At 37.2% G+C, this 72,089-nt stretch overlaps 5 protein-coding genes and 1 non-coding gene across 6 annotated transcripts; 4 read left to right on the forward strand and 2 right to left on the reverse strand.

Annotated features, from left to right (window-relative positions):
* Positions 1–23,373: 23,373 nt before the first annotated feature.
* Positions 23,374–26,365, forward strand: LOC104112265 (uncharacterized). Its single transcript, XM_009622137.4, has 5 exons — positions 23,374–23,846; positions 23,952–24,025; positions 24,833–24,956; positions 25,108–25,389; positions 25,839–26,365. Exons 1-5 carry the CDS (start codon positions 23,721–23,723, stop codon positions 26,091–26,093), a joined length of 861 nt encoding a protein of 286 aa, XP_009620432.1. The 5' UTR covers positions 23,374–23,720; the 3' UTR covers positions 26,094–26,365.
* A 2,190-nt stretch (positions 26,366–28,555) lies between these two features.
* Positions 28,556–29,341, forward strand: LOC138910239 (uncharacterized). The gene is made up of 2 exons (XM_070201465.1): positions 28,556–29,224; positions 29,315–29,341. Exons 1-2 carry the CDS (start codon positions 28,556–28,558, stop codon positions 29,339–29,341), a joined length of 696 nt encoding a protein of 231 aa, XP_070057566.1.
* Positions 29,342–30,872: 1,531 nt separating this feature from the next.
* LOC138910240 (uncharacterized) lies at positions 30,873–31,939 on the forward strand. Its single transcript, XM_070201466.1, has 3 exons — positions 30,873–30,881; positions 31,000–31,180; positions 31,377–31,939. Exons 1-3 carry the CDS (start codon positions 30,873–30,875, stop codon positions 31,937–31,939), a joined length of 753 nt encoding a protein of 250 aa, XP_070057567.1.
* Positions 31,940–46,691: 14,752 nt separating this feature from the next.
* LOC104118414 (uncharacterized) lies at positions 46,692–50,668 on the reverse strand. The gene is made up of 8 exons (XM_070201467.1): positions 50,123–50,668; positions 48,494–50,047; positions 48,115–48,439; positions 47,788–47,921; positions 47,490–47,616; positions 47,209–47,399; positions 46,980–47,126; positions 46,692–46,730 (listed from the first exon to the last, which is right to left on the reverse strand). The coding sequence occupies exons 1-8, from the start codon at positions 50,465–50,467 to the stop codon at positions 46,692–46,694; spliced, it is 2,862 nt and encodes a 953-aa protein (XP_070057568.1). The 5' UTR covers positions 50,468–50,668.
* On the forward strand, positions 50,313–50,419 carry LOC117273016 (small nucleolar RNA R71). Its single transcript, XR_004502987.1, has one exon. It is a non-coding gene; the product is annotated as a small nucleolar RNA R71 (small nucleolar RNA).
* A 10,806-nt stretch (positions 50,669–61,474) lies between the features above and the next one.
* On the reverse strand, positions 61,475–64,424 carry LOC138910241 (uncharacterized). Its single transcript, XM_070201468.1, has 6 exons — positions 64,376–64,424; positions 64,087–64,268; positions 63,787–64,029; positions 63,226–63,516; positions 62,729–62,937; positions 61,475–62,195 (listed from the first exon to the last, which is right to left on the reverse strand). Exons 1-6 carry the CDS (start codon positions 64,422–64,424, stop codon positions 61,475–61,477), a joined length of 1,695 nt encoding a protein of 564 aa, XP_070057569.1.
* Between the last annotated feature and the right edge of the window lie 7,665 nt (positions 64,425–72,089).

The raw sequence follows: 72,089 nt of genomic DNA on the forward strand, positions 1-72,089 counted from the left end.
ATTTAATATTTTTATCTACTACGTTCTTTTTGTAATATAATAGAACATATATATTTTATTACTCTTGAAATAATTTTTATTTTAAATTTTATTCTGTTATTCTCAATAATATTATCTAATTTTTAATGAATAAAATCTCTATTAAATTAAAGAGACTTATATAGTCATCGAATAAATTTTTTATTTTGTATTTTTATTTATTATATTATTCAATATTTGGTGTAATTATATTGTTAATAGAAATTTTTAGTAGCATATTATTTTATTTAATATTTTGGTCTACTACTTTCTTTTTGTAATATGATAGAAGATATATATTTTGTTACTCTTAAAATTTATTTTATTATTCTCAATAAGTTTATGAATTTTAACAAATAAATACACTTTTTATTTAAAAAAATAAAAAGGAAAATGATTTTAAAAAAATAAAAAAATTATTTTATAGATATTTAAATTCAAAAATAATCAATAACTAATTATACCATGTGACTTTTTTCTAGGCTTCCACTTGGCTTAATGTGGTGCCTTTTTCTTTGGCTTTTAATAATATATAGATTACTTTATTTAATATTTTTGTCTGCTACTTTCTTTTGGTAATATAATAGAAGATATATATTTTATTACTCTTGAAATATTTTTTTATTTTATATTTTATTCTATTATTCTCAATAATATTATCTAAATTTAAACGAATACCAACCTCCACCCTTGTTTGAGTAGTTAATTTTAGGTAGTTAATTTCTTTGTGTCTTTATTTTATCATTTTTCTTTTTAAATAATTTTTGAATCTCTAAATTTGTTGGAGGTTCTTGTTAAATTTTTGTTGTTACACTTGGCATCATCACATTTATTTATTTCTTCTATTCTACATAGATAGATATTGTCTGAATTTTCATGAATAAAATTTCTTTTAGATTAAAGGGACTTATATAATCATCGAATAACTTTTTTGTTTTGTATTTTTCTGTAATATATTATCCAATGTTTGGTGTAATTACATTGTTAATAGAAATTTTAATTAGCATATTATTTTTTTAATATTTTTGTCTGCTCGCTTTATTTTTGTAATATAAGAGAAGATATATATATATATATATATATTAATCTTAAAATATTTTTAATTTTTAATTTTATTCTGTTGTTGTGAATAATATTATTTGAATTTTAATGAATAAAATCTCTATTAAATTAAAGGGACTTATATAGTCATCGAATAACTTTTTGTTATGTATTATTTTACTTATATTATCCAATATTTAATATAATTGCATTGTTAATAAAAATATTTATTAACATATTACTTTGTTTAATATTTTTGTCTACCACTTTCTTTTTGTAATATACTAGAAGATATATATTTTATTACTCTTGAAATATTCAATTTGAATGGATAGTTTTTTTTTTATTTTTATTATTATTCAATAGAAACTTAACTTTTGCCCCACTTTTTTTCTTTTCAAGCTAAATTGTTGGGACGGACGTTTTATAGGGATTCAAGCTTGCGAAATACTTTTTCATTCTTACTCTTGAGTAAAACTAAACTGGCTTTTGACACAGGTGCGAAGCAAGTCTATGCGAAAAGGATAGGAAAAATCTCTATACGATACGCGAGTTGTTGGTAGAATACGAGTAAGGACTTTGTTTGCCCAAGTCCCTTGCTTGAAGGACTATCGCACTTTCAATGGTACTGAGACTGTCCCTACCACTACCCTTTATCAAGCTAATAAAGGGGAATCTGCTATTTGATTGCCATGTAGGCCCCATCTCCATTAAAGTACTAGCTGGTGCTTCTTTCCGCCGATTAGATGTGTGGAATCCAACCTTAAAGGGAAACTCCACTCTATGAATCCTTTAAGAAGAGTTTCTTTCAAGTCTTCTTTTCTTTGATCGCCTAAGTCTCACTAGGGTCAAGATTCATGGTTAAGGGAGGATCATATCTTTTCGAGAGCTTATTGACCCACAAAAATAAGCTTTGTGATCGTTTTCATTGAATCAGCTTCTTTTTCATGAGTGATAGAGCGTGAGGATCGAGAGTTGTACGAACAAATGCTTTATTCGATCACTTTTCTTTAGCCTTAGTGAGTGATGAGATAGCGTATGATCTGTGCGCTAAGCGAGCAGCAAGTGTCACGACCCAAAATCCACTATAGGTCATGATGGCGGCTAACGCCACCGTCAAGCAAGCCAACAGTGATTTATCAATTTAATTACTCATTTTATTACTTTCGAAATCATAGATTTTAATAAGAGAGGAGATTTACACTTCTAAATCCATAGGAACGTACAATATTTGTAGTTTATAAAAGAAATGAAAGGCGATAATAATATACGAAACTTTAAACATCAACTAGTATAACCCCAAAACTCGGCGTCACAAGTGCATGAACATTTTCTAAGGAGTAAAATAATAATACAACATCTGTCTAGAATATAAATAAGACAGGATAAAATAAATAGTACGATGGAGACTCGGTGGACTGCGATGCGTAGCCCGGAATGCAGATCACCTAAAGTACCCTCAACAGGTGCACCTACGCGCCAAGATGATCACCAAATGAACCTGTCAGATCCTGCACATTTAGTGCAGAAGTGCAGCATGAGTACGTAAATCAGCGCGTACTCAGTAAGTATCTAGTCTAATCTCGAAGAAGTAGTGACGAAGGGTCGACATAGACACTTACTAGAGATCCAACAAGCAATATAATAACATAATAAACATATGTGAAGCACACAACCATAAAGGGGTGTTTCCGTAAGTTATTTAATCTTCCAAATATTTCTTTTAAAGTATGAATTTCTCAATCCTGTATTCTACCTTAACAGCTGAGAAAATGTCAAATACCAATATCAAATGAATAAGGAATACCATATAAAATGTCGGGCATCAGTGGAAAGATAATCTCGTAAATGTTCAAACTACCAGTGAGACGATTATGCCGAGGTCGTTCGGCCCAATCCAGAATAATGTGTACACTACCGAGGGTCGAGCGGCACGAACCATATATGCATCTATTATACTGCCGAGGCGTTCGGCCCGTTCCACAAGAAAGGAAAGAAGTTACCGAATTACGAGACACGTGCTTACAATACAGTACATGAGCACAAAGTGAATATAATCTTTACCGTTTCTCAAATAACTAGCCAACAACTCAAGGTGATAAGGCTCGGCCCAGTATACATATATTTATTTCTAAATCAATTTCAATTATAAATTCAAATAATTAAGCCAGCAGAATGAGTTCAAATAATTCAATTATTACATTATAAGTTCATAAATCTACCGGACATAAACATGCTTTAGCTATGTACGGACTCTCGTCACCTCGTGCGTACGTAGCACCCACAACTAATATCACATAGTAATTACATCACATAGGGGGTAGTTTCCCCCTCACAAGGTTAGACATGAGACTTACCTTGCTCCGAAGTTCCATAACCGGCTCCAATGCCTCTCTAACTCTTCAATTCAAGGACAAACGATCCAAAACTAGTCAAACAATGTTCAAACCAATAAACATATACTCCAATACTCGTAATAAATCAATTTATAACAAGTCCTAACTCCGCTCAAAAAGTCAAACCCTCAGGCCCACATGCCCAGATTTCAAAAATTCTTGGAGATTAACATTACCCATAACACCATGAACTCATTTATATAATTTATTCCTAATTCCATGTCCAATTTCATGGTTAAAATCTAAAAATACTAATTTCTAGGTTTTCTACCAAAATCCCACAATTTCTACTAGTTTTCATGCTTAAATCCATACATAAGCCATGTATTTAGCTCACAATGTGTAGAAATCACTTACCTCAAGATTGATGATCTAAATGGCACTCCAAAATTTGCCCCAAAGTCGGCTCCCATGGAAGTAATGAGGTGAAAATGGGCCAAACCCCCATTTTTAAAAACCATACTGCCCAGAAAATTCCACTTCTGTGACAGCCGCTTCTGCGGCTTTAATTCTCGCACCTACGAGAACCCAGACCAGGTCCCCGGCCACTTCCCTATTGCGCATTTGCGCCCCCGCTTCTGCGCTGCCCCGAAGTCACTATTCAACACCTTGTGCACCTACTCGTGCCACCACAACCCAGTTGAGCATATTAGCTCGAGCCAGACTGAAGATTCTCCCTTTTTACTTAGTCAATAGGCCTTAGAACCAAGTTCCAACCTACGAATTCCTCTACCAGACCTGATTCTAACATATGAACACCGTTTCAATCTCCACCCGCTGAACCCACACAGGATCATGCACCCATGCTAACATCACACAACGCACCGCATCACTCATTTGCCCAAGGCAACCTCTCCCAAGCACAACATCTGCAAATTCACTGACCCGACGCCTGTAGTATACCTCATAACACATATAAGCCTGGTCTTAAATACTCACAATACTGCCATGACGGAAGAGATGTGTAGAAACTCATAACCACCTACCGAATCAACAAAGCATGGAGTCTTTCCTCCTGACAGGAACCATTACCTCATTCTGAACTGAATAACGATATTTGTTCTTTAATATACCTTATATAAATCTGATTGCACTGATTTCAGGTCCAAAAAATCTCGTCTCACCCAATACATGTTGCTCGGGCAATAAGTCACCTCAAACACTGGCCAAGATCTTATGCAGTCCTATCAAGCTCCAACAAGCTACCACTCGAATATAACTCATAAGGAAAAATGAACTCTGACAAGGAATTGCCCAGCCTGCGTAACGAATAAAACGGCTGAATAGATGCTATGAACCTACCTAAGGGATGAAAAACAAGGCATACAAAATAAGTGTAAGGAACTATACTCAACATCTCACTGTTGCGGCGTACAACCCAATCTAATATGAAACTATTGCGGCGTGCAACCCGATCCAAACATGACAATGTTATGGCGTGCAACCCAATCCACATAACATACCCATGGCGGCGTGCCACCCGATCCAAACATTATACCCGTAGAGGCATGCCACCCGATCCGCACATAACAATCAAGAAGAAAACACACATCAAGCCGTAATGATTATACTTACGAAATGCCCGAATATCGACCATAAGCACGGCAAGTGCATAATACAAATCCTGGGGAGACGAATAGCGCCATACGCTACGAAACCCAAGCACAACTAAGGTGCGATAAATGACCTGCATCTCGAGAGCCATCCTGCTCATATAACACCGCAAGCTACACGGGACCTCAACACATGTGCGAATAATCAATCTGTCTCACAACCCACATAGCACAATATAGATTACACAGAATAGTTGACGATGGGAATAACATCCAATGCCTGATGACTCCTCCGTAAGCAATGTTATGACAAATGAACATATCCGACCTGACGTAGAGCACACATTCACATTATACCCACCAACGGACCTCAAACCAATTTTGATCATACCATACTGGGCCAATAACCTTCCAAGGATCCACAATGGCCCCATTTATGACATATACGGGCGGTCGTCCACTCCAGACCTAACACCCACAGTTCACAACCAAAGGGATAGAGCGCCTTCCAGGCATAAACTCTCACATTAACGATAGTACCAAAAATCTCCATACTTGGTTTCAATCTTTAACAATCAAGTGACTAACATGTCACACTTATACCAATCTCCTTGTGGGGTACGCTACTACGACCTTCCGCCATGGTAGAAAAGTCTGCACATCCATACCACCAACCGTACTAATTTTGTAAAGCAAATCAAGAATCCGTAAATCAATACAAAAAGCCTCTTACATAGAACGTTATTCTTAGGTGACACTAAAGAAAATGCCAGCTTACTCTGAACATCTGAATTCACCCCTGCTCATCCGAGCTCGTGGCATTCTTGTCAGCAACGAACCGCAACCTTGATCCTCAAGTTTCAAATGCCCATGCCACTCACTGTACCTATCATGCCGCTACGCAAGAATACAAGAATTCATCATAACCCCCTAAACTACTAGTAGAATAAACACTTCATTGGCTAGAAACCTTTCACTTAGCTCATTTTAGAAGAACCAATGCAAAACGCAACTGAATTCCCAAACCGCAGAAAATACAAACCTCAAGTCATGATCTAAACTGCCATGACTCTTCCAGAATCCATTTACACCACAAGGCCATTTAAATCACATACCTCCCAAATTAATCAAGTGATGGTGGTTGTCGAGACCGTACGTACAACCATAAACTGCATGTTTAACTTCACACGCCGAAGGAACTAATCATCGCCACAATCATGCTGACTCAACCATTATAAACTGAATCAAGTTCTTCCAATTCACTCTTGACTTGCCTTAGAAATAATAGTAGCTCCATTCAAGAATCATAACGAAACTCAACAACACCTATCCCGAGTAACCCACTTCATGAGACCACGTCGTCTCAATACCCATGAACCATCTCAAACCTTCCTCATGCGCACAATAGCATCTCCAACTGGTACACCCATTCTGAAAGACCTTCTGCCAATCCGAAACTGCTTTTCCTATTTTTTCCAATACTGCCTCGCAGACCCGATGATAACATAGAAAATTTCCCCAAGTATTCTTCACACTATACTGCAAAATCCCAGTCTCCAGACACATAACGAACCCATTAAAACCATTATTGAGAGTCACCCACTCTGACTTGGTCCCGAAAATAAGCCAAACTCTAATGCGCTATCAGCACATGAACACTCCCAAATAAGCAACCAGATGAATTGTTTTTTTCCTTTGTACATCAGATCTATCAGAAGAATAAACTCTGAGTCTCCCTATAATTCTGCGCATGAATCGATAAGGAGAAATATATCACACATTCATCAAATCCTTTGCTCAAATTACCCCTCATATTTTCATTTCTTAGTCATAAATAATCTACCAATGCACCGATAAATAAAAACTACACAAGCAGACAACCACGCGATCTAATCATAGATGATAGGCTCCCCCACTTAGCTTTAATCTACAATCACATAAATCTAAAACCCACAATGATTCTTCCTTCTCAATCACCATGATCTCGCACCATTAATCCGCCAAATTCGCGAAACCTCCTATTAAACTTTTCATAAAACTTACCGAATTATCAGCCACAATTGCTTTTTGACCTCCCGCTGGATAGTAAGTAGGACTATTCGTAGAAACTTTATCAAAATCATGAAACCGCCAACTTGCTCATAGGATATAGCCCACCTGTGGAATTCCATACCGACACCTCCCAATGACGCTGCACAGGGTACAACTATCGTGAAATTAGTAAACCCTCCTGAGCCCATGCTCGCCCACCAGCTGTACAAGTCTGTTCAGTCCCTATTGACATCAACTTAAAGTCCGACAATACATCCCAAACGCGAAGTCATGTTTCACACCTCTTCGTTTCCAACAAACCCCCCTCTACCATAATCAAGCTTCCTCCGTCCAACAGCCACCATTCCAATTGAAATGCATGGGCTTAGTCATTACCCACCATGATTCCCAAATCACTCTAAACATTCCTCGAGGCAAGTGGCTTTCCTACCGCATAATCCATATGCTACTTTGCCACTCCCACTTCGGTTAAACCACCTTCTTCAAGCAACTTCTCAACCTCTGCTCTTCATACTTGACCTTCGAGTAATTTGATCACCGCGAGACACATCCCGCCATGTCCTTCCTCATCTTTCGCTGCCCAAATGTTGCCTCAAATCAAAATCCTTCTCTGTAGCACCTGAACTAATAAATTGCTACCAACTCTAAGCCTCCTCGAAGATCATCTTTCTCGAGCCATCAGCTTTTGAAGCACCAGTTCGATTATGAAATCGCTGCACACCGCCATCTCTGACAACCGCTTCTTAGACACTACTTCACCACACTCTGCCCCGAAGGCAAATCAAAGGAGACCATAACACCGACAAACCTTAATACATTCAAATAAGTATGCCAACACCACATCACAAATGAAAATTCCACCATGCTCGAAAATATGAAGTCTCGTTACTCCATCAACCAAAACCTGAATATCCATAGTCCGACTGTCCTTCCTCCGCTGGAATTAGATACCGAACCTCTAAACCATGAACTGAGAAATCCTTCTTTTGAGGCATTCAATGTCGCGATGCATAAATAAGCATCCTACTATTACCCCAACGATGTGCGATAACAATGTATGAACATCATAGCAACCTGTGCATAACCTCAAACCATAAGAAGTATAGATACTGAGCTAAAACGACAGAATATCCTTCCGCGAGGCGACGATAATAGCCCGCCCGAACACGCAGTGAAAATATCTTGTACCTCATTTGCGGTACCATTTACAACTCTCCAATGCCCCATTGATACCAAAAACTCCACATCGCATAAGATTGAGTAGGAAGGAAATAAAGGCATAAGCCTCAAAGGAATCAAACCGCACGATGAGGAATCAAGAAGGGAAGTGCTCCTAACAACCCTGTAGCCTCTTGAAGATAAGTACAGACGTCTCCATACCGATCTGCAAGACTCTACTAGACTTGCTCATGACTCGTGAGACCTAAGTGAACCTAACGCTCTGATACCAAGCTGTCACGACCCTAAAATCCACTATAGGTCGTGATGGCGCCCAACGCCGCCGTCACGCAAGCCAATGATGATTTATTAATTTAACTACTCATTTTATTACTTTCGAAATCATAGATTTTAAAAAGGAATGAGATTTACACTTCTAAATCCACAATAACGTACAACATTTGTAGTTTATAAAAGAAATGAAAGGCAATAATAATATACGAAACCATAAGCATCAACTAGTATAATCCCAAATCCCGGTGTCACAAGTGCATGAATATTTTCTAAGGAGTACAACAATAATATAACATATGTCCAGAATGTAAACAAGAAAGGATAAAATAAATAGTACGATGGAGACTCGGTGCTGCGATGCGTAGCCCGGAATGTATCTCACCTAAAGTCCCCTCAACATGTGCACCTACGCGCTAAGATGACCACCAAATGAACTTGTCAGATCCTGCACATTTAGTGCAGAAGTACAGCATGAGTACGTAAATCAACGCGTACCCAGTAAGTATCTAGCCTAACCCCGGAGAAGTAGTGATGAGAGGTCGACATCGATACTTACTAGAGGTCCAACAAGCAATATAATAACACAATAAACAGATGTGAAGCACACAGCCATAAAATGATATTTTCGTAAGTTACTTAATCTTCCAAATATTTCTTTTAAAGTATAAATTTATCAATCCTGTATTCTATCTTAACAACTCAGAAAATGTCAAGTACCAATATCAAATGAATAAGGAATACCATATAAAGTGCTGGACATCAGTGGAAAGATAATCTCATGAATGTTTGGACTACCAGCGATATAACGTATGATTATGCCGAGGTCGTTCGGCCCGATCCAGAATAATGTGTACACTGACGAGGGTCGAGCGAAACGAACCATAGATGCATCTATTTTACTGTCGAGGCGTTCGGCCCGCTCCACAAGAAAGGAAGGAAGTTACCGAATTACGAGACACGTGCTTACAATATAGTACATGAGCACAAAGTGAATATAATCTTTACTGTTTCTCAAATAACTAACCAACAACTCAGGGTGATAAGGCTCGTCCCAGTATACATAAAGAGTGCTTGTAAGTCGGAGAGCAGAGAATACATAGATGCGCCGAATCAATCGCTTGCCACTGCTCAGTGAGACAATGTAGTCAAGTCAATAGCAGCCAGAGCAAAAGATTGATATATAATGACAGTTCACCTTCTTGTGCCAACATCTCCATACTAAATAGATTTAGAGATTCTACCACAAGTGGGTGAAGAGCTGTTTGGGCAATGTATAGCTTAAGTTGAGCTTGTAAATATTTTATTTTATTATTTTATAGATATTTGAATTCAAAAGTAATAATCAATAACTAATTATTAACTAAATAACTAATTAATAATTACTTGTGCCATGTGGCTTTTTTCTAGGATGCCACTTGACTTAAGGAGAGGGCTTTTCCCTCTCCTTTTATTAATATATAGATATCTTATTGTTCTCAATAATATTATCTGAAATTTAATGAGTAAAATATATTATAAATTAATGAGACTTATATAGGTATCAAATAACTTTTCTGTTATGTATTTTTCTTTATTATATTACCCATATTTTAATATTATTGCATTGTTAATAGAAACTTTTAAGCATATTACTTTATTTATATTTTTGTATGCTACTTTCTTTTTATAATATAGTAGAAGATATATTTCTTTTTATTCTATTATTCTCAATAATATTTTATGGATAAATAAACTTTTTATTTTTAAAAAGAAAAACAAAATTATTAAAAAAACAAAGAAATTTTCTACTTTTAGTTTTTTTATTTTAAAATAATTTAAAAATCCAACTTGAAACTACTCTCCAATTTGAATGGATGATTTTTTTAACAATTTTCGTTTTTTATTATAAAATAATTTATTTTATTATTTTATAGATATTTAAATTCAAAAATAATAACCAATAACTAATTATTAACTAAATACTAACTAATTATTAACTACTTATGTCATGTGACTTTTTTTCTATGCTACCACTTGGCTTAAGGAGAGGGCTTTTCCTCTCCTTTCAATAATATATATGTATATCCTCAAAATCGGATAACAATTGAATTTGTAAGTGGTTTTAAGGATACGTGGATTAACTTGACACAAAACAATAAATTAGATTACAATTAAAATAAATAGCGATTAAGAAAATGCAAACCACACGAATTGGATAATTTCAGTCTTGGAAGGTTAGCCACCCTTGAGCCGAATGTACTTCGAATGGAATCAAGACACAGAAGAATAAGAGCTTAAAGAGAATAATAATAATGTATTGCTTTAGAATGCATGTTACAATGTGTTTTACAAGTAATCAGACCCTCTTCATATAGTAGGGGAGTCCTACATTAGGTACAACTTTATAAAAGGTAAAAAAATCCTCTAATTAACGGATTGTCGATCTCTTTATCGATACGTGCCGAGATCTATGCCGTGATATTCGGTCGGTCACTAATATTACAGCCTTGTGTTGGCCGAGCTAGACTAACTGGCAACATTCTTTGAAGTTAATCGAGGCTAGGGACCGATCTCGAATCACGACCCCGACATCCTCGAGGGCGGGCGTTATGGTACAGACTCCAAATTGATGATATTTCTACCTCGATCTAAGCTCCCCTGTTACCATATCTTGAGCTTGGCTTATCATGTCGGAGACCGAGATGTACTATGAGACCGGTTCTACCTGTATACAGATAGTCCCCTTATTTTTCGGGGAGTAGATGAAGAGAAAACGATATGAGCTCCCGATTCTCACTTCGATATACTGTGACAAAAATGACAAAATTGTTGAAATGTCTCGTTGGTCTAGTCTTAATGGCATTAAATGCTTGTCAGTTTCCGGTCGGCCACCCCCAGATGTGAACCGTCACTGGAAAACTATAAATACCCATTTTTTTTTCATTCAAACTTTACATCCAAGCCTTCTGCCCTCGTGTCTAAGAAATTTCAATACTTCCAAGTACTTATATTTTGGTTACTTTGAGATCTTTTATAAGAACTTTCATTCATTTTCATCTCAAACCATCAAGTGTGCTCTTTTAACTTCTTCTTTTTCCTCATTTTTTCTCCATCTTTCAAAGAAATGGCAAAAACTTCAAAATTCGTTCCCCAAAAAGAAACTCCCTCTACCTCACGACCGGCTACCGAGGAAGTCGTCTCGCATACTGCTGTCGAGGAACCGGTACCGTAACCTACTCTGAAAATGTTCATCCCCGGGGGGTGCCTAGTTAATGTTGATTTTAAGGTCAAAAAGCCCTCCTCCGTACCAGGTCGGTGCGAGAAGGTCTTGAGGTACATCATCTGCTCGATCACCGAGGATATTCTTTTCGAAGTCAAAAAGGATTGCAACTAGGTTGAAAAACATATGGTGATTCCCAAACCTCACGAAGCCTTCACCACCCACGTCGAGGGATTTTTAAGTGTTTACACTTATCCCTTCACGTCGGGCCTCTTGGACCCGGTTATCATCAACTTTTGCAAATGATACGAGGTAACCCTTGGTCAAATTCACCCTTCTTTTTGGAGGATCGTAATACTCCTTCGTTTCTTTGTAAACAAGATCGAAGGGTGCCCTTTCACTATCGACCACCTCATGCATTTATACAGTCCCCGGCTCTACCGGGGGGACTGATCAAGCTCGCCCGCTGGGCCAGTAAAGCCCCGCTCTCGAGTATCAATGAAGATCGAGATCGAGGTTGGCTAGGCCGTTTCGTCCGAGTGAAGACCTCAGACTTGATCCCGGTCGAGCACATGTTGTTCCCTGAGAAGTGGAACATGTCACGTAAGTATAATTTTGTTTCCAAGATTTAATTTATCTCTTTTTTCCTTTCTTCTTATCGATGTTCTCTAGTGGTACAGTTGTTGCTCGGATCCCGAATGCAGTTTCTCGACTCAAGGAGTGGGTCGAGGGCATCGTAATACAAAGGCCTTATTCCGAGCGTTCGTGGCGCGAGCTTTCAAAGGGCTGATGGGAGGCCCGTTCGCATGGTGAGATCTCTTTCATGAGTAATATTTGGTTTCCCTTTTGCATCATTAAGTCCTCATTTGATTTATTTCTTTTTGCAGGTTTATCCAAGGATGTCAAAATGAGGCCCTCATTCGGTAGCGATGATTTCCCACCGAGTCCCCTGCTCCGAGACAGGGTGAAGAGAAGAAAAGAAAAAGGGCTTCGAGATCTCTAAGCTCAGAGAAAAAGAAGCCAAGGAGAAGGTTGGTGCGTAAATCCAAAGAAAGCACCAGCGCTCGAGCACCATCTCCGGATTCACTCTATTGGCTGAGGGATAAATCAGAAGGAGAAGGAGAAGCCTTTGATCTGATGGCCAGCGTGTCATCGTGACTCGAAGGGAAAAGGGCCTCCGAACCGGAGAGAGGTGAGGTCGATCTACCTCAAGTTAGGGAGGCCGACGAGGAGGCCGTCGTCGAAGCTTCTCGGGATGTAGGCGACACCCCGGAGGAGGCACTTAGTGTAATAGACATCACCGAGTCATTTTCGTTCACTGAGTCCACATACAACGAGGCTCAGATGGTGAAAGAACATCCCAACAAGGGGGCTCATGGAGCGGACGACCCCTCATGTGGCTTTTTTAGGGCGTGGAATCTACCGCCATGGAAGATGTCACCGGGTTGGGTGACTTGGAGGTGCCAAAGAAGAGTCCGTATTCGGGAACAAGCGGGCCCTCTTCAAGCCCGAAATTAGTCAATTGATTCTGAGCTCTGAGTGTGGATCCCGACCGGAAGTAGTCGATCGTCATCTCCGTTTCGGAGGATACCGGGGTCCTTTCTGCCCCCCGTAGCGGTGGCCAACTACCTTCAAATTTTGGTGATTGAGGAAGACCAAGCTAAGATGACCGAGGTGGACGCGCCCTTCCTGTTCAATGAAGCACAACAGGCGCTGAACCGGGTAACTTCAAATACCTCTTGATGACTTCAATTTATACTTAGACTAATTTGTAGATAATCCTAACATTTTTTTATGTATGTAGGCCTCAGTGCTTCATTATGAGACCTTTCTTCGATTTCAGGATGAGCTGAACCAGCTTGAGACCGAGGTCCGAGGGCTCACCGAGAAGAGAAATACTTACAAACCTCTTAGCGAGCAGTATGAAGGGGAGACTAAGAGCCTCCGAGTTGAGCTGGAGGTGGCTCGGAAGGAGCATGTTGATATGGTCAAGCAGGTAAAAATATTTGAGGTTAGTGATGATGAGCTAGGCTCGGTGACTAATGGTTGGAATCCGCAGGTCCAACAGAAAATCGACCAGATCGCACAACTTCGAGCTGAGATGGATGTTGTCAAGGCCGAGACCGACGAATGGAGAGGCAGGATGGACCGTCTGTCCACGAAAAAGAGATTGCTCAAGCGCAGCTGACTTTGGCAGAGACCCAACTTCGAGCGGCAAAGGAAAAGGCCGAGGTGTAGGCCATAAAGGTTGAGGAGCTCCAGTCTCAGCTAAGTGCAGCCGTCTCTGATCGGGAAAATCTTACCAAGGAGCTCGAAACGGCCAAGTCGGTGGTCTTGGTGGTTAAAGTCGATGCCAATAAGATGGTGGCCCAATACAAGGCCGATGCTAAGGCGTCCCAGGATCGAATGAAGGATATTGTCTAGCATGCAAAGCGACAATCCTGAAGGGACGCCCTCGAGGAGATTCATGCTCGGGATTTCAACTTGTCGGCCGAAATTGAGAGTGCTAAGGGGCTTGAAGCCGAGGCCAAGAAGTTGGCTTATACCGAGGAAGACTCTGAGGGTTCAAGCGGATCCGAGGGTGGAGGAGACTCTGAAGAACTTGACGACGAGGTGGGCTCCGGTGAAGACCAGGCCGTTCAAGTGCCTTGTACATTTTTTATATTTTTATACTTGTGTACTTTTGTGCTTTTTGTCAAGGACATTTGTCCTTTGTAAAGACTTTATGTATATATAATATAAGGCTTCCTTTTCCCTTCGATAATTTCTGAGTTTTGTTTTTTCTTTGCTTTACTCTTTATGTTCACAAAGATCGGAATGCCTTAGCATGAACTAGTTAGGTCATGTGTGGTGGTTCGAACACGCCTTGCCTTTGAAATTATTTTGTTCAAGGAATCATGGGGGTTCGGTATGACCATAATTTTTACCCAAAGTACTTTTAATTTTTTAGACTATAATTTGCCGAGGGCAGCCTTTCAAACCGGTTTAGAAATTTTTCAAGGCCTTGTTTTTTATTACGAGTCACAGACGTCTCCGAGCCGTTTTAATATGGTCGTAGCCTTTTTAGTTCAGGTGTTTCCCAGTGGGCTTGTCACCTTGAGTTATGCAGGCTTGCCTAAGATAGTAGTCCCCGAATGGGGATGGCCGTAGCCTTTAAGGTTTGGGCGTTTCCTAATAGGTCTTGTGCCCCGGGGCTCCTTTAACCCGAGCCGCCTGAATATGTTTTTGGACGGCAGTCCCCGATTGGGAGTGATAGTTTGAACCCGGATAAAGGAGACCCTTGGACTTGATACCTTTAGGGGATCGAGTGTAGGAAATTCCTTAAGAGGAAAGAAAAAAGAGAAATTTTTAAGAGACAAGATATTTATTCGCAAGGTAGAGACTTCTTTTTATTCTTGTGCGCAATATTACACATGTGTACAAGTTTTGTGCTAGGTCTCGAGCAGTCTATACGGGCACGGTTCATTTGACCGTTTGGCCCTTATAGTAAATCCTATCGATCGAACCGGGACCATTCAATCATAAAGTTTCTTTCCTTGCTAAAGTCATTATCCGAGGATAATGCCTCCCATTGTTCAGGGCCAATCATAGAGAGGCCTCGAATACCGTTGTCGTGATCTTCGATACTGGTTCATAACCGACCTTCAATTTTAAGTTAACACGATTTACTGTTGCCTTGTTAAAAACCTCACCGGAAAACCCATTTGGGACAAAATAGGTTCAAGGAAAAAAGAGTGCAACGCGTGCTTTCAGGCCTATAAATTGTATTGTCCCTTGCTCGTTACCTGCAAGTGTTAGTTCAAAAATAAAAGAAATAAATAGGGTCGTACCTTAGCAGTAATATCGTTTTAAGTGAGTTATATTCCAGTTGTTTGGTAGTTGCTCGCCGTTCATTACACCGAGTTTGTAGGACCCCTTTCCGGTGATCTCGATAATTTGATATGGACCTTCCCAGTTCAGCCCCAACTTTCTTTCGTTCGGGTTTTGGGTGTTTAGTGTAACCTTCCTTAATACCAAGTGCCCGACATTGAAGTGTCAAAGGTTAGCTCTTCGATTCTAATACCTCTCGATCCGCTACTTTTGGGCAGCCAATCGAACAAGGACGGCTTCGCGCATTTCATCTAATAGATCCAGGCTTGTATTCATGGCCTCGTCGTTTGATTCCTTGGTTGCATATCGGAACCTGAGACTTGGTTCTCCGACTTCGATCAGTATTAGAGCTTCGACGCCATAAACCAGCGAAAACGGGGTGGCCCCCGGTACTGGACTTCAAGGTCGTACGGTATACCCATAAAACTTCGGGCAGGATTTCCTTCCATTTTCCTTTGGCGTTAGTTAACCGCTTTTTTGAGGTTCTAGAGTATGGTTTTGTTGGTCGATTCTGCTTGTCCGTTCTCACTAGGGTGATAAGGCATTGATAGGATTCTTTTAATCTTGTGGTCTTCGAGAAATTTGCTTACTTTGTTGCCGATGAATTGTTTTCCGTTGTCGCACATGATCTCGGACGGCATTCCGAACCGGCATATGATGTGGTCCCAAATGAAGTCGATGACCTCCTTCTCCCTGACCTTCTCGTATTCATGGGCTTCCACCCACTTGAAAAAATAGTCAGTCATAAATAATATAAATTGAGCCTTACCGGGTGCCCATGGAAGGGGGCCAACGATATCCATTTCCCACTTCATGAACGGCCATTGTGACAAAAACGAACGCAGCAGCTCCCCAGGTTGATGAATCATCGGAGCATGTCTTTGACATTCATCACATTTTCGTACGAACTACTTCGCATCTTTTTCCATATCGATCCTGTAGTAGCCGGCTCTGGTTACTTTTCGAACAAATGATTCAGCGCCTGAATGATTTCCACTGGTGCCTTCATGGATTTCCCTTAGAACATATCCGGTGTCTCCTGGTCCTAGACATATCATGAACGGGCCATCGAATATTCTTCTGAACAGGGTTCCTTCTCCGGACAAAGTAAATCGGGCTGCCTTCATGCGCAGGGCCCTCGATTCTTTCGGATCTGGGGGCAATTTTTCGGTGTTCAGATATTCTATATATTTGTTTCTCCAGTCCTAAGTTAGGCTCGTTGAGTTAATCTCGGCATGGCCTTCTTCCACTACCGATCTCATAAGTTGTACGACTGACCTCGAGTTGAACTCGTCATCCTCGACCGATGATCCTAAGTTAGCAAGGGCATCGGCCTCACTGTTTTGATCTCGGGGTACGTGTTGCAAAGTCCATTCTTTAAACCAATGTAATGTTACCTGTAACTTATCCAGATACCTTTGAATTATTTCTTCTCTGACCTCGAATGTCCCATTAACTTGGTTTACCACGAGGAGGGAGTCACATTTAGCTTCGATCACCTCCGCTCCCAAAAATTTGGCTAGTTCGAGACTTGCAATCATGGCCTCATATTCAGCCTTGTTGTTAGTCAATTTCACAGTCCTAATAGATGATCTAACTACATTGCCTATTGGTGGCTTTAATACGATGCCAAGTCTGGACCATTTTGCATTCGAGGCACTGTCCGTAAAGAGGGTCCAGATCCCCGAGGACGTCCCCGGGTTCACCAACAACTCTCTTTCGACCTCGGGTATTAGGGCCGGCATAAAGTCGGCCACGAAGTCTGCCAATATTTGAGATTTAATGGTAGTCCAGGGTCGATATACAATATCGTACCCGCTGATCTCTACGGCCCATTTGGCCAATCGTACCGAGAGCTCGGGTTTATGCATTATATTTCGCAATGGGTAAGTTGTCACAACACATATAGGATGACATTGAAAATATGGTTTTAGCTTCCTAGAGGTGCTTAGCAAAGCGAGCGCCAATTTTTCTAGGTGAGGGTACCTACTTTTGGCCTCACCTAGAGTCCTGCTAACATAGTAAATTGAAAATTGCGTACCTTGCTCTTCCCGGACCAGGACTCCACTTACCGTTATCTCTAATACTGCCAAGTACATGTATTGTTGTTTGTCTGTCTTTGGCATATGAAGCAGCGGTAAGCTCGATAGATACCGCTTGAGTTCCTCCAAGGTTCGTTGGCACTCCGGGGTCCAGGAGAAGTTCTTCTTCTTCTTCTTCAGTAGTGAAAAGAATCGGTGGCTCTTATCGGAGGACCTCGAGATGAATCGCCCCAGGGCGGCTATGCATCCGGTTGATCTTTGCACGACATTCACGTTGTCCACAACTGTGATATCTTCGATGGCTTTGATCTTGTCGGGGTTGATCTTGATTCCTCGATTGGATACCATGAATCCGAGGAATTTACCTAATCCAACTCCAAATGCACATTTCTTCGAGTTCAACTTCATATTGTATTTCTTCAATATGCTGAAGGTTTTGCAAATGTTTTAAATGGTCCTCTGCTCGCAAGGACTTAACCATCATATCGTCAATGTAAACCTCCATTAATTTTCCTATTTGTTCCTCGAACATCCAGTTTACTAGGCGTTGGTAAGTGGCACAGGCATTTTTAAATCCGAATGGCATCACGTTATAGCAGTATGTGCCGTATTTAGTGATGAAGGAGGTTTTTTCCTGATCACCCGGGTTCATCCGTATTTGGTTGTACCCGGAGTAGGCATCGAGAAAACTGAGGATCTCGTGGCCGGCCGTGGCATCGATCATGCAATCGATGTTGGGCAAAGGGAAGGAGTCCTTGGGACATGCCTTATTCAAATCCTTATAGATTACACACATTCTTAATTTATTCCCTTTTAGGGACTACCATTACGTTCGCTAACTAATATGGGTATTTAACCTTTCGAATGGACCCTATTTAAAGGAGTTTAGATACCTCGTCCTTGATGAAAATATGTTTGACCTCGGACTGGGGTCTCCTCTTCTGCTTGACCGGATGGAACTTCGGGTCCAGGCTTAGCTTGTGAGTAGTTATTTCAAGCAGGATCCCTGTCATATCAAGGTGGAACCAAGCGAAATAATCTATGTTAGTTATAAGAAACTGAATGATTTTTTTCCTGAGCTACGGACTTAACCCCGTGCCCAGGTATACCTTCCGGTCGGATAGATGCTCAATCAATATGACTTGTTCCAGCTCCTCGACTATCTATTCAGTGGCGTCAGAATTATCGGGGACTATAAAAGGCCTAGGAACTCCATAATCATCGTCTTCATCAGTCCTCTGTTTCTCCAGTTTGGTCGGGGATGGTGTCGGTAATTGCATCTAGCTTCTTGCTTTATGACCGAACTCGGCCCCTTTGTCGTTGCAAGTGCGGATATCGAATCGTCTCTTCGACCGCAAATATCTCCTTTGCGACTGGTTGTTCTCCGTAGATTGTTTTAATCCCACTTGGTGTTGGGAATTTTAACACTTGGTGTATAGTCGAGGGCACTGCCCTCATGTTGTGGATCCATAGCCTCCCGAACAAAGCGTTGTACCTCATGTCTCCTTCGATCACATAAAAATTAGCTTCCTGGATGGTCCCGACGGTATTCACTGGTAATGTTATCTCCCCCTTAGTGGTTTCATATGCCATGTTGAATCCGTTTAGGACCCGGACTGCAGACACGATTTGATATTGTAGACCAAGCTGCTCTATGACCTTCGATCGTATGATGTTGGCCGAGCTACCTGGATCAATTAACACACGCTTAACTCGAGATTTATTTACGAGTGTAGATATTACCAGTGCATCATTGTGGGGCTGAGCGATCCCTTCCGCGTCCTTAATGTTGAAAGACAATGTTCCTTCCGGTATGTAATATCGAGTCCATTTTTCCCTGGTAATGGATACTTTGGTGCGCTTCAACATCGGCCCCTGAGGGACATCGACCCCACCGATAATCATGTTAATGACATGTTGAGGTTCTTCTTATTCGGTCTGTTTGTTAGAATCCCTATTCCTGAAATGATTCTTTGCTCGGTCGCTCAGGAATTCTCGAAGATGCCTGTTGTTGAATAGTCGGGCTACTTCCTCTCTCAACTGTCAGTAATCCTCCGTTTTGTGGCCGTGAGTGCCGTGATATTTACACATCTGGTTAGGATCCCTTTGGGTTGGATCAGATTGTAGAGGTCGAGGCTATTTGGTGTCTTTGATGCGTCTGATGGCAGATACAATAGTGGCAGCATTGACGTTGAAGTTGTACTCCGATAATCTCAATGCTTATTTAGGCCCGATGGGCCCGTCGAAGCTGTTTTTGCTCATGAGTTCCCGATTGCTCTGACCTCGATCACTTCTCCTTTCATTTCTCATAGAGCTCCGCCCGGACCCACTGCTTCTTCGGCCTCCATTGTACAGCTGATACCGATACTTATTTGATCTCAGTTCACGATCGATGTCTCTGTTGACTCTGTCGATGGTTCTGACGGGATACACGAACCCAGAAGGGGCCCCAAGCTGATTATCTTCGACCCTAAATTTTGATTGATATCAATTATGGAAATCAGCCTAAGTGACAGCCGGATATTCTACCAAGTTTTGTTTCAACTGATGTGAAGCCAATGAGTTCCGAACGTTGAGTCCTTGGGTAAAATCATGAACGGCCCAATCATCAGCGACCGGTGGTAGGTCCATCCTTTCCATTTGAAACCGGGACACGAAATCTCTGAGCATCTCATTATCCCTCTGCTTTACTTTAAAAAGGTCCGATTTCCTGGTCTCGACCTTGATAGCCCCGGCGTGTGCTTTCACGAAAGAATCTCCAAGCATAGCAAATGAATCAATAGAATTAGAAGGTAAGTTATGGTACCATATCATAGCTCATTTTGACAGGGTCTCTTTGAACTTCTTCAACACGATAGACTCAATCTCATCATCCTCCAAGTCGCTCCCTTTAATGGCACATGTGTAGGAGGTTACATGCTCGTTTGGATCGGTCGTTCCGTTGTACTTAAGAATCTCGGGCATGCAGAACTTCTTAGGGATTGGCTTTCGAGCCGCGCTCGGAGAAAAATGATTTTGTACGAATTTCTTGGAATCCAGGCCTTTCAATATCGGTGGTGCTCCTGGGATTTGGTCGACCCTGGAATTGTAGGTTTCCACCTTTTTGTCATTAGCTTTGATTTTCTTCTCCCCTGATTCAACCCGTTTGGTCGGTTCCTCGAGCATCTTTATGATCTCGGGGTTAGTCCCTGATTCGTTTTCATTCGAACTCTTTGCGACCGGTTCATCCCTGCGGGTGACTTCCTGGGACAGATCAGGTTCAATTCTACTAGGTGCACAACTTTGGTTCTGTAACTCAGCTATCACCGCCTGTTGAGCCTGCAACATTTCGAAGATCACCCGTAGACTGATCCCGTCTCCTCCAATATTTTGTGTATTTTGAGCTGTCGATCGGGTTCCACCACGGACGCTATTCTTGGGGTCGGTAGGTAGGTTTGTGTCGATAGCCACATGTGAATTAGCGTCAATTAGGTCTGCGACCGGAATTCCAATGGGATCAACAGGCGGTACCTCGTCACTAGGCGCTATGTTGTTATTTTCACCGTGATGACCGGACTCATTGCAAACATATAGGGGTACTGATTGAGAGTTCGACATTTTGAGTTTTAACTTGAAATTAGAGACACTTCACAGAACAAGTGTAAAGTAGTGTGTGTTATGGAGATTTGTATCAAATAACCACTATTATCCTTATCCCCACGGTGGGCGCCAAACTGTTTACCCTAAAAAACGGATAACAATTGAATTTGTAAGTGGTTTTAAGGATACATGGATTAACTTGACACAAAACGATAAATTAGATTTCAATTAAAATAAATAGCGATAAAGTAAATGCAAACCACACGAATTGGATAATTTCAGTCTTGGAAGGTTAGCCACCCTAGAGCCGATTGTACTTCGAATGGTATCAAGACACAGAAGAATAAGAGCTTAAAGACAACAACAACAACAACCTAGTGAGGGTAGTGTGTACGCAGACCTAACCCCTACCCTGGGGTAGAGAGGCTGTTTCTGATAGACCCTTGACTCCGTCCCTCTAAGAACTCCCCACCTTGCTCTTGGGGTGACTCGAACTCACAACAAATATATTGCTTTGGAATGCGTGTTACAATGTGTTTTACAAGTAATAAGACCCCCTTTATATAGTAGGGGAGTACTACATTAGGTACAACTCTATAAAAGGTAAAAAATTCTCTAATTAACTAATTGTTGATCTCTTTATCGATACGTGCCGAGATCTCCGCCGTGATATTCGGTCGGTCACGGATATCACGGCCTTCTATTGGCCGAGCTAGACTACCTGACAACGTTCTTCGAAGTTAATCGAGGCAAAGGACTGATCCCGAATCACGGCCCCGACATCCTCGAGGGCGAGCGTTATGGTACAGACTCCAAATTAATGAGATTTCTACCTCGATCTAAGCTCCCTTGTTACCATATCTCGAGTTTGGCTTATCATGTCGGAGACCGGGATGTAATATGAGACCGGTTCTACCCGTATACAACATAGATATAGATTTTGCTGACGATTGGTTAAATATTAAAGTCAGTAATTCAACATATTCTTCGGATGATTATTTGTTTTCTAGTCCATTTAAATATTTAGGGTACATTTGTGATTCTTCTAGTTTAACTATGATATAACATCGACTAAAATAAGTTTTTCTCTTCGTATTTTATCCGATTTAGTAAAATTAAAAAAGGAACCACTAGATTGGAAAACTTAGAATGCGATGGATACAAAATGGGCAACTTTATGTTCACATGAATCTTATAGAACAAAGGTCACATGAGCATATCATGCATAAAAGCACTGCAAAAGAAGAAAAAATTCTTATGCTTCAAGGAGACGCAGATGCCCTTCACACGCAACACCCGTTTCTTTTATCTATTTCTTTATTTTATTTTATTTACTTATAATCAAATCTCGAAACAAAATAAACTAGATATATAGCCAATTCGGATGCAGGCGAATGAAATTTTCCTATGGATTCTACAAATTCAGATTTGTGTTCTTGTGCATAAACATATACACAGAGATTTTGGTTCAAATACAGCTTGAAAAGCTCGTTTGAGTGGTTCATAAATCTTTATCGGAGTAAACAAGTAAGGCTTTCATCCTCTACTCGTAGAAATATTATTTCGAGAAAAATAAAATAATAAAATAATTTCTACAATTTTAATATTTTTCAGGTAAATTATCTTCAAAGTATGCTTCTGGCCTTGTCTTGAGAAATTTAATTATTTTTGTTATCCTAGTATTATCTTCTCGATAAAAATAAACAACAATTATACTAATAGCCATATGACTATAGGAATAGCAAAATTTCTACCATGATAAATAACTTTCTTATATTATATTAAATCTTATCTTATCTTTAAAAATTGATCACTATCACTTAAAATTCAAGATTAAGATTCCAAAAATTGTGGCGCAAGAAATGGCCTACAATAAATTTGAAATATTTCGAACCCAAACCAGCTAACATGTCCTTAACTAAAAAAGAAAAGAAAGGGGTAGTTAGGGAGTAGGAAATATTATATAGGGGCATCCTTTTAATGTTAAAAAAAGGAGAAAGAAATAAACTAATAAGGGACCCACCAGTCTACACGTGCCTGTCCAAGCTGTGCACATGCTTCACCCCGCACCCACTCCTCACGCCCTAAATTAATTACTTAATTAATACTAATAATTAATAAATCTGGCGGAGTAAATATTCAAAATATTTTAAAACCCCTGAATAAATCTTAGTCCTCTCTCTCCTCTTCACACACACACACAGTAACGTTCCTAATTTCCTCATTTTCCTCTCTTCTCTCTCTCTCTTCTCTCTATCTATCGTAGCTCCCAAGTCCCAACAAACACTCACTGCAAGCAAAAAAGCAGAGAGTACATTCAAAGGAAGCACAAACCCCCCTTTAAAAAAATACAAATATTTTCTCGAACTTCTCCTTCTTAGATCTCTTAATTTATTTCTTTCCACAGAGCCCAAGCTGAGGTAAAGAGTCTTGAGCTAGAAGAAGAAGAAGAAGAAGAAGAAAAAGAATCAGTTTGTGGGTTGTGGTTTTTGGAGCAATTTGGTGGGTTGGTCCAAGAATGGAAAAAAGCACTCCAGTTAGAAAGTCACACACTTCCACTGCAGATCTGCTTACTTGGTCGGAGAATCCGCCGGAAAATTCTCCGGCTATTGGCTCTGCTGCTTCCTCTGCCCGCTCACGCCAGGTGAGAGGATAACTTTTCCTAACAAAAAACATTTTTAAATTTAAAAGATTCGTTTTTTATGTGGTTTTAAAAGTTAAGGTTTTTTTTTTTGGGGTGAAATGACAGCCGTCGGATGGGATCCAAAAGGTGGTATTTGGAGGTCAAGTAACTGATGAAGAAGTTGAGAGCTTGAACAAGAGGTAAAAATATTTCAGCTTTTTGTTGCTTTTTGCATTTTGATTTATTAGCTTTTGTCTTTTCTGTTTTCTGTATATTTCGATTTTGTTAATTTATCTGAGCAAACGAGAGGGCATTAAATGCTTCCATGGGCAGATATAGTTCGGAGAATTTGTTTGATTGTTATTTTGTTTTCTTCTCTTATTTTTGGTTCTATTCTTCACGGTTTTCACTATGCTTTCTTCTCTCTTCCTTTTCTTTTCTTCTCTTCTTTCGGTCCTATATTTTGTTCAAAGAGCTCAAATAAAGTAGAATTGATTTAAATGATTTATATTGTCGATCTCAACTAGTTTGGAATGAGCTGTTGTAGTAGTAATTGTATCAATTTGACAATTTCTGGCCAATGCTTTTGTAATATTCTGCTAATTTAGTTAAGTTCTGACCTTAGGATATTACATTTTTATGTGATATATCTGAATCTCATTCATGCATTCAGATCTGCACTCAGCAATATGTGTGTTGCGTTATCTAGAAGTCGATTTAAACATCTTAACAAGAAATCTTTGTCTGGATAGTGCTTTATCAATTATTGACATCACATAAGTCATATTTGACAGAAAATGAGATATTGGATTGTGTTAGTCATGGTATTTTGTCCCTCGAATATTATTCATCACTTCCATTATTTGAAATGCCTTTATTGTTCTGTATTTTCCTGGCATCTCAATGTCTCTGACATCTATGATTATTGGAATGATGTATCTTTTTCGTTATTTGTTACTTAAGTTGTATTAGATAAGCTGAAACTGTTAGGTTTGACACTGTCTCAGGAAGCCTTGTTCGGGTTATAAACTAAAGGAGATGACAGGTAGCGGTATTTTTGTAGCTGATGGAGAAAATGGCAATTTAGAACCCGACAGTGCTAATGCCATCCCTAATAGAAGGATGTATCAGGTTTGCGTCCTAGTTTATGTTATCTAGTATTTAATCAGTTCATCATATATGGTCTCCCATCCTATGTACATACATAATCATCTGTGGACTTCCTATCCTATCTATATATAACCTTACGAGCTGACTTTTTACACCTGCTTTTTGTCCCCAGCAAGCTGTAGCTGGTATTAGTCAAATTTCATTTGGTGAAGAGGATACTGTGTCCCCAAAGAAGCCGGTCACTATCCCTGAAGTGGCAAAGCAGAGGGAACTAAGTGGAACTCTAGAAAGTGAGGCTGAGATGAAGTTGAAGAAACAACTTTCTGATGCAAAGACCAAGGAGCTTGTTGGCCATGACATCTTTGCTCCTCCACCTGAAATTCAACCTCGTCCATTGGCTGCTCGTGCTTTAGCACTAAGAGAAAGCATTACCATTGGAGAACCTGCAAATAATGTATGTACATCTACCAAGTTTGTACATCTGCAAACTTGCATATCCCACATTCTGTTTTGCATTGCATAGGGTCAACATTTATCCCATTACTTTGTAGAGCAGCAATTGCATCAGGAGCATAGAGGTTGAAATCAACGAACTGCAACATTCAGTGCCCTTGTAGTAGAACTATCATTAGTGTTAGTAGACTATCTAAATGATCCCACAAGAAACTGTTTGTACTCCCGTCAGTCTTTAATCCTAAAAATGCGGAGTCTCTGTGTATGTTATCAGGCTTTAGCTAAAAAATCTTGGCTTAGCTTCACCTCAGGACGGGTCAGGCGAGGAGTTGAGTGCTCAGACACTAGCTTAACATCTCTCTTCTCATTGTTTCTCCATCCGATTTCTGATTCCCTGTATCATTTGTCAGCAAAATATGTTCAGCCTTGGTTCTTTTAATCTTTTGACAGGGTGATGTGTCTGGTGATGAACAAGCGGTCAAGACAGCCAAGAAGATTCCTGAGAAGAAACTTGCAGAGCTCACCGGAAATGACATTTTCAAGGGCGATACTCCTCCAGCATCAGCTGAGAAGCAACTGAGTTCAGCAAAGTTGCGAGAAATGAGTGGAAGTAATATATTTGCAGATGGAAAAGTAGAATCTCGGGACTTCTATGGCGGGGTTCGTAAGCCTCCAGGTGGTGAGAGCAGCATTGCATTGGTGTAACTTGCTAGGTCTAACTCGATTTACATCATTATTAATTGTGTTTCCTTTTTATCCATTATTATTTGTAGTGGGGGTGTTTGGTTCTGATGTGATTTGACCAGTGTTCTGGAATTTGGTATGTCCTAGGTCTTATTTGACATGTCGACCAGAGCTTAAGAACTTTTGGCTAATTGGGTTTTATGTTCATAAATCTGTGTTTCTGGTGCACTTTGTTTTTGTGAAGATGTGTCGTCCGAGTTCAATTAATTAATTAATATTTGTGTCCTTTTTTAGACTCTTGGTTCATATTTCTAACATGCTTGCCAGTCCGTTGGATCACTTTTCTGTTTGGCTTTAAATAAGATTTCTGCATTCATTTGGGATTTGAGGAGCTAAAGTGGGCTCGCTCTTCATCTTAATGTAATTCCCTTCTATTGGTCAAAACTAATTGCATCAACTAGCAAAGAGAATACGAAACAAATAGGGAACACAATTGCAGAAAGCGACTGACTCTATGGAGGCAAAATTCTTTCACTCAAACAAAATATTCAAGGCAAAATAAATTGTTTACTTTCGTGTAACATTATCTGTCTTTGATGTGCACTAATAATGACTTTTGCTTGCTATAAACATAATCGTAGAACTTGTGAAGAGAAAAGCGGAAACTCGATGAATTTGGAACTTCGCTTCTATTATTTTAACTTCTTTCACTCTTTCATCCCCTTTCGAATCTTCCATTTTTTTTTTTTTGTTTTCTTAAAACCAGAGCGACGAAATTTAAATTTTTTTCTATGAAAAGCATTTGTAATATAAGAATTATTGAACATTTCCGATGACCAAAGTGGTTCACCTAATGCAAGATATACAACCTGTCAGCAAGGAAAATTTGTGCTATAGGATGTTAGAAACCTCCCCATTTATAAATCGGCACCTAATAATACTCGGCGCATGTTAAGCAAGGATCGCTAACGTACGTTGGTAGAGATGGCCCGTCAGAAGAAGAGGAACTCCATAGTTACGGCAAAGAGCACGGATGAAGAAGATAAGGCAGATGAAGATGATACCAGACTTGTTACCCCGGAAACGGGAATCCCCCAAAACCTAGGGTCTGTCCAATTATTCCATTGGATGTAAGGAATGGGTAGTGCTCCAACTATCTAACACGGCCAGGTGAGGAAGGAATCAACGACACCGGTGGAATTGCAAGCTCCAGTGGTAAAAATCCCTACAAATCCAGTACAAAATGAGATAGATACGGCTACAACGACGAGAAAATTAACATTCTCGGCAGGATTAGGGGCTCCACAAAACCCTAGCTGACGCCTTCAAAGGCAATAGGTCACAACAACAAGGATCGAAATTGAACTATTATCCTCCTATAATTAATGACGGAATAAAAATAGTTAGACTGAACTACACAGAGGTTGAGGAGCAAAATAGGAAATGGAGGACAAGCCTAATTGGATATGTAATAGGTGGATCCCCCCTATTTAAAGAGATACTGAAGTTTGTGTATGGTGTGTGGCACTTTGTTTCGACACCAGAGGTATTACTTCACGACGAAGGTTACTTTATCTTTAAATTCAGTTCTAATAAAGATAGAGATCTAGTACTTCGAAATGGCCCATACACATTCAACAACATGCCAGTGATATTGAAGCAATGAGAGTCAGATTTCCAAATGAGCAATTAAGCTATGACCAATATCCCGGTTTGGGTGAATTTCCCTGGGTTGCCTATACAATACTGGACGGTGGAAAATCTGGGAAGAATAGCAAGCTCTATAGGGAAACCAATTTGCACAGATAAACTAACAGCCCAAGAAGCAAGGATATCTTATCCACGCATGTTAATCGAAATAGATGTGTCTCAACAATTGCCTGACATAGTGCTGATTGAAACAGTTGATGGTAAACATAAGGAGCAGTTATTGAGCTACGATTGGCAACCATCTTTCTGTCAAGACTGCCTTCAAATAGAGCATCATACATGTGACTGCAATGCACAAGAAGAATAGAGTATCGTACAAGTGACTGCAATGCACAAGAAGAAAAGACACATAAAACTGGCCCTGCTCCTAAAGGTCAGGCAGGGACTAAGAAGCAACAAGGAGAACAACACAAGAGAGGAAGAAAACAAGTCAATAAGTGGGTAGTAAAGCCAAATGCAGCCAAAGAAACTCAAGGGCAAGAAGCAAGAAGCAAGAGTTGAACCTAGTACTAACAAAGTGATTGCAACAGAAGGGATAAGGCAAGAAGAGCTGAAGGGAATGTGCAAACTGAAAATGCTGATTTCCAGAAGGACAAAACAAAAGGGAAACAAGTGCAAAGCCCTAAGGTGAAAACATCACTAAGGGATGGTTTATCTATTGCAAATATTGAAGCTATGCTACACCAAAACAGATTTAGTGCACTGAGAATTCAGGAAAAGGAAGATGCAAGTCAGGCATCTAAAGAGGAAAGAGTACCCCTTGCTCAACCTCCATGATCATTAGCTCATGGAACATTAGAGGGATTAACAAGCCCTACAAGCAGAAAGAACTCAAGGCCTTTCTATTTAAAAATAAAATAACAGTACTAGGGTGCCTTGAGACAAAAGTAAAAACCTGGAATGCAAAAAAAGTTAGAATAAAAATTGGAAATGATTGGGAAGTGTTTGCAAACTACACACATGCTCCAAATGGAAAAATATGGATATTGTGGAAGACTCAGCATGTAAAAGTCAAAGTAATACTTGCAGGGGCTCAGTTGGTGCACTGTGAAGTCAGGGATAAACACTCAGATGTTACCTGCTGCTTAACATTTGTGTATGGGTACAACACAATAGAGAAGAGACAGGAAATATGGACACAACTAAGACAAATCCACAGTAATATGGTGGAGGTTTGGCTTGTTTTAGGAGATTTTAACACCATGATCTCTGTTTCTGATAGAATCAATGGCAATCCTATTAGTCAGACTGAGGTGGAAGATTTCCAAAAATGTATTGCTGACAATGGGTTGGGACAGTTGAATAGAAAAGGCTGTCAATGGTCATGGTGCAACAAAAGGGAGGATGCAGACATAATTTACAGTAATATAGATTGGGCCTTGGGAAACTCTCACTGGTTTATGAAATATAGCAGTATAGAGGCAGTGTATGAAAACTATGAGGTATGTGATCATTCTCCCATAATATTGTGTACTGCGGTTATTAGGAATTGGTTGCCAAAACCTTTTAGACTATTGAATGTGCTCCTACAGGATGAAGAATTCAACCAAATGGTCTAAGAGGTGTGGAATCAATCTATCCCTAGATATACTATGTACTCATTTTGGAAAAAACTGCAATATCTAGGAAGCAAAGCAAAAGGGATGAACAAAACTTTCAACTCAGTGGAAAAAAGGATAGACACTCTCAAGGGGAAGCTGCAGAGGATACAAAGTGAGATAGATACTGACCTATTCAACAATCAGTTGATATTGGAGGAGAAGGAGATATTAATACAAATAGTGAAATGGGAAGGCATCCAAGAGAAGGTGTATAGACAGAAATCAAGGGCAATCTGGATATCAGCAGGGGATTCCAACACAAAGTATTTCTATGCACAGTTGAAAGCAAGACAAACTAGAAATAGAGTGTCTACCACATGTAATGAACATGGTCAAAAACTGACTGACCTTCCTTGGTAGAACAAGAGTTCATAACATTCTTCAAAAACTTGCTAGGGACAAATGCTACTGAACTACCTTGCCTTGATGTTACAATAGCCAGAAATGAACCATGTTTGAATAGAGAACAACAATATGTACTCATTAAGGCTGTATCAGAGGAAGAAATCAAACAGGGACTTAAAGATATGCCAAATGACAAATCTCGTGGCATAGATGGTTTTCCAGCTGAGTTCTTCAAGACATATTGGGGCATTGTTAGAAAAGAAACTATACAGGCTGTGAAGGAATTCTTTGAAACAGGGAAACTTCTGAAGAATGTTAATAGTACTACTGTTACATTAGTGCCAAAGGTTTCAAGTCCCTCTTTTGTAAAAGAATTTCTACCAATAGCATATTGTACCACCCTATACAAACTCATTTTCAAGATCCTTACAACAAGATTAAAGATAGTGATGGACTTCATAGTAGGACTAGCACAGTCAGCATTCATAGAAGGGAGAAACATATTAGATAATGTGATTTTTGCTCATGAGCTGGTAAAGGGATATAATAAAAAAGGAGTCTCGCCTAGGTGCATCATAAAAGTGGACATAAGAAATGCATATGATTCAGTTGAATGGCCATTCCTACGTATGGTCCTACTGGAATATGGGATACCTAGCAAAATGGTCCAGTGGATAATGAAATGTGTGACTACTGTGAGCTACTCTCTGCTGATCAATGGTGGACTTACTAGTAGATTTCAAGCAAGGAAGAGACTGCGACAAGGGGACCCAATGAACCCTTACCTGTTTGTACTAGTAATGGAGTATCTGAATAGAACTCTGAAAACTCTTAAGGACATCCCTGACTTCAACTTCCATCCAAGATGTGCAAAGCTGAACCTCACACACATCTGCTTTGCAGATGATCTGATAATGTGTTGCAGAGCTGAAAAGGTTTCCATTCAATTATTGCTTGATAAGTTTAAACATTTCTCGAAGGTGTCTGGGCTCATGGCAAATCTGGACAAGAGTTCTATCTACGTAGCTGGAGTGTCTCAGGAATTCAAAGACATGATCACCTCAGATTACTAGTTCAAGCTGGAAGGCTTACCATTCAAATACTTGGGGGTGCCTCTATCATCAAGAAAGGTGACAATCCAGCAATGCATGCTGTTAGTTGAGAAGATAACCAACAGAATCAAGTACTGGATATCAAAGTTTCTCTCCTACAATGGAAGACTACAACTGATAAAGAGTGTTTTATTTGAAATGTAAACATACTGGGGGCAGGTATTTCTGATGCCAAAGAAGATCATCCAATTAGTGACTAATGCGTGCATGATATTCTTATGGACATTCAGCCAAAACCCCTCAAAGAGGGCACTGATTGCCTGGGACAGAATATGTATGCCTACTTCAGCTGGTAGACTATACGTCATCAACTTCTTATGGTGGAACAAAGCAGCTCTTTGTAAATTAATGTGAGTTATACATATAAAGAAAGATGCACTATGGATAAAATGGATACATAATTTTTATATAAAGAAGCAGGACTTCACTACAATGAACACCCCTAGGCAAGCATGCTGGCTTGTAAGGAAAGTTTTTGATACAAGAAAATGGTATCTGGGCATCGACTCTTTTGCCAACATCAACAATTATTGCAGGCAGGGGGCAATTCAATATTAAGAAGACATACACATTAGTGAGTCCTCAATACCCAAAGGTTCATTGGAAAGCTTTAATGATGGGTTCAAATGCTATACCTAGACATAATTTCATTTTATGGCTGACACTTCATCAAAGGCTTACCACTGTTGATAGACTGGTAACTTGGGGTATACAGGTAGCAAGTGAATGTGTACTGTACAATAGTGAGAAAATAGAAACAATGGCCCATCTCTTTTTTGAATGTCAGTACTCAAGGACCATCTGGAGTACAATGCTCAAATGGATGGGAGAGAGACATCCAGTTGGATTTTGGGAAGAGGAAGTAGTATGGCTGAAGAAAAGAACCAAAAATGGTATGCCTCGAAATAGCATATTGGCATTCTTATTTGCAGCTGTGGTTTATCATACATGGATAGAGAGAAATATGCGTAGATTTCAGGGGCAAAAGACTGATACCAAAAAGAGAATACGAGATGTTGTCCTCCAACTACATATCAAAGGACAACAGAAGGCTAAATGGAAGAAGATCTTAGAAGGTGTAAATAGTTTTCCTCTATGAATAGTTGGCACTCAATAGTATAAGTAGCAGAGGGAATATTGAAATATACATAACAGTTTTGGTTATTGTTCTTGAGTCTAGCTCTTTAGTCCAAAGGAGTTGGAGGAGATGTAATTATCTTTACTGGTTGAGTAAAATCTTTTGATATTTGACCAAAAAAAAAAATCGACAACTAATTAGTATGTAATAATTTTGACTTGGGTATATCTTCATCTATTTTCAAGGTTGGAAGAATCATAATTTTCGAGGGGAAAGCTGACATGAAATTGCTGTTCTATACATTTTCACAATTGGCAGCTGCGATGCAATAATAATGTTGCGTTAAATTATTCCAATTATATGTTGCGATATTGTCCATTTTGGATCAAACTTTTATAATTTTCCTCAAAAAGTGTCACATCCTTAAAAGTATCCAATATCTTATAAGTAAATTCTTTCTTTTTTGTACTTTCATGTAGGATTTTTTTCATACACACACAACAAATATTTTACTTGTACTCAGGGGCGGATCTATATTGTGGAAAGAGGGTGGTACGCCACCCGGTCGCTCCGGTAAAATTTCATGTACCCATAGGTATTTTACTAGTATTTTACGTGAAAAAGATAGCTAAATAAAAAATGGCACCCCAAGTAACAAAATGGTTATAGGTGCCATGGTCAAGGTAACTCTTGGCAGGCCCAATACCCAAGATTGACTTTTGCTCATATTGCAATTTTACTTTACTGTGTTACCTCTTTCCAGATTACTTTTTTTTTTTGTCATTTTCGCTTTCTTGAATTCTTTTATCTTTATTTTTGTATTTTCTTTGCCCCACTAGTGGGATTTCACTAGGTCGTTGTTGTTGTTGTTGTTGTTGTTGTGTTTTGTATTTTCTCTCTTTGTACAATTCTATTTTTATTAGTTATTTAGATTAAAAAAGTATATTTGCTTATGTTCTTTTGTTCTAGATCTCAATTTCTTTTCTTCTTTTAATATGCTTTTAATCATTTTTTTTATTATATTTAGTTAGTATTATTTTTTCCTTGAAAGGACCAAATATATTCAGTTTGGTTATCATGTGTTTATTTATGTACCAAAAGATCTTGTAAAGCAAACCAAATTAATTCAAAATAGATCGAATTGAACTAAATTAATTTAAAATAGAGCGAACTGACAAAATGCATGTATACCCAAATTCAACTGCCTTGACTACTGGTTATTATACATTAAATATTGTGACACCCGCAACCATTAAATCCTGGATCCGCCTCTGCTTAGTACTAATCTTTACAATCTCCGCTAGAATATTATGATATCATGTGAGTAAATTTTTTCAGAAGAGTTGTTTGGAAAAGATTTTCTGTTCACACCTTCTTGTACCTTGTCGCCTCTCTATCATTGATGAAATCAAATAAGAATTCAACTAAATTCGTGGAGAGGAAAATCGTTTGGTGTAGTGGGCTGTGGGCCTCATGGGCTTCTTAAGCTTGTTGGAAGATCTCAAGAGAACTCTTTTAAGTTCCAAAATATTTTGGGAGATTTGCATCCGTACCCTATATCTGTGCCCCCTTTTAACCTGTACCCTATTTTTTTAAAAGTTATTGATTTGGTAGCCATCTCACAAAAAGTCCGTAATAATATGACAATTACACCCCTGACAAAAGATAAAAAACGATCTCTTCCTCTCCTCTCAGCAACTTTATAAAAAAATCAGAACCTTGTCCAGATTCATCTTCAGAATCATACTTGCATGAAGTTGTTTCACCTTGAAACTAAAACTTCATGCTAATGTAGCATGAAGTTGTTTCATGCTGAAGCTAAAACTTCATGCTAATATAGCATGAAGTTGTTTCACATTGAAGCTAAAACTTCATGCTAATGCATGCTGAAGTTATTTATCCTCCAGTCTACAGTTATGTCATGAATTTTATCCGAAACTTCAGTCTAAACATGCTGAAGTTATTTAGTTCATTTGTTAAAACTTTAGACTAAACATGCTTAAGTTATTTAGGTCATTTGCTAAAATTTCAGACTAAACGTGCTTAAGTTATTTAGTTCATTTGCTAAAACTTCAGACTAAACATGCTTAACTTTTTTAGTTCATATTTGCTAAAACTTCAGACTAAACATGCTTAAGTTTTTATCTTGTAGTATGTAATTTTTTAATGAGTTTTTGCTAATGCATGCTGAAGTTATTTAGTTCATTTGCTAAAATTTCAGACAAAACATGTAAAAATTATTTAGTTCATTTGCTAAAACTTCAGACTAAACATGCTGAAATTTTTTAGTTCATTTGCTAAAATTTCAGACTAAACATGCTTAAGTTTTTGTTTTGAAATATGTAATTTTCTAAAGAGTTTTTGCTAATGCATGCTGAAATTATTTAGTTCATTTGCTAAAATTTCATACCAAAATATGCTGAAGTTTTGTAGCGCAGTCTATAGTTTTGTCCTGAGTTTTATCCGAAACTTTAGTCTAAACAAGCTGAAGTTTTTTAGTTTATTTGCTAAAACTTCAGCCTAAACATGCTTAAATTTTTGTCATGCAGTTTGTCAATAGTTTTTATTAAAGAAGGGCAAAATCGTCTTTTTAAAATGCTTTTAACAAAAAAATGGGTACGGATACAAACGAAAAAATAAAACGGGTATAAATTAAAAAGGGGCGACCAAATAGGACGTCCCATGCAATTTTTACCTCTATCATTGATGAAGTCAAATAGGAATTCAACTAAATTCGTGGAGAGGAAAATCGTTTGGTGTAGTGGGCCTCATAGGCTTGTTAAACTTGTTGGAAGATCTCAAGAGAACTCTTTTAAGTTCCAAAATATTTTTGGTTGAAATGAAATAGTTGGAGTTTTTTTTGTCTTATTTCCCATTTTGTATAATGGCTTCGATAGAAATTATAATATATTAACTTGACTTATATGTATTTAATGAAAAAATAATTAATAATGACTTGAAAAGATTGTTTCACAGATAAACAATCACATCAAAATTAAAGCTTGAATTCTTGAAAGTTGTAAAACATTATTCTAATGTAGTTCAAGCGTAAAAGCACTTACAAATTCTCTTTTAAACTGAAAGTAAAACAATACGTTATATGTGGATGTGAAAGTATAAACACTTATGTACGAACGACAAATTCAAACAAGAATGAATTATATACAAGGAATAGTGTAAAAAAATATTTTATATAATTAGTTCACGTCTTAAATAGTTACATGTAAAGGTGATGTAGCACCTCTTTATCCAACAATTGTTATTTTTCCCTCCCTTTTTGACATTTTTTTCTTTTCTTTTCTTTTTTGTTCAAAGCAGGCCATATCGAAAGAAGTTACGCCTTGTTATAAAAATATTATATTATGGATGTCCATTTATTACTCTGCTGTAAATAATCTTCTTGAAGAACATTATCCATTTAGTACTCTATTGAAATTTATCTACAAGTAGCTGATGCAGGCAAGTTGCAAGCAGCTCAATGAAATGACATGCAACAACTTCTTATTAAACAAGTAGGTTGCGAGCAATTCACGCAGATAGCATACAAGCAGCTCAAGAAAAGTCTCGCAGCTGCTTCCTGAAAAGCCTTGCAGCTGCTTCCTGAAAAGCCTTGCTTTATTTCTTCTATAAATAAAGGAGTTTTCAGTTCATTATGTACATCAGTTAAAAGTTGAATAATATATCAGTTTCTCTCTATACTTGTCTTTGATTTATTTACTTTATAGTCTTTATATTATAACATGTTATCAGCACGAGACTATGCTATCTCGAGCACATACTTTGAAAGTATCAAAGATACGGACTTTGTTTTTCTTCTAAATAATATCAAACCTTTCTAAACTTGAATTTGTAGCACTGGATATATCGGGCAAAAACTACATGTCTTGGGGGCTTGATGCTGAAATTCATCTTGATGCGATGGGTCTGGCAGACACTATCAAGGATAAAAATTAAGTATCAAACCAAGACCGTGCCAAAGCAATATTATTCCTACGCCATCACCATGATGAAGGCTTGAAAATGAAATATCTCATTGTTAAAGATCTAGTTATATTGTGGAATAATTTGAAAGATAGATATGACCACCTGAAGATGGTCGTTCTTTCACATGCACGTTATGATTGGACTAATTTAAGGCTACAAGATTTTAAATCTGTCAATGAGTATAATTCTGCTATGTCAAGAATTATTTTCCAATTAAAAATATGTGGTGATAATATTACTGATCATGATATAATGAAGAAAACTTTCACCATTTTTCATGCCTCGAATATGCTCCTACAGCTGCAATGTAGGGATGGGATTCAAAAAGTATTCTGAACTTATTTTTCATCTTCTTGTGGCCGAGCAACATAATGGGCTATTAATGAATAATCATGACAGTCGACCTACTGGTTTTTGTCCATTCCCTGAAGTGAATGAGACTAATATCCACCAAGCTAAACATGGAAGAGGTCGTGTCCCCAGCCGTGGTTGGGGAAGAAACTCTAATCATGGTAATTATAATGCACCAAACAACTCTCCTTACCACCAGCGGTGGAAAAGTAAGGAACAAAAACATGAAGTGGTGCAAGCAACAAATGCAGAAAATGCATGCTATAATGTGGAGAAAAAGAGCACTAGTCACGTACATGTCATACGCCAAAGCACTTGGTTGAGCTTTATCAAGCCTCCCAAAAGAAGACAGAGAAAAAAACTAAAGCAAATTTTATTTCTGAAGATAATATAGACTTCATGTATTTGGAAGTAGCTGATTACTTTGCACTCCTAGAAGAAAAACAAGTCATGTGATCGGTGATGAATCTGTAAAAATTTAAATATTTTAATTTTTGTGTTTATATTAGATAGTATGGTTATGTAATTGTTGTACATAAATAAAATTTATGCTTTGATAATGATGTTTACTCTAATATTTATTTTGTTTATGTCATTTTGAAAAATATGGATAATCCTTAAATTATGTTTGGATCAAAGACCAGTCATAAAAATATTTGTGTAATTGATAGTGGAACAACTCATTCCATATTCAAATATCAGAAATATTTTTCTTATTTACATAGGGAAAAAGCAAACGTTTCTGTAATTTTTGGTAATATAAGTTTGATTGAAGGCGCCGGAAGAGCCACTATATTTCTGTTTAAGGGAACAAAACTTATTATAGATATTGCATTATTCTCTTCCAAGTCACGAAGAAGCTTTTTGAGTTTTATAGATATCCGCTGGAATGGGTATCATGTTGAAACAATATATGAAATGAATTTGGAATATCTTTGTATTACAAAGAATGTTTCTGTCCAGAAGTGTATTGTAGAAAAGTTACTAACTTTATCTTCTGGATTATACTATTCAAAGATTAGTACTGTTGAAGCATACTCTATATATCGTAAACCAGAAGTTTACTGATTTAAATACTTTTGTGCTTTGGCATGGCCGCTTGGGCCATCCTGGATCAATAATGATGTGACGAATTATTGAAAATTCGAAAAGGCATCCATTAAAGAATTTTAAGATTCTTACAAATGATAAATTTTGTTGTGATGCTTGTTATCAAGGCAAAATGATCACTAGACCATCACCAATGAAGGTTAGCATTGAATCCCCTGCCTTTTTAGAGCGTATACATAGGGACATATGTAGACCTGTTCACCCACCAAGTGGGTTGTTTAGATATTTTTCCTAATCACCTCTCCTCAATACTTCTTCGGCCTACCTCTACCTCTCCTTAGGCCCTCCAGGGCTAACCTATCACACCTCCTCACCGGTGCATATTTGCCTCTCCTTTTCACATGCCCGAACCATCTAAATCTCGCCTCCCACATCTTGTCCTCCACAGGGGCCTCACCCACCTTGTCCCGAATAATTTCATTTCTAATTCTATCTAGTCTAGTATGCCCGCACATCTATTTCAACATCCTCATTTCAGCCACCTTCATTTTTTAGACATGGGAGTTCTTGACTGGCCAACACTTCTCCATATATAACATAGTCGATCTGAGCACCGCTCTATAAAACATACCATTAAGTTTAGGTGGCACATTCTTATCACACAAAACACTTGAAGCGAGCCTTCATTTCATCCTTCCCGCCCCAATACAATGTGTAATATCCTCATCGATCTCTCCATTCCCTTGTATAACTGACCCAAGGTATTTAAAACTCACTCTCCTAGGGATGACTTGAGAATCAAGCCTCATTTTTTCATTTGTCCAATTAAAGTTGGACTCTAAGTATTCTGTCTTGGTCCTGCTCAACTCGAAACCTTTAGACTCCACGGTATGCCTCCAAATTTCTAACCTTCCATTTACACCGCCTCATATCTCGTCAATCAGAACAATGTCATTTGCAAATAACATGCGCCACGACACCTCTCCTTGTATGTGGCGCGTCAGCGCTATGATCACCAAGGCAAATAGAATTGGACAGAGGGCAGACCCCTGATGCAACCCATCATAAATGGGAAGCATTCCAGGCCCCCTCCCACGGTCCTCACTCGAGTCTTAGCTCCATTATACATGTCCTTAATAGCCATAATGTAAGCAACATGAACACCTCTAGCCTCCAAACATCTCCACAGAACCTCTCGTGGCACTTTATCGTAAGTCTTCTCTAAATCGATGAACACCATATGTAAATCCCTCTTCCTCTCCCTATACTCCTCCCTCAACCTCCTAATAAGATGAATAGCTTCCGTAGTCGAACGTCTTTATCACGCCCTGAACCTGGGCCAGGACGTAACATGGCACCCGGTGCCTGACTACACATGACCAAGTGAACTAACTGGCTGGCCGTATCAATATGTGATATCATAATATACTAAATGCGTAAGATAAACTAACACATGCTGATATACTGAAAGTCTGAATGATATAAATCAAGTGCGAAAATACTAACATAATCTGTAGCTAAAATTGCTTAACATGAAAAGCCTTTGACTTTGTTTAACTGTTACTCTAGTCTTTGAAGCCCTTAATGAAGTACTGAAACACTCACTATCTATACATACTGAAAGACTCTAAAGTAATGATAATGCCCCGAAAGAACTAGGGCTCACCAAATAGCTGGTACGAGAATCCTAGCGGTCTGAATCGTCAACCTGTAAATCATTACGTGCATTGTGATATGTAGGCCCCAAGTAAAAGGGACATTAGTACATTTGAATTGCACTGATATGTAAAGAAACTGAAAAGAAAGAACTATAAATGCTGAACTGAAACTGAAACTAAAATGATAACTGATCACTGATAACTGAAATGATAACTGATAACTGAACTAAACAAATGAGGTAAGGATATGTATACTCTCTCTTCTGAATGATGAACCACCTGTTTATCTGAATATATAAACTGCAGCCTCGGGACCAATATATATATGCACAAACTGTGGCCTCAGGCCTAAGTATACATGCACAAACAGCAGCCTTGGGACCAAGTATACGTGTACATAACTGCGGCCTCAGGCCCAAAGATGCATAAAGCATAAATTGCGGCCTCATGCCCAAATATGCATAAAACATAAACTGCGGTAGAACTAAAATCAGGAACTGAGAATTAGGGGTTCAACATTCAGGGATTTAAAATCAGGAATTGAGAATCATACTGCAATACATGATACTGAAATACTGAATTATATTGAGTTACATAATACTAGAATACTGAATAGAACTAAACTGAGACATGTATTAATGAACTGCTTATGAGAACTTATGCTTCAACTATTTATGACATGCTATTAATCTAGACTGAGACTCATGGGAATTAAACACAAGTCTATATTGATTACGCACTGAGCTCACAACGTTCGAAATGAAAGTCATGAACGAATTACAAAGCTAGAGAATAGAAGTTCTACAACTATTCAAGGAACTGAGGCATAATTACTTTCTAAGGCAATTCATAATAGTAATAAAGAATGAGACGTAGGGAGAATCATAAACATTCCCAAACGTAAAGAGTTAGCCTCACATACCTTAACATCCTGCTCTTGAGCGTAATACAACATTCGCCAACCCTTTCAACTTTAATCTCTATCAATACAAGTCAAAGGGATTCCATGTTAGCAATAATATGCATGTTTTGGTCACTTAGGATTTTTATCAAACACCTGGTGGGTATAAAGTTTTATAGCCCGCATTAATGGTGTTTCTACACCCAACATCCCATTCTCTTACTCCTAGAAAATTCTAAAATATCAACTTGCTATAATCAATACCATTCTTCATCATCCATAGGATAAATAACACCCTTAATCAATAATCAATAATCAACAACCCAAATCTATAATCATTCATGATTTTCTATCAAACCCATCAACTCATATCTCATGAACTTAGAGTCTATAAATATTAATCCAATGCTATAATCAATTAGAGGGGGAAGACATTACCTTTTGAAGTTCAATCCACTTGAATTCGAGTTCTAGGGTTTCTTTTCTCAACAATGATATCCCAATCGAATGTCTAATAATTTGAAAGGTTTGCCCATGTTAATAAGGTGTTGGAGAATTGAAATTAACTTAGAATAACCATTAGAACTCACCTTGGATGGTGGAGAGACCTTGGGAGAGGTTAGGTTCTTGAGAGATTCCCTTTTTAGAGCAAGTTTTTGTGTTTTGGGTTGTGGGGACGAAGTAAGGCTTATAAAACAGCTTCCTGGGTGCTCCCCCAAGCAGCTGAAGGCACAACCACGCACCTAGACGCGCAGCAGGGCAGTAGCACTGCCATAAGTGCGCGGCCGCGCACGGAACCATTTGGGCGCGCATCTAGTAAAACGCACATAATATTTTGCACAGATATCTGGTTGGGCTACACAATATATTTTTGGAAAGCTATTTCAAAGGGATACAACTTTTATGTTTTGCATTTTCCTAAATTCCTTATAAAGTTTCACAAAATCCTGCTGGAAGACAGACCTCTTGTAAACTTAGTCGATTTTATCGAATCTTATGCACCCCATTCTCCGTCTTGATTCTAAAACAACTATTTCCACCCATACTCATCCCGATAGAACTTCTTGTGTATAAAATATAACATTACTACACATTTAACATGTCCACACCTAAGACAAATTTACGGAGTATTACATTATTTCCCCCTTGGGATCATTCGTCATTGAATGATTGCCCTGGCTATAACTACGACTAACTCTGGACCTTAAACGAGTCTGATAGAAACATGCGAATTCTGAACTGGAACGAATATTTGGGCACTGAACTGACATCAATATCTGAGTACTAAGTTGGCATGCATAGCTGAGTACTGGACTGACATGAGTATCAATGTACTGAACTGACATGAGTATCTGAGTACTGAACTGATATGGGTATCTTAATACTAGAAACTTGAATGTTATAACATGACACATAAAATATTGGGTGTACAGCCGCCAACTCTGATGGCAACTCTAACTCATAAACTACTTGGCTGATCCTACGTAGGATACTATATGGCCCGATGTATCTGGGATTGAGATATCCTTTTTTCCCAAATCTTATAACACCTTTCATAGTCCAAACTTTCAGAAACACCCAATCATTAACTTGAAACTCTAGGTCTCTATGCCGCATGCCCGAATATGACTTTTGGCGGCTCTAAGTCATTTTCAAACACTCTTGAATAAACTTGACTTTCTCCATAGTCTGATAGACCAAATTTGGTCCCAACAACTCTTCTTCACCAACTTTGAACCAACTAATTGACGATCTACACCTTCGCCCATACAGAGCTTCGTGTGGTGCCATCTTGATACTATAATGGAAGATGTTATTATAAGCAAACTTAATGAGAGGTATGTGATCATCATAATTACTTTTAACTTAAATGACATATCCTCAAGTGTCTGAATAATGCGCTCTGCCTGGACATCTTTCTGAGGATGAAAACCTTGTGCCTAATCTTTTCTGAAAGGAATTCTAAAAATTCGTTGTAAACTGAGCACCACGATATAAAATGATGGACAACGGAGTCCCATGCACTCTGATGATTTCTTGGATATACAACTTGGCATAATCCTCTACTGAATCTGCAGTCTTCACTGGTAAGAGGTGAGATAACTTGGTAAGTCGATCTACAATCACCCAATTAAATCATGCTTTCAAAAAGAGTGAGATAATCCTATTATAAAGTCCATATTTACCATCTTCACTCAAGAATATATGTATTATGTGGTAAAATACTAGGCTTTCTGTTGCTCGACTTTCATTTGTAGACAATTCAGACACTTGGCTATAAAGTTTGTGACGTTCTTTTTCATGCCGTTCCACCAGTAAATCTCCTTAATACTATGATACATCTTTGTGGAACCTTAGTAAATAGAACACCTAAAATTCTAGGCTTCAGACATAATCCACTCTCTGAGCCCACTACGTCTGGACTACACAGTCCATCTTGGTACCTCAAAGTACTTTCATCTCCCCCTTATTCAAAAGACATCATTTTATGCCTGTGAATCCCCTCTTTTTGCTGCAACAAGCTGGGGTCATCAACTATTTCTCCTTCACTTCGGCTACTAAGGAGGAACAATACAACAACTCTACCATCTTCGGAATCCGAAAGTCGAACTCCTAGCTTGGCTAAGTGATGAACTTCTTTCACCATAGTTCTCTTGTCTGCCTCAGTCATGAGCTATACTTCCCATACTTGATTATCCCTTTAAGGTACTTCCTGAAAATACTTACAATATTGTTGTGAGCAAGTCTTTGACCAGTACTCTAAAGATTAGATTCTCGTACAATGGAACTACCCTCGTGATACATAACTGGGCATGATTTTATAGTTTATCCTATGCTAACTATGCGGGTGACGAGGCCAATATGTATAGGATTTTCCTTCTCGTGCTTTGTCAAATTCTAGTATAGTTTATGATATCGTCCCACAGAGATTGGAACATCTATGCTACAGACTTTTAATATTTCAACTACTATTTGAGAGAATCAGTTTGATAAAAAGTGAGTGAGGTTTAAAGCTTATTAATTACTTAAACAAAAATCAAGAACTTTCGGAAGATTTATAATTTAAAAGAGTTGGGAATCGTTGAATTCACTTGATAATATATTACAATAAAATCTCAATTTTTACATGTATTTCTCTTAGGAATAATTGTTTATTGCTAATATAATTATATTTAACTCACTAAGAAGTAGTCAATTAATAGCACTCCGTGAGGTTATGTGATTAATTGAGTTAAAACTAGTGACGATTATACCGAAATATTTTTCTTGCTTGAATTGTGCTAAGAGATAGTAAAAACTTCGTGAGAATAGTTTTACTAAAAAAAATCAATAATCTTGCTTACAATAATTTCTCCGTGAGAATTAAAACTATGGCAAGCAAGATTACGAAGTTGGAATAATAGATTACTAAAAATTACTCTCACTCTACTAATTATTCATTGGTTATTATATATCAATTTTGCTTCGTGAGAATTACAAAATCAATATAAGAATAACTTAGAGATAAACTATGTAGAAGTGATAATAATAATTAATTAAAACTATTATTACGGCACAGTACAAAGTATAAAAAGAAAGTTTCAAGCCAAGGATGTATTAAACTGAGATAGTATTACAAATATATATATCAAGTTTCATCAACTATCCCAACAAAAGAAGTTACTCCATTACGAAGTAAGAAAAACTAATTTAGGAACAAAAAACTTGTGAAGAAATATTATTCTTCTAAAAGAAAAGAGAACTAGTAGAAAATACTAAACACAAAAGAGAGAGAGACCAAAAAGTAATTTTCTCCCGTAAGACTCAATGTCTTCTCTTCAAAATTCACACTCTATTTATAGAGTTTTCTTGCCTAAGGTTCTCCATAGTTGCAACTATAAAAATTGTAGGTGCAATTATGACCTTGCCAATTTGAGCTTCATTCTAAAGAGGAAGAACCATAGTTTCAACTATAGTTTGCTAGTTGCAACTATGTAATTTGCTCCATAATTTTCAATTGCCATTGTCGCAACTATGGTGTTATATTTGCTTCTTCATTCCCGGTTGACTACTCAATTCTCACTCTTTTTTTGCTTTTTTTCTTCAATTTTCATAAGCTCTTCCTCCTGCGAAGTATGTTAGAAAATATGGGAGAACATGGTATATTTATTCATGTTTTATTTAAAATATTTAATATTTATATATAAAAATATATGAATAAATTATATCCATCAAATTCCCCCACACTTGAATCTTTGCTCGTCCTCGAGGAAAAACATTTCTAAAAAAAAAAAAATTGTAACATTTTCTTCAAAACTTTTGGTCTTTGTAGGATAAAAAATTTATTCAAAATAATTTCCCCCATCATGCCAAATGATTAATCTTTTAAGCTTCACCAAATCTTTTACCTTGCTTCTGATTTCATTTTTTTTTAAAAAACAAAATTTTGCGTTCTTTTTCTCTTGAATCTTTCGGAATTGATAACTTTATTATCACACGCCTTGAATATCACAATTCTTCATCCATAGGCTTGCTCTTCATGTTAATCTCCACTAATATAGATTCAACACTGATTTTTGAAATCTATTTAGGACTTTTTCTTGGCTTATAATGTCAGGTTTCAGGCTGGTAGGATAAAAATATTTTTGTAGTGACTTTTCTTCTTCTAGCTTGGAGCAAATGCTCCTTGATATTAAATATTTCATTTTTTTCCCCTAGTATTTTGGCATTTTCTTTTCTTTTTGTATATATATGCTTTCATCAACATAAAGAGATATAAGAATATACACACTCTTATATATTAGATCTCTCTCCTTTTGTTTTCTTTTCTGTTTCGTGCCTTGCACAATCTTTCTTCCATTTTTCTAACAAACATTACTTATCATGGCTGGTAGAAGTAATAACTATAATAGTAATATACATCTTTGTCGTTTTATTTTTTTTGTTTATGGATTATAGACCATGCTGTTTTTAAAAACAAATAGGATAAAGGCTCAAAGATAGGTTCTAAGAGGTAAAAACTTTTTTTTTCTTGGAGAAAATAAACTAAAAGAGGCTAAAAGGTGTATCAAAGAAAGTCTAATTTCATCTTTCAAGAATCAGTGTCATCCATTATTTCGCCTCGAAGAACATTTAAAGCAAGTTCTAGAAAAATTATTGAGTCTACCTTCTTGTGATAATAACTTTTCTCAATTCCTTTGATCTTGCGAGTTGGAGAAGCTAGTTTTGCCTTCACAAAATTAAAGTCGTAGGCATATAACTGATATGATAATGAAGAAAAGACTTAATATTTGTGCACAATAGAAATAATTTATTTTACTAATTAAAAACCTACAGTGACACAATCATTAAGAAAAAGAAAATTATTATAATATTATAGATTTTTTTTTTCAAGGAGAAAAAAAAAATTAACAAAAGAGAAATTTCCTTATAACAACTTTTAAAGAAAGAACGTGATCATTCTTTTTATATTATTATATGCATTTTTCATTTTTTTTAAAACAAAGTAATAGAATTATGACATATAGCTAAGCACTTGATATTTCGTAAATATTTATAAATTATCTATCTCTCTCTCTCTTTCTCTCTCTCTCTCTCTCTCTCTCTATATATATATATATATATATATATATAGAGAGAGAGAGAGAGAGAGAGAGAGAGAGAGAATTATTCTATTAGTAAAAATATATATGTTTTTGGCTTTCACATTTACAATCACAGAAGAAAGCTTGAAAGAAACTGTGACCACACACGTTCTATGTGTAATAGACTGGACTAATTTAACACCTTAACAGTCATAGGATCCGGGTTTTGATATAAACCAAAAAATTTACCTGAGCCAACAATTAATTTACATAATTAGATGGTTAACCAACCAGTGACTTAGGCATACCGACCAGCATGGAATTACTCCTGTATAGATGGCTCTGTTTTTGTAGAGGCCTTCATGGGATGTCCCGGTTGTACAATAATCTTAAATTTGTCTCCTCCACTTCTCTGTTGAATTTCGATTGCTCCATAGGAAGTAACACCTGTAACATTGTAAGAACCTGTCCACCTGGATTTTAATTTCCTGGGAATAGCCTGAGTCGACTATTGTAAAGAAGTAAACGATCTCCAATTCTAAAATTTTTTTGTCGGATCAAATTGTCATGCCATATTTTTATTTTTTCTTTGAAAATTCTGGCATTTTCATAAGCTTCCTGCCTCAGTTCTTCCAATTCATTAACCTGAAAAAAATCTCTTTTTACCAGCAGAGGTTAATTCAAAGTTTAATGCTTTGAGTGCCCAAAATTCTTTGTGTTCTAATTCAAATAGCAAATGGCAAGCCTTCCCAAAGACTAATTTATATGGGGATGTTCCAATTGGTGTTTTGAACGTCGTTCGGTATGCCATAATGCATCATCTAATTTTAAAGACTAGTCTTTTCTTGAAATTCCAACTGTCTTTTCCAGAATTCTTTTTAACTCGCGGTTGGAAACTTTAACTTGCCCTTGTGTTTGAGCATGATATGCCTATTCATGAAATGAGTTCCTTGATCACTAATGATTACTCGAGATATGCCAAATCTAGTAAAAATATTCAAAAGAATGAGAAGAAGGAAAAGGACCCATGAAATCTATTCCCCAAACATCAAATATTTCACATTCTTTTATTGATTGTAATGGCATCTCATCTCTCTTAGTGATATTACCTATTTTCTGACACCTGTCACATTGTGCGACATATGCTCGGGCATCTTTGAAGAGTGTTGGCTAGAAAAATCCGGCCTCCAATACTTTAAATGCCGTACGGTTTGCAGCATAATGACCTCCAATTGCTCCATCATGACAGTGATACAAAATTTTGGTCATCTCTTCTTCAGGTACACACCTCCTGATGGTATTATCTGCACAAATTTTGAACAAGTAAGGTTCATTCCATAAATAATACTTAGCATAAAAAATAAGCTTTTTTCTCTGTTAGTAAGAGATATCTTGGGGTGTCCATCTTCCAATCAAGTAATTAGCAATATCTGCGAACCAAGGTGGTTGAGTCACAATATAGTCAACTAAAAAATTTGAACATCAGAAAATTCTTCTTTTATCTAGCTGAACTCAAGGGGAGGGTCTTCTAGTCTAGACAAATGGTCAGTTACCTGATTCTCTGTTCCTTTTTTGTCTTTTATCTTAAGGTCAAATTCTTGCAGAAGTAAAATCCATCTTAACAATCTAGGTCGAGCATCCTTATTTTCTAAGAGGTATTTTAGAGCTGCATGGTCAGTAAAAAACAGTGACCTTCGTTCCTATCAAATAAGAACAAAAATTTTCAAATACAAATACTACTGCCAGTAACTCTTTTTCTGTTGTGGCATAATTTAGTTGAACCTCATTTAGTGTTCTACTAGCATAGTAAATGGGACGAAAAATCTTATCCTTTCTCTGGCCTAAAACAGCTCCAATTGCCGTATCACTAGCATCACACATAACCTCAAAAGGCTGACTCCAATCAGGGGACACAACTACAGGGGCAGTTGATAATTTCTCCTTCAGGGTGTCAAAAGCTATCATACAATCACCTGAAAAATCAAACTTAATATCTTTTATCAAGAGGTTAGTCAGAGGTTTTGAAATCTTTAAAAAATTCTTTATGAACCGCCTGTAAAAACCTGCATGACCTAGAAAGCTTCTAATGCCTTTAACAGTTGTGGGAGGGGGTAATCCTGCTATAAGATCAATTTTAGTCTTATCAACTTCTATTACATTAGCAGTGATTTTATGTCCTAAAATAATTCCCTATATAACCATAAAATAATATTTTTCCCAATTCAGAATCAAGTTTGTCTCTTCACATCTCTTAAGAACTAAAGTCAAGTGGTAAAGACAATCTTCAAATATTTTGCCAAAGAGTGTAAAATCATCCATAAAAATTTCAATAAATTTTTCAGTCATGTTAGAAAAAATTACTGATATGCAATGCTGAAACGTAGCAGGGGCATTGCATAGACCAAATGGCATTCTCCTATAGGTATATGTTCCGTGAGGACATGTGAAAGTTATCTTATCCTGATCTTCGGGTACAATTGGTATTTGGTTATACCCTGAATAACCATCAAAAAAATAGTAAAAACCATATCCTGCAATTCTTTCCAAATATTTGATCAATAAATAGTAAAGGAAAATGATCTTTTCTGGTAGCATCATTGAGATGTCTATAATCAATACAGACTCTCCATCCTGTAACAGTCCTTGTAGGTATGAGTTCATTATTTTCATTCTTTATAACTGTCATACCTCCTTTCTTTGGTACTACCTGAACTGGACTTACCCAAGGGCTGTCTGAAATTGGGTAAATAATACCTGCTGCTAAAAGCTTGACAATCTCCTTTTTCACTACTTCCTGCATTGCATGATTCAATCTCCTTTGGGGTTGGATTATTGGCTTGTAGATATCCTCCATGAGGATTCTACGCGTACAAATTGCTGGACTAATCCCTTTGATATCCTCTATAGTCCAACCTAAAGCTCCTTTATGTGCTTTTAAGACTTGAATTAGTCTTTCTTCTTGTTCTGCAGTCAAAGAAGATGAAATAATTACTGAAAATAATTCTTGCTCAAGCTAAACATATTTTAAATAAGAAGGGAGAACTTTGAGTTTAATTTTCGGTTAAACTTCTTCTGATTGCATCTCTTTATCCTTAGAATCATTTTCCAGTCTTTCAGCTTCTTTCCTGATTGTGGGATCAACATCTTGTGTAGTGCCTGATTTGGTCAAATATCTTTCCATTGAGTCAAAAATTAATTGATCATCTTTGAATTCATCTGCACGATCACTAATCATGTCAATAGAAAAGCATAAAGATGATGCCTCATCTCCTGAAAATCTTAGTATCTTTTGTATATAAAAAATAACTCTTTCTTCATCAACTCTCAAAATTAGTTGTCCTTGATGAACATCTATGATTGCTCTTCCTGTAGCAAGAAATGGTTTACCCAAAATTATTCGTTCATCAGGACATTCTTTCATTTCAAGCACTATAAAATCTACGGGGAACACAAACTTATCTACTCTTACAAGCACATTTTCAATTATTCCCTTAGGTTTCTTAGTACTTTGATCTGCAAACTGAAGTGAAACACCTATGTCCTTCATTTCACTGAGATCCAATTTTCTAAAGATAGAAAATGGCATCAAATTTATTGAAGCTCCAGAATCACAAAGTGCTTTTTCAAAATATACTCCTCCTAAAGTGCATAGAATGGTAAAACTTTCATGATCACCAAGTTTTTGTGGTAGCTTATTTTGAAGTATAGCACTACATTTTTCAGTAAGCATTACCACAGAAACTTCTTCCAATTTTCTTTTACTTAACAAAATTTCTTTTAAAAATTTAGCATATGAAGGCATTTGCAACAAAGCATCAGTGAAAGAAATATTAATATGAATCTGTTTCAAGATTTTCAAAAACTTTGCAAATTGACCATCAAGTTTTTCTCGTTTCATTTTTTGTGGAAAAGAAATTGTCACAGGCGGGGCAGTCATTTTTTCAGAAATCTTTTTTTCCTTATTCTTTATTTCTTTCTCCTTTGATGGTTCAGATGGTTGTTCAATATTCTTACCTTTGTCTACCTGTTGTTCTGTCTGGTTCTTTTTTTGTCTGTCTGCATAAGGTTCATCAAGTTCCTTACCTAACCGTAAAGTAATGGCTTTAAGGTGCTCCTTTGAATTTTTCTCTGTATTGCTTGGTAAGGGACCCTGAATCTTTTCTGACACAAGAGCTGCCAATTGGCTTAATTGAATTTCTAGATTTTTGAGGGATGAATTTTGGCTTTCCATATTTTTATCAGTGACCTTAATATACTTGTATAAAAGGTTATCAAGACTTGGATGAGTTTGTTGAGGCCTCTGCTGGTATGACCCTGCTTGTTGATATGGTCCTGCTTGCTGATAAGGTCTGTAATTCGGTTGCCCACGATTTTGACTCTGGTATCCTGGCGGCCCCTGCACCTGTTGTTTCTTGAATCTTTGAGAGTTTTCTGCACCATTTGGGTTACTCCACTGAAATCCTGGATGCTTTTGTTTTATTGGACTCCCAAAAGGATATGGCTTGTAACCGATGACATTAACTTGTTCATCCGTTTGATTGGTTGCTTGGCATTCATAATTCTGGTAGTTTTCTCCACACATGTCACAAGCCTCATATTGGTTTGATTGTTGTGTATTCACCTGAAAAGATTCAAACTTTTGTGCCAAAGAAATAATCTACTGCGTTAGTGTATTCAAGGCATCAACTTGATTTACCGTAGCAGCCTTTTTAATGATTACATGCTCGGATGGCCATTGGATAGCATTCTCAGAAATTTCATTCAACAGTTGCAATGCTTCCTCTGTGGTTTTTCCCATTACAGAACCTCCTGCAGCTGCATCTATCACATTTCTAGTAGAGGGTTTTAACCCGTGATAGAAAATGTACAATTGTATATGTTCAGAAATTTCATGGTGTGGGCATTTTCTTAACATTGCTTTTAATCTTTTCCAAGCTTGATAAACTGATTCAATGTCAGTCTGCAAGAAATTAGATATGTCTTGCCTTAACTTTGTGATTTTAGCAGGGGAAAAATATTTGTTTAAAAACTTCTGAGTCATCTGGTCCCATGTCGTAATGGACCCTTGAGGTAAACTTCGCAACTAAGTCTTGGCATCTCCTTTTAGAGAAAAAGAAAATAGCCTTAACTTGATAGCTTCAGGAGGTACTCTATTGTACTTAGCAGTTTCTACAAGTTCTAGAAAATTAATTAAATGACTATGTGGATCTTCACTTGTATCACCAGTGAAGACACAAGATTGTTGAATTGTTTGATTCAGGCCGGTCCTGATTTCAAAGTTGTTGGCTGTCACTGGGGGCTTCCTGACACTAGATTCGCAGTTGAAGCGATCAGGTCTAGCATAATCCCTAAGGATTCTGTTTGCTGATCTTGGCGCCACTTCATCAAACTGCTCCTCTACATGAACTGGTGGTGGAATCTCCAGTGGATTATTATCATCTTCTAGTTGGTGCTCTATTCTATCACAAGTTATGCTTTGAGAAGATAATGCTTGTCCTTTCCTACGCAATCGAAGAGATCTTTCAATTTCAGGATCGTAATTAGCCAACTCTTTTGTAGAAGAGCGGGTCATAAACTACTTAAAAATTTAAAAGTGAAAAAAAATTAAATTTAATTCCTAATGTAGTGCTAGTAATTGATAACTAAACTATAGAAAATTTCAAAGAGAATATAGATAGTTAGTGAAGAAAAACAAATACCATAATATTGTATATAATAATACTATTAATTAAGCTACTAATAAAATAATAAAAAATATATATATAAAACAATGAAACTAACAATTAAGCGTTAGTAGTAATACTAATAATGAATTTTAATAGATCAGAGTATTATTAAGTATAAACAAAAGTTGTACTAGTGAGTAATAATGGTGATAAGTGAGAATAACACTGTAGAAGTACTAATAATAATGATAAAATATTACAAAAAAAACAATAAACAATGATAAGAAAATAATAATATGTAACAACAAACTATATTGAAAATTAGAAAAAGAAGTACATCGAAGTACTTGCAATGAGAAAAAAAAATGATACAACAAGTGATAGTACTAATAATAATTATACTAAATATAACGAAGGAAAGCTAATGATAGCAATAATAGGAAGAAGTACTAATATGTTTTTTTTAGAGTGCTGTTACGAAAAGAAAACGATAATATTAATATGATAGTAGTAGTTATAGTACTACTTAGTAAATAGTGATAATAATAACATATAACAATAATAAAGTCTCAAATTAGTAACAAAATATTTAATCTGAAGTAGATGTATGCCAATCCCCGGCAACGGTGCCAAAAATTTGACGAGGCCAATGTGTATAGGATTTTCCTGCTCGTGCTTTGTCAAATTCTAGTATAGTTTATGATATCGTCCCACAGAGATTGGAACATTTATGCTACAGACTTTTAATATTTCAACTACTATTTGAGAGAATCAGTTTGATGAAAAGTGAGTGAGGTTTAAAGCTTGTTAATTACTTAAACAAAAACCAAGAACTTTCGGAAGATTTATAATTTAAAAGAGTTGGGAATCGTTGAATTCACTTGATAATATATTACAATAAAATCTCAATTTTTACATGTATTTCTCTTAGGAATAATTATTTATTACTAATATAATTATATTTAACTCACTAAGAAGTAGTCAATTAATAGCACTCCGTGAGATTATGTGATTAATTGAGTTAAAACTAGTGACGATTATACCGAAATATTTTTCTTGCTTGAATTGTGCTAAGAGGTAGTAAAAACTTCGTGAGAATATTTTTAGTAAAAAAAATTAATAATCTTGCCTACAACAATTCCTCCGTAAGAATTAAAATTGAGGCAAGCAAGATTACGAAATTGGAATAATAGATTACTAAAAATTACTCCCACTCTACTAATTATTCATTAGTTATTATATATCAATTTTGCTTCGTGAGAATTGCAAAATCAATATAAGAATAACTTAGAGATAAACTATGTAGAAGTGATAATAATAATTAATTAAAACTATTATTACGGCACAGTACAAAGTATAAAAAGAAAATTTCAAGCCAAGGATGTATTAAACTGAGATAATATTATAAATATATATATTAAACTTCATCAACTATCCCAACAAAAGAAGTTACTCCATTACGAAGTAAGAAAAACTAATTTAGGAACAAAGAACTTATGAAGAAATATTATTCTTCTAAAAGAAAGAGAACTAGTAGGAAATACTAAAAACAAGAGAGAGAGACCAAAAAGTAATTTTCTCCCGTAAGACTCAATGTCTTCTCTTCAAAATTCACACTCTATTTATAGAGTTTTCTTGCCTAAGGTTCTCCATAGTTGCAACTATGAAAATTGTAGGTGCAACTATGACCTTACCAATTGAGTTTCATTCTGCAGAGGAAGAACCATAGTTTCAACTATAGTTTGCTAGTTTTAACTATGTAATTTGCTCCATGATTTCCAATTGCCATTGTCGCAACTATGGTGTTATATTTTCTTCTTCATTCCCGATTGACTACTCAATTCCCACTCTTTTTTTGCTTCTTTTCTTCAATTTTCATATGCTCTTCCTCCTGCGAAATATGTTAGAAAATATGGGAGAACATGGTATATTTATTCATGTTTTATTTAAAATATTTAATATTTATATATAAAAATATATGAATAAATTATATCCATCAGCGAGTTTCAAATCTCCAACTGGATTTACTGACGAATCTCATATCTCCTCCTTAAACCAAAGGTTAAGGTCTTGTACTTGCGGATCCTTCTCTTTTGTTGGGATCCGAACAACTTCTCTTATCTTCTGCAATTCCTTGAACTTTACATCAATGGTGACTCATCTTCCGACTTACTTCTGAGCAATCGTTCTTACTAGAAAAAACTAAATTACTTATATAAATGAAAAGATAATATATTCATAATTATCATACACAATCTTAATAATCTAACTCTGCTCACACTATCAATCTTGGAAAAACCCCTTTTCGGTAACTCTTAAAGGTTATTCTTCTGTAGCTTCCTCTCTTACTGCGTAGCTAATTTTGTTTCCATCAACTGTCATTGTAGTTCGAGTTTAACTTAAACTCTTTAGTTTCTAACACGTGTTCGATATTTCAAACTGTTACCCACTCACTAGTGTTAACTTGGCTAAGTAAATCAAATCATACCTCTACTACCTCTGCTGGCATTGCTAATTCCCCTTATCTACTCAAAACTTACTTACTATTCTTTTACTAACCACCTTATAGCACCATATTTTTTTGTTCTGCTTTGAATAACTAAAGTGAAGCATAAGGTTATTCCTAACTTTCCTCACCATCCAACCCTATTCTACAGTCACATACTATTTATTTTGAACTATGTACATGGATCACACTTTTAGAATTCATCTGTCTTAAACGAAATTAAAATATCTAACCCCAAACTTTCTATACACTTAAAAATCACATTAGACTATAAACATCCGGGGTAAACACTTAGTCACATAATCTAAGGGAGAACTGTCATATCTTTTATCTCACAATAATAGCCGCTTCATATAGTAACTTACTAATGTAGTACTTTGTTGTTTTGATTTGAATTAATCTGAATAACTTAAAATCACTCCATGAAATTTGATATCGGATGCTCTTGGTTCTCATTTCGTACATCATATCATCTTAGTCATATGCATGATTCGTGCGAAATTACATCTTTGGTAATATCAAACATTTCTGCCTCCTAGGTATTTTGCCCTTATGATATTTTCTGTCTAAAACTATAGTGATCAATTCTATGCCTGCAGCGGTTAGACTCTTAACATGTGTGGGGTCTGACATTTAAACTATCATCATCCAACATATGGCTCCATTTTCAAAAATTAAATAAAAATTTTCTGTGAGGTAAAACACATACAGATACACTACCATGCACAAACTTGTCCTTCAGAGTATACCATCATCTGATAAATCACTTCCTACACTATCCGCCGAGTCTTGGGTATTAATCCGGACCTAAAAGATGCGAAGATTTTGCTATAATCACGGTTACTTACATTCTCTTTTAGCACCCATATGCATCACTGTATACTCACAAGTCACTAGAATCCGGATACATTGAAAATTAGAGATATGGTAACTAAATAACTAAATACTAGAGTACTGAATAATTATAAACTTGCTAACTGAAAGATTGTATAACTAGTAACTGAGGTAAGCTGATAACCATAAAACATGATAATTACTTTTGTACTTTCTAATATGGTTATACTCTAATCTGTACTGGTATCCATTACATCCTTTCAAGTCTCATTAGTTACCAACCTATACTTCATAATTATACCCCAATAGGCGATCATCCTCTCTAGGGCCTTATTTTTCCTGCCCGTCGCTTAGGCATTCGATAAGTTTGGAATCTAATAGGAAGAGAAGGTTACTTATTGCTCTAAGCTTCATGGAACTATTTAGAGTAGAAATAAAAGAGACAATCATGAATGTCTTGGTAGTTAACCGTTTATATGCATTGTCGGCACATACATATAAAGGAAACTCCACTAGACACGTCTTTATAGACTCCATAGGACTCCTGAACCTAGTGCTCAGATACCAAACTTTGTCATGCCCCAAACCTGGGCCTGGACGTAACACGACACCCGATGCCTGACTACATATGACCGAGTGAATCAACTAGCTGGCTGAATCAACATGTGATATCATAACATACTGAATGCGGAAGATAAACTAACACATGCTGATATACTAAAAGTCTAAATGATATAAATCAAGTGCAAAAATACTATCATAATCTGTAGCTAACATTGCTTAACACGAAAAGCCTGTGACTCTGTCTAACTGTTACTCTAGTCTATGAAGCCCTTAATAAAGTACTGAAACACTAACTGTTTGTAAATACTGAAAGACTCTAAAGTAATGATAATGCCCCGAAAGAACTGGGGCTCACCAAAAAGCTGGTACGAGAATCCTTGTGGTCTGAATCGTCAACCTGTAAATTATACCTGCATCGTGAGATGCAGGCCCCAGGCAAAGGGGGCGTCAGTACATTTGAATTGTACTGGTATGTAAAGCAACTGAAAGAAAGAACTGTAAATGCTGAAACTGAAATTGAAATGATAACCGATAACTGATAACTGAACTGAACAAAGGAAGTAAGGATATGTATACTCCATCTTCTGAATAATGAATCACCTGTTTATCTGAACAAATAAACTGCGGCCTTGGGCCCAATATATATGTGCACAAACTGCGGCCTCGAGCCCAAGTATTCGTGCACAAACTGTAGCCTGGGGACCAAGTATATGTATACATAACTGCGGCCTCAGTATCAATGATGCATAAAGCATAAGTTGCGACCTCAGACCCAAAGATGCATAAAGCATAAACTGCGGCCTAACGCCCAAAGTTTTTTTTGGCTGAGAAACTGGAAATATTTATTCACTAAAAGCTAAGTCATATCAGTCATTTGATCTATTGGATCATTACATACTAATGATGAGCCTTGCATGGCACTGAGGTTACCAAGCTTATCTAATTATCTACATACATTAACAAACATGAACTTCATATAAACTTCACCGGCTTTGTCCTCCAGCATCCTGGTCGTGACATAAGGTGGTGGAATAGCTAGATGACTAAGTTTATTGATATTTGGATGCCTTGATGCTTCTTTGACCAAAATATGTGCTACTTCATTCCCTTGATGGAAGTTATGTATGATCACCAACTCAGGCCCAAAGATGTACAAAGCATAAACTACAACCTCAAGCCTAAATCCAAGGAATGAGACGTACGAAGAATCATAAAGAAAGTTAGCCTCTGAGGCAATTCATAATAATCATAAAGAATGAGACGTACGGAGAATCATAAACATTCCCAAACGTAGAAAGTTAGCCTCACATACCTTAACATCCTGCTCTTGAGCGTAATACAACACTCACCAACCCTTTCAACTTTAATCTCTATCAATACAAGTCAAAGGGATTTCATGTTAGCAATAATACGCATGTTTTGGTCACTTAGACTTTTTATCAAACACCTGGTTGGTATAAAGCTTTATATCCCTCATTAATGGTGTTTCTACACCCAACATCCCATTCTCTGACTCCTAAAAAATTTTAAAATATCAACTTGCTATAATCAATACCATTCTTCATCATTCATAGGATAAGCAACACTCTTAGTCAATAATCAGCAATCAACAACCCAAACGTATAATCATTCATGATTTTCTATCAAACCTATCAACTCATATCTCATGAACTTAGAATGTGTAATCATTAATCCAATGCTATAATCAAATAGAGGGGGAAGATATTACCTTTTGATGTTCAATTCTATTGAATTCGAGTTCTATGGTTTCTTTTCTCAACAATGATGTCCCAATCGAATATCTAATAATTTAAAAGGTTTATCCATGTTAATAAGGTATTGGAGAATTAAAATTAACTTAGAATCACCATTAGAACTCACCTTGGATGATGGAGAGACCTTGGGAGAGGTTAGGTTCTTGAGAGCTTCCCTTTCTAGAGTAAGTTTTTGTATTTTGGGGTGTAGGGGACGAAGTATGGCTTATAAAACGGCTTCCCGGGTGCGCCTCCACGCAGATGAAGGCCCAACTCCGCACCTGGATGCGCAGAAGGGCAATAGCATTTCCACAAGTGCGCGGCCGCACACAGAATCATCCGGGCATGCATACTGCGCATTATCTAGTAAAATTCACATAACGTTTTGCACAGAGATCCGTTTGGGCTCCACAATATATCGTTGGAAAGCTATTTCAAAGGGATACAACTTTCATGCTTTGCATATGCCCATATAACTTCACGAAATCCTGCTGGAAGATAGACCTTTTGTAAACTTAGTCGATTTTATCGAATCTTATACACCTCACTCTCCGTCTTGATTCTAAAATAACTATTTCCACCCATACTCATCTCGATTGAACTTCACCTGTCTAAAATATAAAATTACTACTCATTTAACACGTCCACACCTAAGCCGAATTTACGGAGTATTACAGTCTTGACATAAATTCAAACTGGTTTTCAGAAATATCCACAATCCTCCTCAACCTCAGTTCTACCACCCTCTCCCAGAATTTCATAGTATGACTTAGTAACTTGATGCCCTTGTAGTTGTTGCAACTTTGGATTTCACCTTCGTTCTTATACAACGGGACCATCATATTCCATCTCCATTCTTCGGGCATCTTCCTTCGTCCTATGATATTAAATAACCGGTGAGCCACTCCAATATTTGCCACATTTATTCGTATATACTAGTACTAGGCAGCTCCAACTACCAATATTTGCCACATTTATGCAAGGAAACCCCCCCCCCCCCCCCCAACCCCCAAGAAAAGTACCATGCATCATTTTCTTTCTTTTATCACAAGGATAAACATTAAAGCGATGATAGTGAACACTGCAGACAACAGCTCGTATTCAAAACCTGAACTTATGAATGTAATTAATACTACAACCTTTCTTGCAACAAAACGGCAAAAGCAAAAGACCAAAGCTAAAGAAGCTCTTTTGCAGTACATAAACTACAAGTAGAAACTAATTAAGCAAGCCCTGCAAACAGAAGTTCGCATACAATGAAGTGTAAAGAAATCAGAAGGCACGCACTGAAAAGGTAACTGTCGTTCTCCGATTAAATCCTGTACGGGTCGTTTGATACATGGCAAAAGGATAATAATCTCAAGATAAAGTTTGAGATTAATTGTATCTTGTGTTTGGTTTGGGGTATTAACTAATCCGAGAATAACTTTTATACTAAAATGGTGGGATTAGTTATCTCATATAGAAGGTGGGATAATTAATACCATGGAATATCCCATCATTGTACTGTATTTTTTGATTGGGAAACAAGTTATTCCAAGATTAATTATCTCAGGGTTAGTTATCCCGTTCTTCCATAGGGATAAAATAATACTACAATCCCGAGATAAATTATACCGTAATTTTTTCTCAACCAAATATGGGATAAGCTCATATCAAATTTAATCCTACCATTAATTATCCGTCATGCCAAAACGAGCTTTATGCCTTGCCCATTTATACTGATCGATGGACTTCCGTTTTCTTGTTTGTAATTTGTAAGCATTTTTTTCAACCATATTATGTGACATTCAAAAAACAGAATATATGGGAGAGAACACTTATGCGTTTATCTATTGACCATTCTTTCTATATTAGTTTAGCTTCATCTTTAACTAATTGATATTACTACCAACATATACTTTTTTGTTTATTCCTTTCTTATGATTCTTTCGGTATAATAATGAGGCTGAAACAGCCGTGAGAAGTAACTAGTACCTACAGTTGGGACCAGACCCTCATCTCTTCTCTCTCTCTCTGCAGCTCAATTCTCAATTTAAACAATTCCAAATTCTCAAAATACAACTAGAAAACCACAAATCTCTCAAAAAACACAGCTAGCTAGGGTTCTTGTTTGATAGGAAGGTATTATGAACAAACTTTTCTCGCTTCAATCTTACTATTTTATAAATCTGCTACAGAAACTAGTGTTTGCTGTTTCGCTTGCATATCTCTGACTCTCTGTGGTTTGTATGTATATATATAGACGTGAAGGGTCATCAGTTAAGGTTCTTCCTTGTGATGCTAGATTTTTATTTTCAAGAAAAGAAATCATCTTGTTGTTTTCTCGAAAATGAAAAATGGAGTCCTAGGAATCTAGTCACGTTTAATTTGAAATCGTAACCATTTTCTAGTGTTTATTCTCTTTGCAAACTACAAACTCTAAAAAAACAAAAACAAAAAGATCTAATTTTACAACTTCTTGTTTTCAGTCTTGCTTTGATATGAATATGAACTCATGAATTAGTGATCTGTTAATTTCCATGCGTATACAGCTTTTCTTATTTTATCATTTAGTGAAAACCACACTATGTGGAGCTGTTTCACCAGCAGGTATAAATTAAGTGACATAGGAAAGGGTTTAAAAATTTCTTTTTCACATTGACAATGGAATTTATAAGCACATGCTCCTTATCTACCTCAAAACTAAGAAAGATTGCTTTCATCAATAATTCATCTGAAAGGCGTCTGACTTGGTCTGTTCAAGATTGAAGAACAAACTGAAGGAGTAACTTACGTCTTTAGCCTTTTCTTACGTATCTGAAAATAGTTTCTCTCAATAATTTTGCAAACTTTTCTTATACTCTTGTTATGTTTTCCGTGATTTTACAACACTTAAAAGTAGTAGTACTATTTTGTTAAGCTGATTGGTAATTAACTTTGCATGGCAGATGAAGTACAAGAAGGCATGTGATTTGTTTCAAGAATTACTCAAATCAAATGGAGTTACTAGGCGTTTATTTGGACTAGATGTGGGAACCAAATACATTGTGTAAACATCAGTAATGGAGGTGAAATCGTACAGATCTAATCTAGGGTTTGAGAGTGAGAGAGAAGAAGCTTTACATTATTCTGAGGTTGAAGAGAAGGAGAAAATGATCAGTTCCTCTACAAAATGATAAGCCCAAACAATATACACACCTAACCCCACTTCCCCTCTAACCCACTATATAAATAATTACAAAAGAAAGACAAATGGGCCTGACCCAATACAAATAATAACAAAACAAAAATATGAGACTAATCAGGAGTGGGTGGTATATTTCTAACACCCCCCTCAAATTGGAGGGTGACAAAACCCCCAACTTGGAAAAAAAACCATGATGAGCAGCACCATCGAGAACCTTAGTGAAAATATCAGTCAGCTGAGAAGAAGAAGAAGTATGCAGCAGATGAATAAGGCCTTCAACAAGCTTGGCCCGCACCAAGTAGCAGTCAAGTTCAATATGCTTCATTCGTTCATGAAAAACTGGGTTCTTAGCAATGTGGATAGCAGCCTGAGAATCACAAAAAAAAGAAATAGGTGAAGAAGAATGCAAACCCAAATAATATAACAAACGAGACATCCAGGCCAGCTCAGCCACAACTTTACTCATGGCCCTGTATTCTGCTTCAGCAGAAGATATGAAGACAACATGCTGCTTCTTAGACTTCCAAACCACAAGAATGCCACCCAAAAATATACAATAACCACTCACAGACCTCTAGTGTCAAGACAGGCAGCCCAATCACTATCACAGCAAGTAGTTAGAGACAAATTAGAGGAATTGTTGAAGAAAATCCCACAATCAGATGTACATTTCATATATCTTAACACATGGAGTGCAACTTGCATATGGGGAAGCCAAGGGGATTGCATGAATTGACTAAGGTGTTGAACAACAAAACAAATATCAAGCCGAGTGTGAGTAAGAAAATTCAACTTCCCAATAAGAGACCTGTAGACATCATGCTTTGGTAAGGGATCACCTTCATGAGCTTTAAGCTTGGCAGACGACTCAAGAGGACAAACAACAGGAGAAACATCTGAGTAGTGAAAGTCAGCCAATAGATCAAGGATAAACTTTCTCTGATGAAGGAAAACCCCAGAATCTGAATAATAAACCTCAATGCGTAGAAAATAATGTCATCCACATAAACAACCAATATCACAAGAGAAGCACTAGAACTCTTAATGAAGAGGGAGTAATCATTGAGAGAAGAAGAATAGCCTCTAGATGTGAGGTCCTGAGAAAGCTTAGCATACCACTGCCTTGAAGCTTGTCTCAAGCCATAAAGAGACTTCTGAAGCTTTCACACCAATTGGTCAGAACCAGATGAGGAGGGAACAAAATAACCAGGAGGAAGCTTCATGAAAACTTTCTCATACAAGTCCCCATGCAAAAAGGTATTATTGACATCAAGCTGAAAAAGGGGCCACTGTCTTTTAACAGCAAGAGCAACCAAAGTTTTAATGGTGGACATTTTGACAACAGGAGAGAAAGTCTCTTGGAAATCAATACCCTCTACCTGAGTTTCCCCCTAACCACAAATCTAGCTTTATACCTCTCAACACTGCCATCAGCCTTATATTTAACCTTGTAAACCCACTTACACCCAATAAGTTTCTTACCAGGAGGCAAAGGCATGACATACCATATGCCATTGGCTTCCAAAGCCTCAAATTCATGTCTCATAGCCTCCTACTATTCAGGAAGATGGGCAGCTTGAGAGTAAGACTGGGGCTCAAAAATAAAAAGATCAGCAACAGCTGATAAGGAAGAACCGAGCCTAGAACAAGTAGGGAAAGAACAAACATAGTTCTGGAGGTAGCTGGGGGGATTGTGAGGTATGGTGGACTTCCTGACAAGTGAAGGAGAAGTGGAGTGAATAGGAGAAGAAGAAGGCAAAGCAGCAGAAGAGGGAGAAGAAGGAGAAGAAGAAGAAACATTACAAGGAGGAGGTGAAGATGAAGGAGAAGATGAGGGAAAAACCTCACCACTTGTCTCACCAGAAGAAGAGAAGTAAGAAGTTGTAGAAGGAAAGACATCAACAGGAGATGACTGGGAAGGAAAAACAGTAGAAAGAATGGAGGAAGGTTGGGCAAAAGGAAATATGGTCTCATAGAAAATAACATCTCTGGACACAAAAGAAGATTTGGAAGCAAGCTTATACAACTTATAGCCCTTTTTAGCAAAGGGGTAGACTAAGAAAACACAGGGGACAGACCTAGCTCCAAACTTATCCCTATGGACCCTAGGAACAGTGGCATAGCATAGACATCCAAAAGATCTCAGATGGCTATACGAAGGAGGCTTTCCATAGAGGAGTTCAAAGGGGCTTTTGTGGTGGAGAAGAGGTGAAGGGAACCTGTTGATAAGATAAGTGGCAGTGAGAATGCAATCATCCCAGAAAGAAGTAGGCAAGCTGGATTGAAAAAGCAAAGCTCTTGCAGTTTCAAGAAAGTGTCTATGTTTCCTTTCAACTACACCATTTTGTTGAGGAGTGTGTGGACAAGAAGTCTAGTGGATGATGCCTTTCTCAGTAAAGAATTTGGAACCATAGGTAGAGGAACCTAATTCTAAAGCATTATCACTCATAACAGTTTGAATCTTGAAAGAAAAATAGGTATCTACCATGGTTATAAAAGCCTTAAGGAGGTCAAAAGCACTGCTTTTGGAACCAAGAAGGTGGGTCCAGTAGCCCTAGTGTAGTCATCAACGATAGTAAGGAAATACCTGGCACCACCTAATGTGGAGGAATAGTAGGGACCCCAAGTATCAACATGGATTAGTTAAAATGGTGAAGAAGATTGAATGGAACTATTAGGGAAAGGTAACCTAGTTTGGCTGGCCAAGGGACAGACAAAACAAGGGAAGGATTGCTTAGGGGAAAGACAAGAACTAATATCAGAAATAAGTTTCATCTTAGAAAAAGGTACATGTCCTAGTCTAAAATGCCAAAGAAAATCCATCTTATTAATAGCGGAATGAGATGAATTATAAACAGGATTAACAGTAAAAACAGAATCAGGTGAACACACAGCAATAACAGGAAAAGAAACAACAGAAAGAGATGAACATGGCATGGATGTTGACTGAGTAATGTCCAGCTTGTATAACCCTTTGTCCAATTTACCAAGAACCAATGGCTTCTTCAGAGAAGGGCCCTGTAAGACACACACGGCCTTAGAGAACTAAGCAATGCCATCAAATTGTGCCACTAACTGATAAACAGAAATAAGGTAAAACTGGAAAGTTGGAACTTAGAGGACATTATGAAGTGTGAAATTGGAAAACAAAGTCAAAGATCCAGTAAGTGTAACCTTAACTTTATATCCATTAGGAAGAGATATAAGGCAAGGAATAGTGAGAGGTTATATATTAAAGAGAAGATACTTTTGAGAAGTCATATGATCAGATGCCCCGGAGTCAAGAATCCAAGCTGAACTATCTACTTGTGAAACTAAAGTAGGTTTAAGTAACACACTGTGAGTAGCAATCCTACCAGCAAAATGAGCAGAGGCCTTGAGAGAGTGAGAAGGATCTGGGCTAACATGAGACTGTTGCAGAAGCAACATCAGTTGAGAATATTGCTCCTTGGTCAGCCCTGACACTCCAGAGTGCTGATCAGATGCATCATTTGAAAATACAGTACTGGGACTAAGGCTAGAATGGACTGAGAAGACAAAAGAAGACTCAATAGCAGCATTGGCAGATGCTCTTCGAGGTGCAGCATTCTTTGTTAACTTGAAATTGGGTGAAAAACCATGGAGCTTGTAGCATTTTTCAATGCTATGTCAAGATTTCTTGCAGTATTTACAAATAAGAGAATTTGAAGGCTCAAAATTCACTCGAGGTGCATAAGCAGGTTTAGAAGCACCAACATTAAAAAAGGCAGACTCTGAGGTAAATTGAAAGGTAGAGGACACTTGTCTCTATTTCTCATCACTTAGGAGAATGTTGTACACAGTATCAATAGAGGGGAGGGGCTTTAGCATAATGATGTTGCTACCCACCTGAACATATACATCATTCAACCCCATCAAAAACTGGTAAACACGTTGCTCCTCCTCTGCCTTTACTCCACCACCACAAGTGCACTTACACTTAAAAATAGAAGCCAACTCATCCCATAGTTGCTTTATTTTATTTAAGTAAGAGGCAATATCAAGAGCACCCTGAAAAATGTGAGCTAATTCCTTCTTTAGCTCAAAAACTCTAGCTCCATCAGCCTGCCCATACCTAGTCTCTAATTCCCTCTAAATATCCTTAGCATATTCAGAATACACGTCTGTTCGATGGATTTGCTTAGTGACAGAGTTGGAAAGCCATGCAACAACTAAATCATTGCATCTCTGCCACTGCTGCATGAGAGGAGATCCCTCAGGAGTTTTCTCAACAGTCCCATGGATGAAATCCAGCTTGTTTCTAACGAAAAGGGCAACCAACACGGATCGTCGCCAACTCCCATAACACGTCCCATCAAATGGCTCAGAAACTAAAGCGCTTCCCAACAAATCAGAAGGATGAATATATAAAGGATGGCAAAGGTGAGTATAATCATCAGGACGGAATGGAAGACTGGTGTGTGTTGGGTAGTATCACTTGTAGTATTAGAAATAGACGAAGGCGAAGATGCAACAGATATCGCCATTAAAACCAAAATAATACTAAAAAAATAATCCTAATGAAGAATCACAAGACAAGAGGAGAAAATGAGACAGGATACCAACTTTTCTCGCAACCGGAGAAGGTACGGCCTTGAAAACGAAAGAACAATCACCAACAAACCCTAACACATGCAGTTTGGAGCTTGATGCACAGAATTGAAGCAATAACCAGTGAAGAAACGATAGTTATCGTGTTGTGCAGAACAGAAGACCACAATACGGCTCGACCAGTAAAAAAATCCGTCGATTTCGTCAGTTTCGTCGAAGATCGTAACAGTGATGAAATCCGACGAGGGTAACCTAGGAAGGAAGGGGAACACCGGATCTATGAGATTCTGTGGCTCTGATACTATGTAAACATCAGTAATAGAGGTGAAATCGTACAGATCTAATCTAGGGTTTGAGAGTGAGAGAGAAGAAGCTTTACATTATTCTGAGGTTGAAGAGAAGGAGAAAATGATCCGTTCCTCTACAAAATGATAAGCCCAAACAATATACACACCTAACCCCACTTCCCCTCTAACCGACTCTGTAAATAATTACAAAAGAAAGACAAATGGGCCTGGTCCAATACAAATAATAACAAAACAAAAATATGGGCCTAACACTAATCAGGAGTGGGTGGTATAATTCTAACACATTGGTGTTGCTGTTTCCGACGAAGAAAACAGATTTGCTTTGCCTCTGAGGTAATTTGTTATTCTCGTGTTGTTATTCCCTTTATTTCTTGAAAATGTTCAAAGTTAAGAAGATATACACAGTTTTATTATAGAGTACTTATCATTTAATTCAAAGAAATGACAATGAGTGTTGGCTACATTCATCAGCTTTCTCAGCCACAACGCAACTACCTCATTGAAAGCTGCTTTTTTCCACAAGCACGTAAGCCTTATCATCTTGCAAAGACACTTCAAGTTAAATTTGTTTTCATTATTTGCCTAAAAAGGGCTAGTTATATTGTGGCTCAATAATAATTCTTGTTTTTTTTTTTGTTGGTCCTCTCTTTTTTGCAGATCTATAAATATTCTTTGGGGGAGTATCATTCTGGGACACCCTTTTGATAGACTAGGAAGAAAGAGCCAAGATGTATATATGTATTCACTTTTTACATAATTAGTTTACTTATGTTAGTTATTAATCACATGGTTCTAACTTGATCGAGCATTTCTTTTATTTGCCAGGCTATACATATTCGGCGTTTCAAAGAAGAACTTCGTTGCTTTAAACAACTGAAAGATTTACACTTTACATATTGCAACAACAATTTTACAATGAAGGTGAGTGGTACTAACGTTTTAATTTTGTAAAATATATCATATAAATTAATCATATTTGTGCATCAAGACAGTATCATGCAATTCTTTTAATTGTAAGGTTGCAACAAATATTCGTTATATATATTGTTAATGTCATAACTTATATATAGTTGCATGTAAACAAAGGATTTAAGCCTTTAGACCTACCATAGTGTAAAAAGAAATCAGCCCCTCTGTTATTTCATAACTTGTCTTTAGTTTTTAACTTTTTATTTGTTGAATTAAAATTGACCTTTTGGCTATTGAAATGGACCACATGACTAACACTTATGTCTAATATTTTGTTTTCAGAATGCCGAAACAATAATAACACCTGATATGTTTGAAGATGAAAAGAGAAAGTGCATGCTGCAACAGGCTTCGGCTACTATAAGGCTTCAGGTAATTATAAAAGAGCTTCATTCGTTTCTGAGAAAAATTAACATTTTTAGTAAAAGTTAAACTTCTCTTGCAATTCATAGCTATATTATTTGTTGCAGGCCTATCTTGACTATGTGTCCAAAGACTCTTCAAATGGTGCCGGTGGTGGAAGTTAACCCATGAGACTAATTAGCGTTACATTTTTACTTTGTAGTTCCTTTTGCCCATTTCAGTTCAGGATGTCGACCAACTCTTAGAACTTTTGGCTTATTTGGTTGTATGTATGTTCACAAATATGTGTTTTTGGTGGAATTTGTTTTGCGAAGTTGTCTATTTTGAGTTTAGTATTTGAGTCCTCTTTAGATTCTGGGTTCATATTTTATCAAAGAGGGTGTTGATTCTGTGAAATCTCCTTTTGGAGCTAATTAATTTCCTTCTTTATATGTTATCTCATTCATAGACTGATTGACCTCTCAATGTCTGAAATAAGTTCGGAATATTGGCTGAGCATAAACTGGTCTATACAAGCAGTCACTGTCTTGCTAAAGCGTGCAAGTTTATCACATAATATACATGAGATTAAATTTAACTTTTTCCTTCCCGGTCCCGTGTAAAAATAAGTTTTAAAAGTTAGACTATTGAGAAAGAACCTTAGCACATTTAGCTCAAACAAAGAGTAGTTTAGGAGGTAAGCCATTTTTATTGAAATGTTCTTGACAATTAAGATAATAAAATTACGAAACATTTTGATCGCAAAAAATATTTGTAAGCATGACAAAGGATGAAAAGTGCATGTTTTGGATATGTTTGTGCATTATTTCTTGTGTGAGTTGCAGGAATTCACACCGCTTTTGAAGTGAAAATATGCTCCTTACGTGTTTCTTATGTGTAGGAACAAACTTATGCGAAAAATGATCAAATATGAGAAATATTGGTGAAAAAAGAGCTGAAGAGAAAAGTCCTAGACAGCGAAGCGAGGTTCACTTCGCCAGACCGGGACCGAAGCAGAAGAAACCAGAAAAGTCCCGGACAACGAAGTGAGATTCACTTGACCGGGACCTGAGCAGAAGAAACCAGCTTCTCCAATCCGAAATAGGAGAAAGCAAATTCGCCCCAGACAAACCCTAGTCTCTATAAATACATCATAAAACGTGCTTTTGAGAGAGAGAGAGAGAGACACTACTTTGGAGAGAGAGAAGACTTTGGGAAGGCAAGAATACGCTTGGAGCAAGGAGAAGGTTAAACTTCACGTTTTTTTCTCTTTCTTCCTATTTTTTCATTGTGATGAATTCTAGTGTTGTATTTTTACATACTAGCATGAATAGCTAATTTCCTATCTAGGGTTTTTATGGAACCTTTTGGAGGATCAATTCTTATATATAATTCAGCCTTTGAATTTCTCTACTTGTTTAATTACGTGCTTATTTCAGTGATTGAAAAGCTTTCAATTGACTGTGCCTATTTAATATGTATTGCTTGGAAAATGGTACATATTTAGGTAGTTGTTGAAAAATATCACTCCTATCGTACGTGATGAATCAATATAGAGGGTTTAAAGGTGGGATTAGGAATAACGAAACCTTGGCGCGATCTTAGTGAGTGGTGAATTAGTGGCAGCTAGCGTAGTTCAGAAGAATATGTCTAGTAAATTGTGGTAGTTGCTCGAAAGAGAAATACGACACCCGAAGTACTCACGATCAGTAGAGAATACTTAGGCGAAATTATATAAGGCATAGCAGGAAGGATTCCGATAATTGGGAAAATCATAATTCTAGGCCTCCTTTATCTTGTCTCCAACTTTATCCTCGTTAGTTGATAATTTTGAGGAACTACTTTCTAGTATTTGTTAGTTAATTAGTTAGAAATAAATATTATAATCTTTATAATTAGAAAATTATTTGGACTTGTATTTCTTAGCAATACTGAACAATTGTAGTTAAGCCTACTTCTCTGTGAGGCTCGACTCCGGACTATTAGACCGGATTATATTTGCAACGACCGCTTATCCTCTTTAAGATTAGAGTTGGACGTGATCAAATTTTGGCGTCGTTGCCGGGGAACTAACGGTTTAGTTGTAGGTGTACATAATGCTAGGTTTCAAGTTTGAACTTTTATATTATTTTCTAGCATTTGAATTTTTTTTTAATTTTAGTTTTATTTGTTAATTTGAGAAACTTGGTATCGTGGAATTATGAGAGTTTTGATATTGGTAATTCTACTGTTGATCTTCCTTGTGCGTATTGTGGAGGAAACCACCAGTGACAAAATTGTCAAAATAGTTTCGAGAACGAGTCATGTTCACCAACTCAATCTTATGTGTGGAATGTGTATAATATGTGTGGTGGTCAAGATGATCACTTTCATGGTTGTACTTATATTTCTTATCTTCCCCCAACCCTTACTTTGATGATTTTTTTTTTCTTTAAGTTAATAGGAACAAAGAACCCAGGGATGATGACCAGAAAGAGATCGAGGATATGCTAAGGTGCCTTGTGAAAAAAATGATGAGACACAACTGCGGATACAAAGGCAAGATGCAACTATTCGTAACTTGGAGGCTCAAGTGAGCCAACTAGTTGAAGCTTTTTATGCTCAACATGTTAATATTATGGATAGTAGCCAGGAGCAGTGTGTATTAGAGATGGAAATTGAGGTGCCAATGGAGGGGTCCAAAGTAGAACACCTACACTCTAACCAACTAGAATTTGAGGATGCCGATGTTGAAGAAGTAATACTAGAGTCAACCAAGGACATTGAGGATACAAATTTAATTGACCCTAGTGTGATTGGTGTTGAGGATGTCAAAAATCTTGAAGTTCATGTATTTGAGCACGTTAGATCTCATTCCAAACACTTCTCTATATCATGTTCGGATGGAGAAATGGGAACATATCCTTGCGAGCCTAAAAATGAGTCTAGGGAAGAGGTAGATGAGCCTTATATTTTAAACGTTTCAAGGCCGTCTAGGCAAGGTGACACTCCTCAGTCGAGAGCCAAAAAAAGCATGAGAATTGTTTTAATTTGGCTCACAAGAATTTGTATCTCCCCAAGAGCATAATCATAAGCTTGAAGCAAAACTTTGGGTTCAATTCATAAGCTCGGGGTGGAGGCAACAAGTGGCTCGCATCGTGCCGCGTCGTTAAATCAAGTGTTTATTGGGAGGCAACCCAGCTTTACTGCTTTCTTTTATTTTTATTTTTTATTATTGAAGTATTATTTTTTATTTCTCTAGGAGCATGGGAAATAAGGTCATTGGAAGAAAGAAAGCAAGTGAGATGGTCATAACTAAGTGTGGGGTACCTGCCCAAAGAACCAAGTTTGGGAGAAGTCTGAGTACCCCATGAGCTGCTAATACTTCGGCCTTTAGCCTACCAGGGATTTTCTTTTACCTTCTTATATTTATGGGTGTGCATTGGAGACAATGTACAATTTTAAGTGTGGGGTAAAGAGACTATTTGGGTGTTCCTATGCTATTTTAGTTGTGTTATCTTATGTGTGATGAAAATAAATCAAATAAAAATTAGGTAAAAATAATCCTTCTTGGTTTTTCTTATGGTCACGGTTCTTTTCCAAGAGATGACTCTTTGAACCGGGTAGTAATTTTTTTTTAGGTAGAATAAGTTTTGGACTTTACCCGACGATGGACTTCCTAGATAATTTTCTTGAGGGTTTAAAGTCCAAAGAAAAATACAAAAATATTTTCATTATTTTTTTCTTTTTAAATTGATAATGGAATGGGAAGGAGCTTGAATAATTTGTGCTTTTGACATATTTTATATCGGGACTTAGTTCAGGAGCATTTGAACTGAGTACTTTCTTTATGGTCTTTGTAATTACATGCCTTGAAAATATATGTGACTTTATTTTGATACCGAGGCTCATCTTTCGACTCATGTAATTAATTCCCGTGTGCTTCAATTTTATGATGATTGTGCTAGTTTCTTTAAACTCGAGATCCGGGTCCGAACCGTCCTAAGTGAGTCATGTGCATTGTGTGAGGTGAGATTTTGGTGTACTTTGTGCCATCCTTTCTAGTCTAGAACTTTCCCTCTAAGTGAGTCAAAGCGAAATTATTAAGTGTTGTAAGTTTGGGAAGTGATATAAGCTTTGATTGACCATTTAGTATATTTATCTACCAATGCTGATATTATCAATAGTCACCCCTTTTAAGCCTGTAGACCTTTTATTTGGTAACCACATAACAAGCTGAACCCTCTTTGTTCTTAATCAAATCTTGTTAAATATTTACCTCTGAAAGCACTTAAGTAGATAGAAGAGTAAAGAAAGAGATTGTGTAGCTTTTGAGTGGAACCACAGAAAGGCCGACAAGATGCACTTGTGTATAAACAAAAAAAAGGTACTAGCCGGAAATACAAAATTAAGGAGAGTATAAAAAAGAAAAAAGAGAAAGGAGAAGAAGAAAAAAAAAAGAAAAATAAATAAATAACACCTCCCATATCTCTGTTCTGGCTAGTAAGTATCTATATGTTGATGTGCTTAATGAAGAAGGGCCAAAATATGTATGGTTTCATGGCAAGATAATGAAGTGGTCATGACAAGAAGGTGCTTCAAAATGAAGTGTGGTGTATTAAAGTGTTTAGGAGGGTTAGTCACTATTTTCTCAAATATATCCTATCCGTCCTTTAGCCTACATTACAACTTATAAAATCCTGCTTGATCCTAGACTTTGCAAGCTTAGATTAGTAGAGTTTCTTTGTGAGAGTGAGCAAATTCTTCCGATCTGAGAGTCCTTAAAATATAATTGAACTTATATTGAGTCTGTGGACTACTTTCTCTATGGTTTGTTGGTAAGGGCATATGATTTGCAAATGATTGGTAGAGACCTTGACTTTTGAGTTGACACAAGGAGCGAGTTATAGTGTGCAATGCATTGGAGTCAAGTTTTGAGGTGAAGATGTAAGAAAGAGTCACATGAAATTTTAAATAATCTTGGCATGAGTTTAGAACTTGATGAAATGTATGAAGAGTGCATATGCTAGGTTCTAAGCGTTAATATACACCATTATCATTGGTCTGATGCTTCAGTATGTTTTGAAAGGTATTTCTTGCCTATGCGCTTAATTTTAAGTTGCTCGAGGACGAGCAAGAGTTTAAGTATGGGGTAGTGATAAATGATGAAAAGTGCATGTTTTGGGTGTGCTTGTGTGTTATTTATTGTGTGAGTTGCGGGAGTTCACACCCCTTTTGAAGTGAAAACATGTTCACTACATGTTTCTTATATGTAGGAACAAACTTATGTGAAAAAGGATCAAATAGGAGAAAAATTGGTGAAAAAATAGCTGAAGAGAAAAGTCCCAGACAGCAAAGCGAGGTTCACTTCGCTAGACCGGGACCGGAGTAGAAGAAACTAGAAAAGTCCCGGACAGCAAAGTGAGGTTCACCTCATCAGACCGAGACCGGAGCAGAATAAACCAGCTTCTCCAATCCAAAATAGGAGAAGAAAAATTTGCCCCATACAACCCTAGTCACTATAAATACATCCTAAAACGTGCTTTTGAGGGAGAGACACTACTTTGGAGTGAGAGAAGACTTTGGGGAGGCAAGAACATGCATGGAGAAAGGAGAAGGATTCAACTTCACATTTTTTCTTCTTTCTTCCTATTTTTCTATTGTTATGAATTCTTGTGTTGTATTTTTACATACTAGCATGAATAGCTAATTTCCTATCTAGGGTTTTGATGGAACCTTTTGAAAGATGAATTCTTGTTACGTTCTTATAAAATTGAGCCTTTGAATTTCTCTACTTGTTTAACTACATGCTTATTTCTGTGATTGAAGAGCTCTCAATTGAATATGCCTATTTAGTATGTATTGCTCGGAAATGGGTACATATTTAGGTAGTTGTTGAACATCATCACTCCTAACGTATGTGAGGAATCAATACGGAGGGTTTAAAAGTGGGATTAGGAATAACAAAATATTGGTGCGATCTTAGTGATCAGTGAATTAGTG

This window comes from Nicotiana tomentosiformis, chromosome 4 (assembly GCF_000390325.3).
Source record: "Nicotiana tomentosiformis chromosome 4, ASM39032v3, whole genome shotgun sequence".
Classification (NCBI taxonomy): Eukaryota; Viridiplantae; Streptophyta; class Magnoliopsida; order Solanales; family Solanaceae; genus Nicotiana; species Nicotiana tomentosiformis.

Coding starts and splice junctions, on each gene's coding strand:
- LOC104112265 (XM_009622137.4), top strand. CDS start 23,721: ATGGAAAAAAGCACTCCAGTTAGAAAGTCACACACTTCCACTGCAGAT. Junction 24,026..24,832: donor GTTGAGAGCTTGAACAAGAG/GTAAAAATATTT, acceptor ACACTGTCTCAG/GAAGCCTTGTTCGGGTTATA. Junction 25,390..25,838: donor TTGGAGAACCTGCAAATAAT/GTATGTACATCT, acceptor ATCTTTTGACAG/GGTGATGTGTCTGGTGATGA.
- LOC138910239 (XM_070201465.1), top strand. CDS start 28,556: ATGATCATTAGCTCATGGAACATTAGAGGGATTAACAAGCCCTACAAG. Junction 29,225..29,314: donor CAGTGTATGAAAACTATGAG/GTATGTGATCAT, acceptor GTGCTCCTACAG/GATGAAGAATTCAACCAAAT.
- LOC138910240 (XM_070201466.1), top strand. Junction 31,181..31,376: donor GTGGAACAAAGCAGCTCTTT/GTAAATTAATGT, acceptor CAATTATTGCAG/GCAGGGGGCAATTCAATATT.
- LOC104118414 (XM_070201467.1), bottom strand. CDS start 50,467: ATGACTCAGAAGTTTTTAAACAAATATTTTTCCCCTGCTAAAATCACA. Junction 50,048..50,122: donor TCATTAAAAAGGCTGCTACG/GTAAATCAAGTT, acceptor GAATCTTTTCAG/GTGAATACACAACAATCAAA. Junction 46,731..46,979: donor AAAAAGGAACAGAGAATCAG/GTAACTGACCAT, acceptor AAATTTGTGCAG/ATAATACCATCAGGAGGTGT.
- LOC138910241 (XM_070201468.1), bottom strand. CDS start 64,424: ATGGCGATATCTGTTGCATCTTCGCCTTCGTCTATTTCTAATACTACA. Junction 64,269..64,375: donor GTCTATTTCTAATACTACAA/GTGATACTACCC, acceptor GAAGCGCTTTAG/TTTCTGAGCCATTTGATGGG. Junction 62,196..62,728: donor AATAAGATGGATTTTCTTTG/GCATTTTAGACT, acceptor TTTTCAATCCAG/CTTGCCTACTTCTTTCTGGG.